Source organism: Neopelma chrysocephalum, unplaced genomic scaffold (assembly GCF_003984885.1).
Source record: "Neopelma chrysocephalum unplaced genomic scaffold, ASM398488v2 Primary Assembly neopelma1_26, whole genome shotgun sequence".
In the NCBI taxonomy this organism is placed as follows: Eukaryota; Metazoa; Chordata; class Aves; order Passeriformes; family Pipridae; genus Neopelma; species Neopelma chrysocephalum.
The window spans coordinates 28,293,771-28,348,650 of NW_020897695.1; the positions used below are offsets into that span (position 1 = coordinate 28,293,771).

General features: G+C 37.5%; 1 protein-coding gene across 1 annotated transcript; it reads left to right on the forward strand.

Moving 5' to 3' along the window:
- The first annotated feature begins 18,835 nt into the window (after nt 1-18,835).
- On the forward strand, nt 18,836-25,370 carry PRL (prolactin). The gene is made up of 5 exons (XM_027676138.1): nt 18,836-19,160; nt 20,630-20,811; nt 21,214-21,321; nt 22,743-22,922; nt 24,875-25,370. The coding sequence occupies exons 1-5, from the start codon at nt 19,133-19,135 to the stop codon at nt 25,064-25,066; spliced, it is 690 nt and encodes a 229-aa protein (XP_027531939.1). The 5' UTR covers nt 18,836-19,132; the 3' UTR covers nt 25,067-25,370.
- Nucleotides 25,371-54,880: the final 29,510 nt, after the last annotated feature.

A 54,880-nucleotide genomic window follows, 5' to 3' on the forward strand; every position in this document is an offset into this window, starting at 1 on the left:
CCTTCCCTTCCCTTCCCTTCCCTTCCCTTCCCTTCCCTTCCCTTTCCTTTCCTTTCCTTTCCTTTCCTTTCCTTTCCTTTCCTTTCCTTTCCTTTCCTTTCCTTTTTTCTTCTTCCCTTCCCTTCCCAAACCTTTCCCTTTTTTTTGTGACATTGTATCCTTTTACAATGGAAATAAATTATTACTCTTGGGCTCTGTTTTACTTACGCTTTGTTAATTAGCCACAGGTGGGACAAGCATAATTTCACATAAGTCTCAAGGACCGCAGGTTGAAAGTCAAGAGAACTTCAGCCTCTTGAGTAATATGTTGATTACTTCATAGCTTCAGCAACTGAGAGATTTGTTTCCACAGTTGGGTCCTGATGGTCTAATACAAGGGAACTGAAACTGAATAAACAGAGGATGATATCTTGGGCCTATAGAACCAAATGAAAAAACTCTCATTGCTCCAAATAGCCAGAAACTTTACTTCAGGCTTCCAGGACAGCACAGAAGATGTGAGCATTTCCTCCGACACCAATCAGTTTTTCCCCTTTCACTTTTCTCGGTTTGCTTCCACTTAAATTGCTTAGAATTGGATGAGGCAGAAGTATTTCCTACTGTGGCACTAAGATTTATATATGAAAATATTATACCAGAAGGATCCACATAATGCTTCCAACATTTCCAAGCACTGGCATGCATAATTTTGTCATAGAAGTGAATATGAAAAGGTATAACCACCTAAGTTTCCTCACAGGAAATATGTTACCATAGGGAATATATACTCTTCTGAGACAGGTAACTTTGCTCTTGAGCGAAGGTGAGCAGAACTGGATCAAGGGATTAGCAGCATAGGTAAAATTAACTTCTGTTTGCCTCATGATAAGAGAGAGGTCCATAGGGCTATCTGCCTGTAATCAGATCTCTAGGATGAATGTCCACTTTTTGCCTGTGCCTAAAGATGGCCTGAGATGCAAGTAAAGCAAAAAAATGGAAGAGAACATACAGAGATCTCTTTCTACCTTCCTACTCCTAATAATCTCTTACCTTTCCTTCCCCTCAACTGGCCCCTCAGAAAAATGGGAATAATTCTGTCCACTTCCTAAGAATATTAAGTGCATGACCCCAAACAAGGTTATAATCTCCATGTGCTAAAACCTACACAGTATACAGTGGGTGTGATCCTCGGGTTAAATATTTTGCAGTTTTAACTAACAATATAAAGGGTGGCAGTGAAGAGCAATAAGCTCAATTTCTCTGCCCATAGAGAACTACTGCAGAAACCTGTTAAGTGACCTGCATAGGAACATAAAGGAATTTATGAAAGAGTCAGAAATTTACCCAGATCTCCAGGAAATCAGTTCAGTTCTTTTACCATGGAGCATATTACTGTGTAGAAATAACTTTTACCTCTATAGCAGACTTTTGGCATAAGCCTGAACAAGCAGCGAAACTCACATTTGTCCTGAAAAAGGACAGAGCACGTAATACTCTCTTTCAAGAGCTGTAAGCTATCAAGTGAATAGCAAAAGTGCAGAATTAGCATGTGAATTAATAATATCACTCTGCTAAAAAAATTAATCTAATCCCATTTAAAACCTTTCTTACCAGGCATATTTTTGTCTGTTACAGATGAATCTTGGCAATTAGGTACTGAGTTAGTAAGCTCCAAATTAGTGAAATTTAAACTGCAGAGCAAAGTATATGAGGTGATGGTAGAAGTTAATAAGCCAGAGGACAAGCTATACTTCCAAGCATAACCTTTGACCAAAGGGTTAGAAGTCAAAGGCAAATCTAGAAACAGACTGGCTCTTTAAAGCTTCTCGCTGGGTTACAAGAATGAACTCTACCTGCTTTGTTTGGTTTTGTCTGGAAACAAAAAATCTTCAGTTTTGCTTAAGCTTCAGTGACTGCTTCAACTCCTGCCATAGACAGATATGAGTCTGTGATAAGAAAGCTCTCATTTATGCTACAAGGTTGCCTATGTCAAAGGAGAATTAACCAAAGAAAGAAGAAACACATGCTATTTTTCACCAGTTATAAAACTGAGGCTTTTATTTATTCATACACATTCTTAAATTAGTCAGCTGTCCTTAAAGGCCAGCATCCTTCACTTTCTATAAACACTTTTGTGAAAGCTTGGCAAAAAAGTAACTTTAATCTCAAATACCTGGTTATATGTAAATACTTCCATAGCATGTTTTCAAGTCTACAGTTAAGTCCTAACAAATTGAAATTAAATTTGTTTAGAGTCAAATACAAAGTACCAGAATAACATTATTACCGGTAAAATACTTGCATAGGCAACAAGGGAACCAAGATACCTCACCTGACTCCTGAAGCTAGCCAAAGCAGTGGAAATTACCAATATTTTTCATGAAAATGACTGCAAATTAACTCAGAACAAGAATACTCACTCATGTAACTGACAGCTAATTTCAAAATAATAAATGTATTTAAAAGTAACACAGTTTTTAATTGCAAACTTAAGAAGGAAAAATAAGCAATGTGCTAAATAAATTGTTCATTTGGATTGATTAATCCAGATCTAATAACTATTTGTCTCTACAAATATTGTAATTAGGCACAATCAGTTGGTATAAAACCTCAGAAAGAAATGAGCCACAAAAAAAAGAAGCACTATTGCTGCTGTTTCAGTACCAAAGGACAGACTTCATAACTCTCTGGCAATCCCTTCTAGCTTCAGATAGTCCTGCAAAAGCAGAGTTTAAACTGCATTTTGCTGCCATGCATCATGGTTGAGACCTACAAGATCAATTATCGAATGACCCTAAAAGCAAAATGAGATGCTTACTCTCCCCTCCTCTAATTTTTCCCCTTCTTCTCTTTGGAAACCCAGAACCAGAAGCGTGGGTGAAAGTTTCTGACTGAAATTGCTGCGTGAGCAAAACCTACAGGCTCCACGATGCTGCTATATATGGGCTGGGGGGAAAGATGATGGGCCTGTCTCAAAAGAGCCGCCAACCATCACGTCTGAGAGCTCCTCTCAGGCGTCCTCAGCCTAAACATTTTATGGAGTGGGGGGTCAGAGGTCACCAACTGTCAAAACACAGCACAAGTCACGCTGTGCACAGGCGAGGAAACTAAGCAGACGGCAAAGCTGGAGTTCAGGGGCCGTACTGCTCAACGCGCACCACAAATGGCAAAGCTGCCCTTAAAAAGTAACAGGCTTTTTCCCCTAAATCTTTCTGATTTTTACAAGTTGAGCTCAAAGTTAAGTGGGCGTGAGTTTTAAAAGATCAATGCACATGTGGAATTAGACTATTCTAAATGTCTTTTTTTTTTTAATGGAGGAAAACAACCACCAAACTTTGAACCGACAGATTTAACCAGCAGCAAACTCCAAAGCACCAGGTGGTTTCATAAACCCAAAGGTTCATAAATCTTTTCTTTAAAGTTTCCAATTTCAAAAAAGAGCTTGTTCTCTTTGTGGTTATTTTGCAATTTTTCTCCCTCCCTCCCCCTTCTTTCCTGCCTTTGGGCGGATGACCTTCCAGCCCCTGACAGCCTTTTAAGCTTGCCGTGCCGGCTCCTGCTGACTCTGCCGGAGACAGGCTGCCCACTCACGGGGCAGTGAGCTGTGGGCATGACTTCATCTGCCGGGAGGAATCACTGGGAAAGAGGCTGCACAGGGGAGCCGTGGTTTCTATTTTTAAACACTGCCTGTCGCATAGTTCAAGAGTGCAAAGAGTTCCAGCATTCAGTGAATCTGCTCTTGCCACTGCCTTTAAAGTAGGAATAGTTAAAGTAATCGAGATAGTATAGCCATCAGTCTCCTCAATCTACAGCCCATGGGCCGCATGCATGGGGGCAATTTATCTGTCCTGTGGGGTAATTTGGGAAACTGTCAGATGCAGGCAGGGGGACCGGGGTTGAATGAATCACCGGTGGCCTGTGTTTAACACGGACCAAGGTGTCTTAATGAAAGATGGCAGCTGGGAATAAACTTCTGCTATAGACAGAGTAAGTCACTTGCTCTGCACATTTGCTTCTGCTGTATGTGAATTTCCACTGAGAAAGGCAACTGTAAGGCATAGTATGAGCTTTCTTGTGGCCAGAACCTGCTGGTGTCTGTTATGTTTGCAGGAGGATATAGGGGTTTACCCATGCATGTATACAGTGGAGTACGTGAGCAGTATACTTCCTGGAAGCACCAAACTTCCTCTAGTTTCTGCGATATGAGAAGAGCAGAGCTACCATAAACAGTCTTTCTCCAATACTAAAAGAAGTCAGAAAAAGGCCGGGTACTACTTATTTAGGTGCTTCTCTGCAATCAAGAGACATGCAGACACATGATCCTCTAAGCTTTTGAAACTGACAGAAAATAAAGCAGCAAGGATGGAAGAAATGGTCAAAGGTTTCCAGCTTCTTTCTTTGTTTCCTAATTACACCTCTAAAAACATCTCACTTTAACACATACATCAAATCACGCAATCACAAAATCATTCAGGTTGGAAGGATCTCAGAGATCTCCTTAGTTAATCCCCTGACAGCAGTCTGCTCCCTCTGCTCCACACGTTCTCCCACAGAAATGCAGCATAGAGAGAGGGCTACAGAAATGGCTGTTGAACCATTAACTCACTTGCTTTACCTAAGTCAGAAAGATGAGAATCTTCAGTCCATTACCACCTTTCTTCACTAGAAACAGCACCCAGCACATGGCTTGGTAGAGACAGATCTCTCACAACTGCTCAACTGCATCACAGGACTGTGTGACGGTAGATTATTAAATCTCCAGCCACTTGATGGCTAAGAGTGTTGTGCTGTCAGGTTCAGTACCCAAATTGCATTACAACTCCTTAAATATGATGTAGTTAATAATAACTTTTCTATGAAGCCTCAGGTAAATATCACCCACTTTTACTGATGAAGCTAACAAGGCAAAAATGTTGTGGAATGTGACCAAAGCCACACAGGAAGACTAGAACAGTATCAGAGATGGGATTACACAGCATAGGCTTGGCCTAAGTGCTCTAGCCCCTTCTGGGGTTCAGAATATTCAAATTCCCACCTCTATGGCCTGAGCCACACTAGGTGATGAGGTATGGCACTGGCCCACATAAATGAAGCTAGGTGAAGCAGTGGTTTAGATACCAGCAAGAGTCACCCAAGCATTTGTTTTAATCCTTTAACTGAGTAATACTCTCTCCTCTGAAATAAGTGTCTCTCATTTTTTGCTGGAGCTTTCTTTTGTCCACTTTCATCCCATGTCTTTATCCTCCTCACATACACAAACATACACATGCTTTGCCAGAAAATCAAAGAAAACAAACACTTTAAAAGGGAAACAAGAAGAGCTTTCATGTTTCTCATGTTTTATGCTGTTGTAACTACATTTGATACAGTCCCATGAGTAGATCCTCCAATAATAATGACTAAATCTACTTTTATTTTGTAGGCTATTTAGGAGTTATTTGGAGTTGTAACCACAGTTATCCAGACAGCTCTCACCACATACATGTGGTATTATTTACTCAGCCTCCTGATTCATTAAATGTATTTCCAGCTCCTAAGAGGTTTATTATTATTCCTCTGTGGCATCTTCATATTGATTATAATTTCAAAAATCTCTGCTGGAGATCAATGACTATCCACTAAATTAAGTGACAGTTGATGGCTATAAAATGGAAACACTTCAACTATTTACTGTCTACAGCCATCAAAGTAATAATGAGATTCCATCTCTCCTTACTCACTGTTTAGAGCTAGCTCTGATTCTGTGTTGAACTGTAGGAAAGGAAACAAGAGAGCAGACAATTGGTAGACAAGCTAAAGAGTTCGCAATGGCAAAGATGGTGTCTAAAGGTCTTCCAGCATAGTGGCCAGCATGACAAAGAAGCTATTCTTTTGTACCATAGTTCCTCCAAAACCTGGATCCAGTCTTCCCTTAACCCAAGAGTGTTACAGTATTGCTCTCTTGATCCTCTACCTCTGAGAATTATACTGAGAATTATAGATCTTGTAGAGAAATAGCTCTCAGGCTAAACAAAAGAGCTGATTTTGGGCTCATATGCAGAAGACAACACTATCATGAATAAGTTGAAATCATAGACTCCTCAGTAATACAATTCATGCTCCAGCTTTCATAGTGGTGCCTGACCATCAGGTTTTTCTGGATTCATTATTATTCATCCATAGTTAAAGGCAATTGACAGACACAGTTTTATCTTCCTCTTTCTTTGACTGGTCAAATTCCAAAGTAACTATTAGACTGGGACTTGGCAGTAGGGGTCCATGGCTGTGCTAGTAACTTAAACACTTCTAGACCAGATTACCCTTAAGACTATTTGAAAAATATTCTTGGGTTCCAACAGCAGCAAGCCAGTTCCCAAGCTCCAGGGTTCCCTGAGCAGAACATCATACCAATACTTTGCATCAACTATTTTTTTCAGTATATGAAAACACCTAGTCCTTATTTTTTCAGCCTTAAATAGACTCTAGTCATACATATATAAGTATATACATATATAAGTATATACATATATAAGGCATCCCTTCTCTTTCCATCATATTATGTGATGAAAGATCTGAGCAGGATCCCAGACCTGACAGAATGCAGGTTGGATCTTGGTGGGACTAGGTTTAGATATGGGACGCATTGTTTCCAGCATTATCCAGCAACCTAGAGAGCTGACACCCTAAGGAAAGGATACATGCCTCTTCTTTATTACAAAGCCTGTTCCAAAAAGTATTAAAGTATCTGGTAGCAAAGAGCTTCAAGGGAATGTGACGCATAATTCTTATCCTGCCAAGAAAATATAAACCTTATTAATAATAAAGATTTTTTTGACTGATAGCATTTTTGAGAGTTATTATCAATGAGATAGATAACTGTTTTCAGTTTTGCTAAATCACTACACGGATGTTGCCAAGCTTAAAATAACATGATGAGGCAACATAATACTTCCAATAGCTAAAAATTCTGAACTAAAATCACAAACTAAAAAGGCTTTGCCAGAAAAAAGAAGTAGGTTTCAGGTTAAGTGACAGTTAAATGATTTCCCTATTACCTGCCATATTCATGCAGACAACATTCATTATCAACAATACTATAAATGTGGTAAAAAATACTTATCTCCTTATAAATTCTGTCATTTCTTTGCCAAATCCTACCAGTGTTGTTCAAAACAGTAGGTTTCACTGCCATTTAAAGTACGGATCTGGAATTTGGTTCTTTTCTAAATCTACAAGAGTACATTTTAGAAGAGGAGCTGTACCAACTTCATCCCACAGATTGCACTAATTCAGCATCATATCAATATTATCCCAGGGAGGACCAGGGCATTTTCTAACACCAGTCATAGCATCTTGCATCCTAAGCATATCCTAACCTACTGAAAAACCTAGTCCAAGTTCACTTGACTATGTGCAAAGATTAGCTAGTCTTTTATTAACACAAAATGCGGTATAAAAGGAGGTTAAGAGCAGCCAGATCACTCATTTGATTGTTTGCACAGAATCTTACTCTGTCAAAAGCATTACAAATCAACATGGATTGGCCTACTAACGCCTGCACCTTTAACTAAGTCTGACAACCATTACATGGAAAAACCCTGTGAACTGGGTTTGTATGCATGCATGCTTGTAATGGAATGTTTCTAGGTGTGCGTATGGCTAGATGTGTTTGTGCAACAAGTTTCTGGACTGATCTAGACCATGTGTCAAGAAGCAAATGAGGTATGTGTGTGAGTTGCATGCAAGTATGTGCATTGTTACATCCAGATACATGAACACAGGTGGCAGACTAATGGATTTTCAGAGGTCAAACAATCTTTTGCTTTTCATGTGGTGTCACAGTAGGAGAGGAACAGAAGACATATAAGAGTTGAGAAAGGAAAACCAAAGCCAGTGCAAGTTAAATGGGGTAATATGATCTGTGGATGATTCCACAGGACTTGAAATAGAGATGTAGAATAGAGCATATGTTTATGTGCAGTTTATGCACATGACCTATGCCTTTCTATATAGGCAAATCACACTCTATTAGGTTTACAGAAATAGTCACAGTTCCAAGGGTATTATAAGATACAATGTTAAAACTCTTCCTGCATAAATAGCTACACGTGCCCTATTGATTTTACCCCAAACCTCTAGAACTAGTTCCACAGTACCTTAGATTTATCACAAAACAGAAATGCTAGGGTCATCTCCCTACAGATACACTAACTATGGAATTTTTTGTTCCACTGTGTGATGCATTCCTGGACAATGCGAGAGCAATTGTGTCTGCTTTTATTCATAGGCTAGCAGCCCCTTCTGAACTGATGTTCTCAGGAAAAAGCCTTCAGACATGTAATCATATGCCTCCACAAAATCTCATTGGAGAGCACTAAACACTGTCATGGGCCTGTCAGATAAGTTCGGTCTGCATCTTGCTGATTGATACTTTTACTCACCTTTTAAAAAAACTTGCAGATTTCATTTCAGAAGGCAAAAAACAAATCTCCGGATGTGAAGGATTTTTTTGTAATTTTTCCTCCTTCCAGATTCATGTTCTGAATAGAAGAAAATAGAGAAAAAAAAGAAGACAGAATTTTTTTAAAGCTGTTAAAAGATATGAGAGATCTAAATTAAAAACCTTTGTGAAGTGAAAGGTGGCTGGAGGGAATGTACAAGAATAGTCAGTTACTGCTGGCATGTTTACAGGCTTTGAAGGTTCTTCACCTCTAGCCCAGTGAGAATGGTTAACAGCAGCTCTACCTCACACTAAGATTTTATGGGATTAATGTAGTCTTTATTAAACCAAATACCCTCAGTTTCTATTATTGCCAGTGTAGCTACAAATCCTTTATGCTTGTTCCTACATGGTAGAGAGTAAAATTGGAGCACAGGAAAAATGACTGGCCACTTTGCCTTTCTATTCTTGTGATCATCACTATTCCTAATGAGGAATTGAGTTTATTTCTACTGACACAGTTTAAAATGAAAGGGGTTATTTCATCAGTATTTTTTGGTTTTGTTTTTTTTTTGTTTTTTTTTAACAGCCACAGATTTCTGACATGCATCGACATATGCAGAAAAGGAGATTTTGTGGAAGAAAAACTGACTACCACAGGAAGAATTTTTGAGTTGCTTTATCTGATTTTTCTCCAGAACAAGTCTGGCATAAACTGAAAAAACTTTATGCTATCTGGTCATCCCCAATCAATTATTTTGAATCCTCATCTCACAGCTACATGCAAATAGTGGATCCAGCTGCAGGATTTGTCTACACATGAACTCAAGAGTCATAATGCCAAAATGTGCTCCAATTTTATACCACACTGTTTTAATTTTGCAAGCCAATATGTAATACCCTGTTGCCCCAATGTCATAAAGACAAGAAATAAATATTAAAAATCTTTGGATCTTCTGTTCTTTGATCATCTTTAATTGTAGACTGGCTGTCTTTCTCCTACACATAATAAGAAATAATTTTTTACTATAAGTTTTAGAGAAAAATTACAGATTAGAAATCTTTAACCTTATGATTACATCCCTCACAACAAACATGAACGTAAAAATACATTACTCTTGATACAGGTGTGTCCTCCACTTTTTAAAGATCGATTTAAAGACTTGTAAGTTTAAGGAACTTGACAGGGCACACACTCAGAAAAGAAGAATTTTTGTACAAAACTCGTGTCAGATGGTTGAGGTTTTTTTTAAAGGAAAGAACATCATAATTTGAATAAAACTTCAGTCCTTTTATAGGAATTACTTTAAGTCTACATATTTTTTAAAAAAATTAACTACCTCTGTTTAGCATATTCATTTTTATGAAGGATACAAATAAGTTAATTTTATTCACTATGAAAATGTTGTCTTTTCTGGTGTCAACAAGGTGGGATGATGTTGATGTTTCACAGGTATAAAGCCAAACACTCTTGAAATATGCTTCACAGGGAATATTAGCCCCAAGCTTTGAAACCAGAGCCAAATCAAAAAATCTATAAGGAGGAAGTGATGCAAAGATTGTGCTGCACTCCACTCTCTCTTATTGGGCTGATGTTGCTGTTGTTGTTATTGTGTTTTTTTGTTGCTGTTTTTTTTTTTTCCCAAGGAAGACTGTAACAATATCAAAGCTTTCATCCCTTGGAAAGAGCTGAGTTTGAAGAGTAGCTCAAACAATGATTTTACAATCACACTTCAAAAAACTAAAGTAAAATACATAGACAAACCAGGCAACTATTCATCTATCTCTTCCTGTTTATGTAAGAAGCCGTGAAATAATGAAACAAGTCTCACAGTCTATTTGACGTAACTGCTCCTGCTCAGCCATTTACAACGACTAGACACTTCTGATAATGGCAATGTCATGACATTTCCATGATGACTTTGGCCTCAGCTTTGTAAATCCCACAAGATCAGGTTACAGACTGAGGATTTAGAAAATGAGTAAGAAAGCTCTAAAGGAGAAAAGCTGTGATTATATGCAAATATATTCATTAGAGAACAGATTGAATAGAAATGCACCTTCAATAATTTTTTAATGAATTTTTAAACATACAAAATGTGCTGCAGGTGTACAATTTAATGTATTTGACCTTCTAAGGACTGGTTAGCAGTATTTGCTACCAAAAAGTTTTCTTGATTATAGTTTTTTTCGTATTTCTGTTTAAAAATGTTTCCTTTAATCTCCTCAGCTTTTTTTTGTGCTTATTAACAAACATTTATTTCTTCTTTACTTATATTGCTTTATGTTCAATATAGCTATCAGTTGTAAGTTTTAAAGTTATAAGCAAATCCTACTGGATACCCTGAGATAGGTGACCTCTACATAGAACGTATCATGGGCTGTGCCTGCTATATATGCATTTCCATACATTTTTCACCTTGCAGCATTCATTTCTTTTAATAGCACAAAATATACAGTCACAGAATAACTACTTCCCCATTTTTCCCCAAAGAAAATATTTTTGTTTTAGGAAGTAACTGAATGCATTTTACTAAAATAATTTCACATCTTCCAAAAAAACTATGTCAATATTAATTTCTAGCCTTGGTTCAATAAATATGACAAGTTTAATTAAAATATTTGAAAAATGTGGTATATTGGAAAAACCATTCTAGTGAGATACTGAACAATATTTGAGGTTCCAAATTTCGTGTGGGACAGGAGATGCCCAATATACACACACCTCATCCCTTCAGAGGTTTTTAGTGGGGTTTGTTTCTTTGTTTGTTTGTTTGGTGGGTAGGGTTTTGTTTGTTTTCTAATGTATTAGGTTTAGAGACAGCAGCAAATAAATGAAGGAAAGAGCATGTAATAGGGTTTGGAATCACTGAGAGAAATGTCTGACATTGAATGCTTCCTTTAAGACAATTAAGTAAAGGTCACATTGTTTCAGTATTACTTCTATCCCATTATGAAACAGAGGATTTTGAGCAGCAATATGCATTCCTCCCTCTTATAAGCACACAACTAAAAGGAAGATCCTTCCAAGAAAGCAAGAATGTCAGGACAGATCTCTGCCTGTTATTTTGCTTTCAGCTAATACCACACCTCCCAAAAAATTTTCCTACTCATCTTTTCCTCTCCGTTCAATCCACACACACACACATATATATATATATATATAAGAAATTATCAGACCAAAAAGCATTTTGTATCAGGAAGAAAAATGCATCTTCATGAAGATGTGCTTCTAAAGCATAGGACAAAATCTCCATTTGCCATTTTGGGTTACTATCCATTACTGAAATCTAACACTGCATGCTAAAACAGAAGGGTCCTTACCACAATCTGCGGAAATACTCTCCTATTGAAATGTGCTTAAAACCTCTGTGCACACTTCAGTGCTCATTTCAACGTATTTGCAATTGAAAAAAAAATCCTCTTACTTTTACAGACTCTAGTTCCAGAAAGCACTTAAGGAAATGTTTTTCCAGTGATGCGTTTATCCATAGAATTAAAAATATGCAAATATTTAAAACAGATTCTATTTCTCCTACTCCCCACATGTTAGCAGGAAAATTTCAGCCTTCTGATGGCAATTTTACTCTTTATTACCTTTTATTAAAAGTGTGTTACGCAAATATAGTATTTAAACAATACCAATAATTACCCAGCCCCCTAGTAAATTCCACTACTTTTACCCTAAGTAAAATCTTGAAACTCCTTTCACTTTATCTGGAATAATGATTAGCTGAAATCAGGATCTTATGGAAAATAACTTGATTGTAGCAGACTGTAGATATGAACGTAGCAGAACATGGTCATGGGGGAAAAAATCAGACTTAAAAGCTAATGTATGGGAAAACAAGCAAAAAAATAGAGAAACTGTTTAAATCACTAGGTCTTCGGTCTTTGGAGTTGTGATGTTCAATGTGCCTCACACAAAAACCACACTTTTGTATGCTAAGACAGAGCTAAAACAATGATGTTTTTATAGCAGTAACTGTATCTTATAAATTAAATTGTGCAAATGCAAGTTACACAGTTTCTCCATTTGCACTGGACTGTATCTTCCAGCTTTATAAATCAGGCCAACTATGTCCCAGTATATGATTCCACCATCCTGAAAGCAGAACAAGACTCAGACTGGGCAGACAGAAGAAACTGTCACAGCTACTCAAAACCTCAACTATACAGCAATGATTCCAGCAATCCACTCTAAAGACTTTTTGGAGGGTGGAGTATCCCCTTTATTTGTCTTTACTTTCAAAATCACTCATTTTCAGCTCTGAAAAAGGAAAACTGGAATCAAGATATTGGATAAATAATATTGCAGCCACATGACATTAAATGCTGAACGAACCAGCACAGGCTCACTCTGCCACTTCACATTTACACAGAAAGTTTTGTAGTGCATCTTTGTCCTAGTAGATGTCAGATGCTTATCATCCAGCCTCCAACAGTCAGATAAATCTGGTATCAAGTATCAAGCCAGGATGGTCTCTCGATAATTCAACTGAAGTGCCATAATGCAGTTATGCATGATCCAGATCAAATTTATACTGCCAAGTTATTTGATAATACACAGATACAGCATTAGTGAACACAGAGCCACAGACTTCAAACAACTTCAAATATCAGGAACAATATATATTAGCCAGTTATTACTCAATTCTTTGCAAAGTCCCTTGGGCTTTTGCTATCATTAGCTGGAATTCTACTTGGGATTCACTCTTAATATTTCATGGTGCACTTGGATGTATGTCATCATAGTGACAATGTTGATAAATTATTTTTGAAACATGTTCTGCAATTTCATTTTTATGTCTACTTCTGAAATTGTATGAAACCACACCAGTACTTGAATTAAAACTAAACTGAAAATCTCCCAGTGATTTTCACCTTTTTTTTCCTCTGCATATGGAATCATTTTCCCTTATGTTCTTATCTATTTTTACCAGCCTTCACACAGACAGCACATTAAGAAAGTACTCAATCCCATTTTGCTGTTTTTGCTGAGGCAAGCATTTGGAAAGAATGCTTTTAAAATTCTCCTGTTCCCTACATGAAGATGGTGGGAGAAGAACATGTTCTTGTTTAACAGAATCCTAGAAAATCACTTGAATTTTGAACAAAAGTTTCATGGAGATTACAGGGAGTAATATTTTGTCAGAAAAGACAAAGTATTTGTCATTTAAAACTATCTAGATTGAAAAAATATTCTGTTTATGTTCCTCCTCCAAATGTATTTTCCACATGTTTGGATCGGGCTCTGAGCAACCTGGTCTAGTGGAAGGTGTCTCTGCCCATGGCAGGGGTCATTGGAAGTGGATAATCCTTAAGGTCCCTTCCAACCTAAAGCATTCTATGGTTTTATGATTCTATGGAAATTTAAAGTGCTCTGAGGATTTGGGTTTGATACAGTTAAAATAGTTTTGCACCTTTCCAAAGCCAACCCCTTAGTTAAGTTGACTAGATAACTTTTTCTACAAAAGAAAGACAAGACTAACTATATTTTCAGTATTATGACTCTAGCTTACAGAACCATAGAATCACAGAATGAGTAAGGTCAGAAGGGACCACAGTGCGTCATCTGGTCCAAGCTCCAAGCTCCAGCTGGGTCATCCTAGAGCACGTTGCACATCAATGCCATTCAAACAGTTCTGGAGTATCTTCAGTGAGGGAGACTCCACAACCTCTCTGGGCAACCTGTTCCAGTGCATGGTCGTTTGAACAGTAAAGAAGTTCTTCCTCGTGTTCAGATGGAACTTCCTGTGCATCAGTTTCTGCCCATTGCTCCTTGTCCTATTGCTTGGCACCATCAAGAAGGGCCTGGGTTCACCTTCTCAACACCCTCCCTTTAGATCCTTATACATATTGATAAGGTCCCCTCTCAGTTAACTCTTCTCAAGGCTGAACAGGCCCAACTCTCTCAGCCTGTCCTTGTGAGAGTTATGCTCCAGTCCATTGATCATCTTTGTTGCCTCTGCTGGACCTGCTCCAGGAGCTCCACGTCTCTCTTGTACTAAGGAGCCCAGAACTGGACACAGCACTCCAGATGTGGCCTCACCAGAGCTGAGTACAGGGACAGGATCAACTCTCTCGACATGCTGGCAATGCTCTTCCTAATGTACACCAGGATAATTGGTCTTCTTGGTCACAAGGGCACACTGCTGGCTCACGGACAGTTTATTGCCCACCAGGATCCCCAGGTTGTTTTGCATGGAGCTGCTTTCCAGCCTGTCCTGGTGCATGGGGTTATTCTTCCCAAGATGCAAGACACTGCATTTGCCTTTGTTGAATTTCAGACAGTTCTCTGCTCATCTCTCCAACCTGTCGAGGTCTTTCTGAAGGGCTGCACAGCCCTCTGGGATATCTGTCACTATCCCAGCCTTGTGTCATCAGTGAACTTGCTGAGGAGGCGCCCTCTCCCATTATCCAAGTAACTGATGGATAAGTTAAACAGTACTAGGTCCAGTATTGAACTTTGGGGAACACCATTAGTGACAAGCCTCCAACTAGACCCTGTGGCACTGATTACAATCCTCTGGGACCTGCCATTCAGCCAGTTCTTAATCCACCTCTCATCCAGTCTGCACTCTTCTTGAGTTTACCCATGAGGATATGGTAAGAGACAGTTTTGAAAGTCTTGCTGAAGTCAAGGTGGACAATATTCACTGCTCTCCTCTCATCTGTTCAGGTAATTGTTTCATCATAGAAGGCAATCAGGTTGCTCAATCATGATTCACCTTTAGTGTATCCACGCTGAATACTCCTGATCACCTTCTTGTCCTCCATGTGGATAGAAATGGTCTGCAAAATGAGGAACTTCCTCACCTTTTCAGGGATTGAGGTAAGGCTGGACGGCCAGCAGTTCTCTGGGTCCTCCTTCTTGCCCTTTTTGGAGACCAGGGGCACACTTGCTTTCTTCCAGTCTTCAGGCACATCTCTTGATTGCCATGAGCTTTTAGAGGTGGTCATGAGCAGCCTCTCTATGGTGTCTGCCACTTCTCTCAGTACTCGCTGATGCATCTCATCAGGGCCCATGGACTTGTGGACACCAAGTTTGCCTAAGTGTTCTCTAATCCAATCCTCCTTGACCAAGGGAAAATTTTCCTTTCAACACTCCTTTACCCTGGTCTCCTGGGTTAGAGATTCCTGAAGGCTGGTCTTGTCAGTGAAGACCAATGCAAAGGCAGCACTCAGTAACTCTGGCTTCTCTGTGTCCTCTGTTACCAGGTTATCCCTTCCATTTAGTAACACGCCCACATTGTTTCTAGTTTTCCTTTTGTTATTGATGTATTTGAAGAAGCCCTTCTTGTTGTCCTTGACATCCTTGGCCAGATTTAATTCCAGATGGGCCTTGGCCTTGCTTGTCTCATTTCTCATTACATATGCAAGAGAGGAACACATAAACCCTCTTTTTTTCATCGTGTATCTGAAGAGTCAAACAATCAGACCACATATAGAAATATTTTTCTTCACATTCAGCTTTGCATGCTCTGCACACATAACTTGTGGATTATCTGTTAAAAACATAACAAAAATTTGGTGTTTCAAACTTCTGCATTAACTAATGTTCAGTTATTAAAGACAAATACATCCAAGCAAGAAAAAGACAAAATTAAGATATATTTCCAATAATTGATTCAACTTGTTAAGTATTCTGCAAAGAACTATTCTATTAGAAAAGATTTTTCATTCCTCTGTGTTAGCTATCAATCAGACACAACACTTTGCATATCTCAAAAGCTTTAAATAAAGTAAAATGGAATAAGAATATTCGATCTTCCAGTCCTGATCAATAGTTCTCAATCAAAATGTCACAGTCTAATTCATGGTTTGCAACTTGATATGAGGTAGAAAGATAAGGTTATTGAGAAATGGGCACTAAACGTTTTTATCTGGAATACTGATACATCATATCAAATGGCTATGAAGCATAAGTAATGAGATAAAAGCTATATAACAGTCTGCATGTAGTAAGTTCTTCTGGCATATATTTACACTGGGTGGCAACATTCTACTAATTTTATTTCCAGGAAAGATCCTGAAGATAAAAGTCAATTAAATCCCTAAGGCAGAAGTAAAAGACAAAGAGGGATGGAAACATGTTGCTAATCACAGCTGTACTTTGTAGTTTCTCTGTTCCAGAGGCTTTTCCCTTAGTACTGATGACTGTCCAGCTATTTACAGTGCTGTCCTAAGCTACTATCAGAATTAGGTGACTACTGGGGGCTAGGATCAGCTTCCTTTACCATGGTTCAAAGAATAATCAGAGCTGATGGGATGCCGAGTTCCATACTACTTCCTTGGAGAACATAAAGTGAGGTCACTTTCATAAGGCAGAGGGGAGCATTTTCAGCAACTTTCAAGTGTTTTTCTCAACTTTTAAATAGAACTGAACTCCTAATTTAGAAAATTAATATATGTGCCTATTTATTTCTGGTTATTGTAACTTTTCCTCTCTTTTGTTTCTCTCACCTTTGTTTTCTTTTTGGCATTAGTAAGAAATTATGTTCCTCACTTCAAGTGCAGGTCTGGGAATCAGGAATTTTGTTTTATTTTTTTTCCCCAAGACTTCCTGTGCAGCCACAAATAAACTTCTTAATCTCTATGTCAGTTCCCACACCTGGTAAAAAAAAACTTCACTTTTATATTTATTTACTTTATAGAGAGTTTCTTCTCTCCTGCCTATGATTCTTGGTTGCTGACAATTTTAGTTCATTCATGTTTGTAGAGTATTTGAGGATGAAAGGTGCAAAAGTATATTATTTTGTGGTGGAATGTTTTAATTAAAACATCATGCAATGGTTTCAAATAACCACTCTTCTAATGTCTGCATTTAAGGTGCTTGTCTACACTTACTTGGCAAGAGAACTGTGTAAGGCTCTTCTCCAAACTAAGTCATATGAGGATACTGACTTTAGCTGATGTTGTCAGGCCTCAGAGAAGCCTCTCTCTCCAAAAAGGGAGAACACAGCCTAGGGAGTTTACCTGCTGCCTTTGTTATCTAGTCCCTAATATCAATTAACTGTGTGCCTTATTTTGACACCACTACCAAACCCTCAAAATGCCAAGAAAAGGAGACTAGCAAATGGAAGTGCAACAAGTGGGTTGAGAACTGGTCATTCATCTAATTCACAGAACTCTTCTAATGTTGTAAGATGTTGTAAGATGCTAGGATTTTTCAACCTCACCTGTAATCTAATTGAAGAAGATTTTCAAATGAAGCTGAATTAAATCAAGATCATAAGATGTGTACCTGCAGTCTAGAAGGCAGCTGTTTTTCTACCATCCATTCTAGAATTTTGGCCGTGGCCCTACTCTAATATTACTGCCTACATCAGATTGCCACTTTTCCCTGCTGCAGGCAACAACTGCTTCACTTACACAGCAGGACCTCAATTTCCAAACAAGGTGAAGTCTCTAAGCAGAACAAATTGTTCTAGCAAACATCCTAGAACTTAGCAGATGTAGACCACCTGATACCAGTTCTGGTTGATTGCTGAAGCATCTTGCTTCACAAGAAAAGCCTTCCACATTTCCCTCCTAAATGCTCTACCTTTCTTCTCCTTTGTCTATCATTGCTTCAACAACCATGTCCATAGTTACGAAATAATGAAAGATTCAGGGTAATATACATACCTGTTCCATAGTTATGGAACAAGGCAAGAAAATTCATTAACACTGTGTACCTTATTCATTATGATCATTTAATTTGGAAAGTCTTTGCGTGGGTAAATGGACCAGAGAAACAGATGAAAGGTTATGTATTTGCTAATATATTCACACAGAGGAGCCTCACACAGCAAGAAAACAGGGCCAACCTGCTAAGGCTAGTTTGTAGATTACCACAGATGCATCACATCTTGAAAACAAATCCCACTGCTGACGACAGCATATGTTTTGCATGTGGTGGAAATGCCCATCTTTTGTGCAGAGGGTTTTCAAGTATAGAAAATAATTTCATGATTTTGTAGAGGTTGGGTTTTTTTCTTTTTAAATAATGCTAATTTATTCATGAAACATTTGAGATTAAACAGTAAACATAAAACTTCTACCTCTTTTATTGTTCCACATTATTACTTTCTTAATATAAGAACTGTCCCTATTTCTCTAATCATCTCTCAGACTCAGGATCATTCATATCATGATTTGTGCTGTGTAATATATTTTTTAACTGACCAGGACTGTCATATCTATAATTTTAGAGACAGTGACCTGTCTTTCCAGGAGCCTCTGTTCCCTTTCTCTGGATAAATTTCAGTACAATATCTGCTATTTTTCTCAATGGGGACATTATAAAACAGTGTTTACCTCCAACAAATAGCCAGAATTTTAACATAAGCAACCTTGGATGGCTGAAGAAACAAGGAAGGACAAGAAGATGGTTGTAGGAATAGGAACAGCAGGTTAGAAACATTGAGAATACCTGTCTCTGAACTGACAACTGGATCAATGGCATTTCACCTCATTGAGGGCAAAATCTTGGCACTCCATTCGATAGGATCCCACAGCTGAACTTATTAATGAAATTCCCTCTCACAGTTAAAATTAAAAAAAAAAATGAATATGAATGTGGAAGAAAGGCTATTTGATGTTTGTAATTATCGAGGTAAACTCCACGACCTGCTGAATGTATGCAAAATGGACCCTGAATGGAGTATATAAAAGTGGTATGTGCAGAGAATAACAGCAAGTATTGAGATTTCTTTCTGGTAAAGCAAGTCATCATACAAGATCTCTACCATGAGTGCCAAGGGGGCTTCACTGAAAGGTAAGACTTTTGACATTCACTTGCTCATAACTTTTATATTTCTTTCAATTTAAATTGAATTAGGAAGCAACTGAAACATAACAGCTCTAGAAACTGAGGTCTTCCAGCCACCTAGTCTTCCAGTAATGTGAAACCTGCCTCCAGAAGGCAGCTTGATCCCTTTTGTCTGCTATGACTGCCTTTGCATTGGGCAGTCACAGAAAATTGACTTGAGGGATGTAACACCTGCTCCTGAAAGTTTGGATCCAGACTGATTTGCTACGCCACTCAGAAGGCAATGACTAAATGTCATTACACACAAAGCTAGAAGTGATGTAGTAATTTTGAGGTGAATGTTTTCATAATAGTCTTCAAATGTTTAAGCCAAGTTTCAGATTTTCTTATTCATAGAGTTATTCCCCAGAGTACATTCCTAACTGCAGTATGCTGCATGTACCTTGCTTACAGGGCAAGGGTAAGGTTTACATCAATAACATGTAAATGCACTTTTTTTGAATGTAGAGCTAGAAAGAAACTTATCACATGATATCATTGGGGGTAGTTCTGCTGATTTATGAAGCACACTTTAATTTAAAATAAGTCTAGTGAATCAGTACATGTAACGGGTCAATTTCCAGAAGTAAAAATCTCAGAGCACAGAACAGTGTTCTTTGAGTGTGTAAATTCAGTTAAAAATATTTGCTTTTATTTTTTCCATTGTTTTTCTGTGTATATTTTATTTCACTGAATAGAAAACTCTGTTAAGTTAATATGAAAAGTTTAAAAAGATGAAGTTTTGTGCTTTAGATAATGAAAAGTCCTCTATATCAGTTTCAGAAGCTCAGGAGAAAAGAAAAAATCTCTCTCTGATTTCTTAGCAGTAGGAAATTTAGGGTTAAACTCTAAATAGTAAAGCAGCACAGCTGCTGGAAATCTTCTGAAGGAACTCCCAGGACAATCAAAACCTTAAGAGAGGGACCTAACCACACTCCCACAAAAATTAATTTAAACTCCAAATGTTTGCAAAGAAGAAAAGGACCTCTGGAAGGAGGAGGGTAAAAAAAAAAAAAAAAAAAAGAAGACCAATCTATTTTCCAAACATATATCTGTGCAAATATAACTATGTATCTATATTTACAGTGTGAAGAAGTTTGATTTTTTTTCTTCCATTTATCACCACATTATAAAGTCAGACACCACAGTAAGAGACTTCAGAACACAGTGTACACTGCAACACAGGATGCCTTGTCTCCTCACACTCTGTAGCAGGCTCTGCTATACTGTCAGGATGACAGAGGGGAAAAAGGATGTAAGAATTACAGAATTACAGTGCTTCCCTCCTCCACTGATTTTCAGCAGCCAGTACAGGGGGGACTGTCAGCTATGTGACAGTACAACCTAAATCACCCATCAGCTGGCTCTGACAGCTACTTCTAAATGCACCTGCAAGTCAATCTGATTCCATTTTTCTTTGTTTTAAACTTGAACAGGTTTGTTGCTGGTGGCCCTTCTGGTGTCCAACATGCTCCTGACAAAGGAAGGAGTGACCTCCTTACCAATCTGCCCCAATGGATCCATCAATTGCCAAGTTTCCCTTGAGGAACTTTTTGACCGAGCAGTTAAACTTTCACACTACATCCACTTCCTCTCTTCAGAAATGTTCAATGAATTTGTAAGTACTCTGTCTTTTCCTGAGAGCAAGAAAATATAAAATTCCAATTTAATTCTTTTTAAGCACAAACATATGTTAACCTGTGAAACCCTTCAACAGATAAACAAATAGGATTGCTGCACAGACAGTGACAGTCCCAATGTTGACAATGTACGGTGCCGACCATTGCTAAGATCCCCAACACTTCTTTTAAAAGTTACCATTTTCCCATCATTCTTTATCTGTGGGACAAGTTTGTGTTTGCTGGGTGTCAGTTCCACTCTAAAGACCCACCAGAAACTTTTAACCTTTACAGCATAAAAGCAGTGATAAAAGCAGTGGAACAACAACTAGTTAATACAGGGTTTGAACTGAAGATCTTACTTATCTGTTTCAATAATGCCTGTCTGTGCTGATCTGCAGGACGAACGCTACGCTCAGGGCCGGGGTTTTATTGCAAAAGCTGTTAATGGCTGCCACACTTCCTCCTTAACCACTCCTGATGACAAGGAGCAAGCTCAGCAGATTCATGTAAGTCCCATTTCTAATGTCATTCAGTGTAAGACAGAGCAGGGTAAGGCACAGAAGAAGGAGGGTTATGGGATAGTGAGGCAGCAGACAGAGAAAAAGACAGGAAAAAAAAAGACAGGAAGAGGAAAACACCAAAAAGCCAAGAAAAGTTGATTTAACATTTGCTGATACTAAGTTACAAACCATACAGCGTATATATGTACCAGTAAATTTCAATGTCCCTTCCTTTTCCTGTATGGTACATTTAGTCACTGCATCTTATTTCCAATTAAAATACAACCCCCTGGAGCAATGCCAGTTACCATGATTGTACAGTATTGAGAACACTACAACCTTTAAACATTACCTTAAAACATATTATAGATAGTTATTGTTTTAACAAACATAAAAATACATTGCTGAATGTAGGCAGAGGTAAATAGTTTTCCAGTGGCTGAAAACAATGACATTACTGAACAAATGTTGAATAGATTTTCTTGCTGTTACCAGTAGGAAAAAATGGTCGTATCATTATGCAAATACAAAAACTCTAGTGTGAAATACTGCAACATACCTGTAAAGAGAAACACACTACATACACACATGAAATGTAAAAATTATTAAGGGAATAAGAAAATAGTCTTTTTCAGCCTATGCTCAGCTCACAGATACAGAATTAAAATTCTCTGGAGAAAAAAATAAGCAGAGGTATATAAATGGGGCTGTTCCAGGGAGAAATCTCTATCAGATTCATGGTGGTGATATCTTTGCAATCCCACAGTATTGCCAGCTTCTCAATATGTCATTTAGAAATTCTAGTGGGAGCAATAGAATTCACAGTCCTGGGTTGTGCATCTAGCAAAGAGAAAAGGTTTAATACTAACCCTACCATAACCATAAGCTTTATAAATTCCTATTGCCCACAAGAAAGGACAATTTTTAAAAACAGAGAGCTATTGCTGGAAGCACCATTGTTCAAAGGGGAGGACAGATGTGTTACGTAGAGGCAATAAAAGCTATATAGTGGTTTACCATAATGTGAACCTTCCAGCCAATACTAAACTTAAAAAAAGAAAATTAAAAAAAATCATTTGATTTAAAAATGTTCATAAAAAATCAGACAAGAGTTCTGGTTTTTCTTCACAGAGATAAAACACAGTTGTGCTTGCTAGTTTTTGACTTCAAGAGGATTTATTTTATTTTCTATTGCAATACTGTAACTGCTTGTGCAAATATTGTAAAATATGATGACACCAATTACAAACTTCAAATATGCAATTACACAGAGATATCTAAGACAAGGCTATAAGGCCCATTCAGTGATAGGTCCTGGAATAAATTCCTAAATCACAATTTCTATGGATACTACTCTAAATGTCTTCTAATGCTGCCAGCATTTAGCCTTCTTATTTTAACTTCCTTTTCTTGATATGGTTGAACAGCATGAAGACCTACTGAATTTAGTACTGGGAGTACTGCGCTCCTGGAATGATCCCCTGATTCACTTGGCCTCTGAAGTACAAAGAATCAAAGAAGCTCCAGAAACCATTCTCTGGAAGGCTGTAGAAATTGAAGAACAAAACAAGCGACTTCTAGAAGGAATGGAGAAAATAGTTGGACGGGTAAGTATTAGGTCCTTAACATGCTTCCAGCTTCTTGCTGTAAGAAAGACACATGCAAAGGTAGACTCTCCCTACCTGAAATATTAAAGAAGATGTGAAGATAAAAATGAGATATAAAGTAGATCTGAAGATAAAAATGGGAGCCAAAATAGTTGTCAGAGAACTTTTCAGCTTTCTTTTCTTCTGTTATCTTGCAATTTCTAAAGAGGCAATGTGATGTGACTGGCATAGCATAATCCACCATACTCCCAGTTCTGCTTCAGGAGAAGGTGTAATCGTCAGGACTGCCGATCATCATTCTATCTTTGAGTATTCTCAATTTGGAATCCTGATTGTTTAAGGATGCATGGACATTTTTTTCACATGCACGTATTTTTATATATATATATTATATATATATATATATGTATGTTTTAACATGTCTATACACATCTGTTACATCTAGGTATTGTGTATAGGTTTTGGAAACAGATGCTCCGCATAAAACTGTTCTAGAAGTCTGGGCTGTTGCAAAGATGTGGCATGCAGTAAAGTAATGCTAGTATCTTCCATTTCTCTTTTCACACCATACTGGTTCCTCTGAACTCTGGCTCTGACTTGGTTCCCCCTACACTTGTAAGTTTAGACAACAAGGCTGTTGTCTGACAAAACCCATACTTGAATAGCCCTTGTTATCAGTAACTGATTGAAAGCTTTCCTGAATAAAATCAGCTCTATCTTGTTTATTTTTAAAGGGGCCTCTGTTAGTCCCTGAATATATCATTCTGTCAGCGAGTTAGATGTTGACAAGAGGTTCTGACTTTATTGGCTCTGAACAGATGAACAGCAGTAAGAGTGCCACCATCACTGTGTCCACCACTTCCCACTAGATCACTCATGGTCTCTCTCTCTCTTTCAGTTAGGTGTGTATTTACTCAGAAACCTTATATCATACAGGCTACAAATACATTTATCAGTGTAATCAAATACATCTCTATCACATATCTATGTGTAAAAAGGGTGCAGGTGAGGATCCAAGATAACAGTAAGAAGTCGGTTTCCCTGTCACCACCTTCTCATTCTCATTATTTACAGAAGGAGGTTGAAGATAAGACTGGCACGTTCATTAGTGTCAAACCACATTTTTGAGTCATAGTAAGTCTATTTTTTTGCCTGTTGCTTTTAAGGAATGATAGAGGCTCCACAGATACTTTCTGATGTGCCTTTACAAAATACAGCTGATGGGAAGTAAGGATGATACATAAGGACCAATAGGCACAGAGTTCCCTCCTGCTGTGAAAGATAGCTTTCTGTGATACGAAAAAATTGTTTCTTTCAAACAAGGAATTCTAAACCAATATTCACCTCAGATACTAACTCACTGCATGAGTTCCTGTACTTAGCTTTCTAACATTAGAGGTCCCTGTATCACTCAGCATTTATTTTTTTTTTAATGAAATCTGAGGTCCGGTACATCTGAACATGTGCTGTTGAGAGATTTGTCTGGTAATGTGTACTTGAAGCTGCATGTATCAGAGAGATTGCCTAAGAAATGGGCCAAGACAAATCTGGAAATGCACACAAACAACTTCTAGGAACAAATGTTAAACAAAGTTTTCAAGGTGGAGGCAACCAAAAAGAGATATCCCTAATGAGTCCATGCATGAAGGAAAGTTTGATTCCTCTGCAAAATCAGGTTCCCCTGGACATAGGTTAACACACTAGTTCTCTTAAAACACTACTGAAACAGTTAAGCTTTATACATGTTTTAGAGAAACAGCCTGAAAAATCTGACAAATTCATTCAAAACCTGAATGAAGCTGTAGAACATTATACAGAATAGTGAGAACCATACCATTTTACAAGCCATACACTAACAACTAGTATTTTCCAAAGTCAGTATTTTAAATGCTGTCTTCTACATCCAGTCAGGATCACTATCTTTTATTACTAGTATCACTTTGTGTCTTTAGGTTCATTCTGGTGAGATTGGAAATGAAATTTACTCTCCGTGGGAAGGACTTCCATCTCTTCAACTTGCTGATGAGGACTCCAGACTCTTTGCCTTTTACAACCTGCTACATTGCCTCCGCAGAGATTCCCACAAAATTGACAACTATCTCAAGCTTCTGAAGTGCCGCCTAATCCACGATAACAATTGTTAAGTACACATGGGCCTGATCACTTACTGAAATCATTCATCACGATGTTCTTGATGCTTCGCCGCTTATCATCGCAAACTTTATGAAAAGTCACACTGTGCAGTATTTGTAGGATCAGTAATTTTCAGGCATGTTTGTATGAATTCTGGCTGCAACTATTAGCACCATATATCTTGGTGTTTTAAAATATTATCAACTTCTTGTATGACAAGAATACACTCTTCTGTCTAATCTCCTCACCTCATTACTTAGTAGTATTTCAGTCATAAACAGGTATGCAGATACAAATAAAAATGTTCTTAAATCCCAAAACATATGACATTGAGTAGTATCAGTGAATGAAAAATAGCTTGTATGGTTTATACCTTTAACAGTAGCTTCTCTTTTAGGATCTCCATCTCCACTTACTGATGACAGGCTATCTTACTTGTATTGCTCTTTTCCCCTCCTTCAAAAAGAAGGGGAATAAAAAGGAGGGAGATCAAAAGCAGATTAATCATCTATTACACTAAACTACCCTAAACTTAAAGTATGGTCTGAAATCCAAACTCCTTGGATCAATTCTTTTACTCTGTACAAAAACTGTCAGAGTAGGGGAGGGAAAGATTAAGAAATCCATCCTGGCTAACATAGCCATTGATTCCCAAATGCAATCCATGGGCAGAGAAGACAAATACAGAATTTTAAGGACAGAGATACAGGCATATCTACATCTTCTACTGACTATTTGTAGAAGAAGCATTTCCAAATAAAAGCTCATTATATTCTTGGTGACTGTCTAAGAGCAAAAGAACCAACAGGTTTCCATCGGTCTCAAAAGGAAATGCTAGGCAGCCATATCATATTCATCTAGCCTTCACATTCCTCACAAGCAATGTGGTCGTTGCAGTTGCTCAGAAAACTTTCAAGTTATAAAAAGGCACTAGCTAAGCGAAGATGTCTGCTGTCCTAAACCCAAAGTGTCTCCATTCACCTTGGGTTGAATCAGAAAGTTTTTAGGGCACTCATTTCAAAACACTATAGTTAAACATCGGAAATTTGGAAAGACCAAAACAACCGACTACTTTTGTAAAAATCTGGCTTATAGTCACACAGCAAGTAAGAAGTCAAATTGGCTGGAGCCATTGACCATATCTACATACTGTCTTTGTAAGCCATAAAGAAACTCAGCCTTGGCTTCATCACACAGCTTTAGCAAACAGGAGCTTAAATTCTAATCAACTACTCATGGGTTTGGATTCCTATTAGACAAGCATGCTGCATTGCTCTACATTTGAGCCAGATCAGAGGAGGAGTGAAACACCAGAGAAGATGGGTTTGAGGCCTTAAGGCTTTCACTACCATAACAAAATAAGCGCAGCCATAGTAAGTATTTACGTAAGGGATTAGAAAATACCAACTGCTAGAAAGGCCCCATCTCAGCCCCCCCTATAAGAACGCAGTGATACTTGCATTTCTGATTATGTATATCTATAATGGCCTTTTAATGTCTTCATGTTTTCAATTATTGATTGCCTCAGGTTTTATTTAGGTAAATATACACTGAGCCCAATTGTAATATATATAAAATCACCTTTACAGCAAGTAAATTCCTTGTAAGACAGTCACAACCGACATTTTTCATGAGCTCTGAAATGCACAAAACTTGGGGCATATGCAACAGTAGTTTAACAATACACAGCTGTACACCACAGTAAAGGAAGAAAATGGGTAAAATTTGCCAGGCAAAATGCAAGTGCCCAGACTAGAATTTAAAATTATCATAATATTCTAGTTTTTTTATAATGCCAATGAAGGGGGAAAAAGCATTTTAAAGGAAAAAAAAAAGAAAAAATGCTTTTTTTAAATATCATAAGTGCTTAGAATTACAGTGTGAGCTCTTATTGAAAAGAAAACATGAATAATGGGACTAGTCTGTATTGAGCTGGAAAAACGATTATGTCTTGCTGAGTAAACTCCTACCTCAGAATTGCTTTAGAATTCAAAAGCAACTTGATTAATAGGGCAGACATTCATAATTTTACACTTACATGACTAGATCTAAAACAATGACTCTCATTAACTGCTTAAAAATTACAGTGCCAAAAGAATTGTTTAAAACTTGCATGCACTGGCTTTCTTATAGCCTGTTTTAGTACAGTTATGAGGGTTTTAATTTCATAAAGAAAGATAGAATGACAAAAAATATACTAAACAACTGAAAAACTGTCTGTTTCGCAGCTGTTAAGCTAAAGGAGTATTAAAAATTGATCTGGTTAATATTCTGAGTCAGCACAGCTGTCACAGAGACAGAGAGATGTAGAAGCCCATGGACGGATTCAAAGATACACTTTCATTGTGAAAGGCCCTGGCATGGACAGTCCCTTCAGAATCTGAATGTCCAAACCACAATGTAGACCAATTGGAAATTCTATTTATTTTTGGGTTCCTAATAGGAACAATACAGTCTTACATCATTAATAGACAGATATGAGGAAGAAATTCTTTACTGTGAGGATGGTGAGGCACTGAAACAGCTTGCCCAGAGAAGCTGTGGATGCCACATCCATGGAAATGTTCAAGGCCAGGCTGGATGGGGTTCTGAGTAGCCTGGTCTAGTGGAAGGTGTTGCTGCCCACAGCAAGGGAGCTGGGATTAGATGATCTACAAGGCCCCTTCTAACCCAGGCTAATCTGTTACTCTATGATTCTAATATTTTGTTAATTAGTGCATGTTTGTAAGACCTGAGCAACTGTTGTCTCTTGTCCGACAAGATATTACATAGCCTATCTCTTATTTTATTAAAAAAAAAAAACCAACTTATAACAAGCATGTTCTTTCTAAGTGAAAGAAACAGTTATCCATAAGAGTTTTTTCCCAAGTGTATTAACATTTGGCTACTTCAGGTTTCCAGCATTTGAAATAGATAGTTTTCTAATTGGCCTTGTTTAAATCTCTGTTCATACTGTTAGTTCTGTTCATTTAAAATTGCTTAGTGACAATAATGGAAAGGTCCACATAGCTGAAATATAGGCTGCCTGCTGTTCCCTTTGAAAAAGGTATTCAAGCTTCCATAGATGGCACTAAACTTAAGATAACACTTTGTGACACCAAATCTAAATGGTATGAAGTTTAAATGAATTCATCAGTGAGAGCATTTATAACTGAACGCAACAAAGCAACAGAGATACACAAAATAGAAATCTGACTTGCTATTCATGACTTGTTTCTAGACTCTGGAGCAAATAGAAATAATTTTGAGGATGATTTTAAAGCCCACGTGGGGGAGATTTTACTGACAGTATATGCCATTTGGATCCAGCTGCTTAACTAGTAATGTGATAATCTCTCTACTATCCTTTATTTTTCTCTTTTACTTTTGAGTTCCCACAAAAAACCTCCAGTGGTTTAACTGTAACTTGGCAACTCATCTGTAAAATAGAGTTGACCTTTACAATATTATTTCAAAGACAATCCACAGTTTTAATAACAAGTAATATACAGAGTAGAAACCATACATATCTTCTAAGTTTAACTTCTGAACAACAGAAATTCTCTGAAGAATTTAAAATTACATTTTAAACTGAGTCTGCTTATTATAAATGAAATGTATACAAACAATAAATTATGTCAGAGACGTAAACTCAGTAATACTACTTATGTATATATCCATACACTAAAGAAATCTAGTACTACAGGCATATGCATTCCCACTGAAATTACTGGGTTTACTGATCTGTAAAGCTATTTACATTATGACTATTTCTATCTCAAACTCTTAATTACTTTTGCCTGCAAATTATTTTGCTAAATCTTGAAGAGCGATGTCGAGCCTCAATGTTCAATTCAATTGAAATTTAAGATTGACTACACATAGGTTTATACTAAGTGTTAAAAAAGGTTTAAAAATAGTTTTAAAACATAATGATATCTTTTTGAACTTCCTTATACTCATATCCATCTTTAAGAATGAAGCTAAATTCAACACCAGTCTTGGAAAACAGTAGGAATGTCAACAGTGGTTTTCCAACATTTTTCCCCAAACAACTCAATGACTACCAGATAACATTTCAAAAATATCTACTTTCATTGGGATTTTAAGGCTGTATTTAGATACGTAAAGCATACAAATGAACTGTATTTACTGACAATATTTAATAATAGTAGTGCCTCAAAAATGCAATTTTCCTATCAAACGTCACCATACTAATTATGGGAACATTTTTCCTTCTTAATAAATGATAGGGTTCATTACACTGAAGAGTTCAGATCACTTATTACTTCACGAGTGACAGTGTGAGTCATCAAAAATGCTAAGAGCACTCACTTTAGCATATCAAAGAAGCTATATAACTCATACTATATACCACATGCTGCAAAGGAGTTTGCAAATACAAAATAGATAACAGGCATGTGGACTCCATGAATAGAAATTAGTTCATGCACTAAATGACTAGCTCTAAAAATATTCTCATTTACTAACAGAGATTTTTTTCACTATCAAGCTGACTACCTCCCTCCAGCTTTCAGTGTCAAATAATACTGTATTTTTAAGAGTATTATCCGAATTACTAGACCCACACTCAACCAAGTTACTGTTACTGTACACTAACAGGGAAGAAAAAAAGGGTCCCTTCCCAACAAGGGCCTGCTCTGTTTTCTTATGATTCAACAAGTAGTAATCAGAAGTTTTCAAAGGGTGGTACATAACTTCAGCTTGTCTTTCTGCTGTTCTTTTCACTTGATTGCTAAGGTAGAAATAATTTCTGAAATATATATAGTTATTATTATGCTTACCTTTACTGACTTCATGTCTGAAAGCATTGTGTATGGTTTGCAGAATTAGGCCAATAATGATACATGACAATAGGCTCTTTCTTTACCCAGATGATTGAAATAACAATAATCTTCCCCAGGACCCATTCTTGGTAGATTTTCAGCCTGATTTCACGGACAAAAATAGTTCATATAGCACAAAGAAGTTTCCAAGCTTTTGATGATTATTCAAGCCTAACTAAAGCCTCAGAATCTTTTGGATGTTCCAACATCCTGGACCTACAGCATATGTACTACAACTTGATATGACAAAAGGTACTTGAATTGATTCGATTATCATGGTATCTTCATGCAATAGAGACTGTGGGCTCTCATGTCAAAACTAATGCAATAAGTAGCTGAGCATTTCTATAAAGTGGCTTTTATGTTATTTGCAAGGAATTTGTTCTTCTGTGTCCCTGTTGCATCAAAATCAGAAAAGGAAAAAGATTCTGTTCTTTATCATTTGTACTCGAAAATACTTCATGGTGTTAGAAAATTCTCTCATGCTCTCTCAAGTGCCACGTGATGGAAGAGAGTGCAGTGCACAGGCTGAGTTTACTGAGAGATTAACTTTTGATGGATGGGACCACAAAAAATGTAAAGCGAAAGCATCAGAAATGGTTTTCAAGAAGGTAAGGATACCCATTTATTCTTATTTTCACTTGAGATTCCCCCTAAGTGAAAGTAAGGTTTAGGTAAATATAAGACGGAGACTCATACAAAAACAAACCTTGAAGTTTTAATACAGTGTTAGATAGCAGCACTGTTTTGCAAGATGTTTTTGGTCCCCTAGACCAACCCTCCTTGTGCATGTCATAACTCAGAAAGAATTAAAAAAGCTACGCTACTGCTCTGTGGGAGAAAAGGTAGCTGTGTAATTACTTATACTGTGTACATCTCCTTAGTATCAAAGCATGCCACAACTGCTATAGCCTTTTTATCAAAGGGATTATGAATCCAGTCATGGCCTAAATTAAAGATAATACTATATTCTATTCTATTGTCCTGACATAAATGTGACTGGGGACAAAATAGCAGAACAAAGCTGTAGCATGATAGAGCTACACTCTTGAAAGCACACAACACATTTCAGGGAGACAATCAAGAAACACCTCCCGAGGTTTGCATAGGCCCACTCCTCAAGCCTGTCAAGGTCCCTCTGAATGGCATCCCTTCCCTGTAGCATATCAAAAGATGAAAAATGGTTTTTCATGTCTCAGAGATAAAAGATAGTTTTGATTGAGTTCTAATCTTAAAATCCATCTGCAACACTTCTTTTATACATATTTAATTGTAGCTGGGGCAAACTGCATTGAAATTTAGTCTCCAACGTAATAGATTTATGTAGTGGAAAGAGGTGGCACTCATGAAGTTATTTTGAAAACAGAAAGGTATTTTATATTAATCCATACACATAATCCATAAACTGATACTTTTCTTTGTTGTTGCTGGGTTTTTTTGTGAAATGCAAAGTATATCACATTTCAATTGTTCATACTGAAGGCATAAGGAAAATATAATACATATGTCCATCTTTCCTAGAGCTAGTTACAGGCATGTAGACATTCCCAGAAAGATCACAAGGTTAAGAACGTCTTAAAAAATATGGGAGTTTTATAATTCCCATGTCCTTTCAGTTTAAAAAACGCTTGTGCAATTTTTTACATGCAATGAAAATGTACTAGGAAAGTTGACATTTAGTGAAGAAAAGTCTCTTTTATTTCGTTTTGACTTTTACTTATTCATAGAGACATTCTAAATCAAATAACCAAATGATGTTGATGTTTCACAATTTCTCTCCATGTAGAGATTAAAACTAATTATGGATTCCCATTTTTCAGCAAGAAAATGAAAATTTTCAGTGAAATTACAATTTTAGTAGATAAGAAGTGTGTCATTACATTCTCTCATGAGAAAATTTCCATCAAACCACCATTTTAAAAACAGTCCAAGAAATATTTCTCAGTGGGAAAAGGGACTGAAAAAATATTAAATATGATGTGCTAGGCAAAAGCTTTTGAGAAATGCAAAGTTGTTTGAAGTATATCAATACACAGTTCAAGATGAAAATACAAATAGCAACTTAACAAGTAACTTGAGGAACATAAGAAGGTTCACTGTCACAATTTTTGCAAAACAAACCTTTCTCTGGATTCCAAAAATTGACAAAATCCAGTTAAGTAACACAGACTTTCAAGTAACACCAAACAAAGACAGCTGTAACACTGTGGGTAAAAAGGAGAGACTGTCCCAAACCTTATCCCCATAAGGGATTTCTGCACCTATGAAGCAGAAATACAAAATGATTATATCAAAGTGTATTTTTTTCTCTCTAGATAAGCTCTTTCTCTTCAGAAATTAGCAGATACCTTCCTATTCACATTTAGTTATATGGAGTTGCAAGTCATCAAGATTTCTCCAGTGAGTCCCCTCAGATGGGCTATGTCTTTCAAGGCAAACCCAATTACAATCACATACTAAACACACCATTTCCACACCACTGGATATTTTTAAAGAGCTTCCCTTGTTATCATCATCAAACCTATGGACTTTGAAATCCTGACAGAATTAAACTCAAACTGAAATACTGCTTTAAGCAGCCATTACAAGGTGCTGAAAAACAGAAACAGTGAAGGATTAAGCCCATTTTACTACATCTCCATGGCCAGAAGTAAAAGCAGCTTTGAAGATCTGTGCCAGCACTGGCACAACGAAGAGCACAACACTCAGCACCATCCATCAGGGCATGTGGTGCCCACTTTGTTCAGTGCTCATCGTTCCTCCAACACACCACAGCCACCCTTGGCACCCCGACCTTAGAGACCACGGCTGTGTGGGCCTAGCAAGCTAACAATAGGGAGAAGGACCAAGGCAGAATGCCTGGTCTGAAGGGGGGTCAGCGATTAACCCTGGCAGCCATAGGGACAGGGATGCTGGCGGCCAAGGCATCCCGCTGCTTGCTGGGGGTTGCTAGGCAACTCGGGCCTCCCGCTGCCGCCGGGGCATGCGGCACAGCCTGAGAGTTGTCGGCTGCTGGAGCAGGGGGGAAGGATTTTCCATCAGGCTACAGGGATCCATGCATACATATACATTATTGTAAATAAGGGGGGCGGGGAGCAACCGCAGTACCACTTCACTGTGTAATTCAGAATGTTCGGCAGGTTTTTTGTGGGGTTTGGTGTGGGGCTTTTTTTTTAAATAACTGACAAAATCTGGCAACAACGTGCCATGAAAAAAAGTGACATTTTGACTCTAAGGAAGGAATTATTTGCAATTTGTTTTGAGCAGATTCTTAGTTTGTGTCAGATGTGAATCTCCAGACAATCATTAGTTTAAACTGCCTGCTATGTGTTTAAAAATTTCAGTCAATTTAGAGCTGATCTGAATTGCAAATGAATGGTAATAAGCCATTAGGGAATAACATATCTCTCTCACACTTGCAACCCTCTGCTTTAAGGGGCTTCAACTGCACTGAAGTATGAAAATGTCATTTTAGCCATGCGCATTGACAACAAACATGGAAGTGTAGTGTCCAGCCTCGTAAAGTGGCACTTGGGAGGAAAAGCCCAGGAGTGGCCACAAGAGCAAAGAAACAGGTGCAGCCCCTGCAATGAACAGAATAGACAGCGTGACTTGCTGATGGCACAATAAAATATGGGTCTGCCATCTGAGGATCTGAAGTGTTTCTCATCCTCTATGAAACCATTTTTGTGAACGACTGTAAGCTTTGCATCACCTAAGGTTTTCTGCACAGTTACCTGTATTTCCTAAAAATTAGCTGTCTAACAACCATCTGTGTTCAAATAAGTGAAATAATTTTTTTTTTAATTCTTGAGCTTCCTACTCAAAATAGGGTGCTGCAATAGACAAATCCATTGAATAAGAAATATGGGCAACCAAAACAGAGTAAATATCTTATACATGACAGTATTTAATAAATAATACTTAAGTAATTAAATAAATTGAATAAAAAGAATTCCAATACTATCTAAATTATCTTTTCCCACTGAAGAATATTTTAAATCACCCAATGATGTTTTATAGGTGTTTTATTATAGGTGTTTCATAGGTGGAAAGACTTTCTTCTACAGCCTTATAGTCACCCTTGGGTATCTGTCACTTTATTTTTTTACAGTGCCTCAAAAAATTGTACACCTTATAAAACATCTATTTCGTGGTTTCTTGAGTCTGCAGCTAAGGATGACTCTGTGTCTCACCATATCAGCTGATAAGCAATCTACTTCCTACATTCAAGCAGATTCTCATGCAGTGATAATGAAGAAATAAGAAAACCAGACTTCTGATCTGCATCTGTAAAAGCTTAATGCTGGTACCTTAGTACTAACCAGTGTAGTAAATGCTCCCACACCATTGGATACTCTCGCAACCCTAGAGATGAACAGTTTCCTAAAGGAATTCTGGGACTCCATCTGCCCCCTGAAATCACACATCTAAATACAGGTCTTAGAAATTTTGTTTCTAGAGAACTTGAGAGGGGACTAACCAGAAACATGGACAACATACCACAGACACTATGCAGAGTCTCACCTCACAGGAGGTCCAGCTGACACAAACCCTGACTGTGTTAACATATATGCTCGAATGGATTTCTGCACACCATGCCTTTGTTCTTAGGAGAGCATTAAAACGGATATTTCATTAATTCTTTCACAGCATATCCACTCAATCCCCTCTGCTTTTCAGAGATAACACCTTAAATTGCTGATCATAGGTGAATGTGGATACCACATCATATCTCAGCTTTCCTAGAAGGTTCATGTCAGCTTCTCTCCATTGGGCAATATGCTAGAAGGGGGATTGCTTGCACAATACCTTTATTGAACTGCCATGCAGTAGAAAGGAAATGGCCATGGTCAAATAGGTCGATGTTAGACTGTTGAGCCAGAGGCTTTGCATAAGAAGGGGGAAGCTTAGCAAGGCAAATGCAACTCAGGTAAAACTGTGAGTACAGATGAATATTACAGGAGCTTGATTAACCATCTTCCCACTCAGGACTGAAAAAAGCCTCTCTGAGTCTGAGCCTCTCTCTGACTCAAACTGTACCTGCTAGAACACATCTAAACCAACTTTAACATGGCCTAATTCTATTGACACAGTCTTCCAAATCTTGATGTGTATCTATATTTATACATGTATAATACACACATGTATAACTTAGTGAAAGGAATTTTACTGCATGAGTATTAAAAACAAAGGGACAAAATATTTTTAATATTCAAAACTTCACGTTAAGAGGTCGGAGCAATATGAATAAGCTTTGGACAAAGAAAATCTGAGGTTTTGGGTTGAATCACTCCTTCAAGGACAGGTGCAACTAAAAGTACTTGAGAATGCAAACTTTGCAGATGATTCTGAACCAGCAAAAGGAAAGAATTCCAAACTCTCCATTTCCTGGGAACACAGTAGACTCTTCATCTCCCTCAAAGCCACATGAAGTAAATTAATCCTTTCCAATTATCTTTGCAAGCTATATTTGGGGTAACAATTCCCTACTTTCATATGTAAACATGTGGAGCTTCCAGTCATTTTAGTGAGATAAGCGACGTTTCCAATTTGAATCTTTCAAAAGGTCTGACATTCAGTATTTATTATTACAGCAAAGATTAAGAACAGTTCTACTGAACTCTAATATTTAAAGACTTAATCCTTTCAGAAGTGATATTATGGCACAGGACAATTAATATATTCCCAGAAGTATATCTTTCAAGCAAAAAATTTCCTGTGATAAATACAGAATTAAAGATGGTATTATATGTTAATTCAGATGGAAATGGAGTAGTTAAATGCTTCCAAATCTAAACTCTACTTCATTACAATTTTCGCAGCATTTGCAATGTAATAAAAAAAGAGAATATTCTAGTTTTTCTATTCTATTGGTTTTAAGCAGGACAGCACATAGAATAAAATACTCAGAATCTAGCAAAATACTGTCAGTTGAAAAATATAGAAATCTTTTGCTTTTTGCTCCTTTTTAGTGACTTTAAGCAGTTCTGTATTTTAGTGTCCTTAGAAGAGGTACACAATATTCATTCCATCAATTACTCTAGCAAACTGTGTACATACCAAAGTGTATGCTCTAAAATTATTTTAGTTTCCACATATAAATTGCTGAATTGTCATAAGTGGGTTCTTGTATGTACAAGTTACTCCTTGAACATATACCTGCATAGTCTGGCAGTTCAAAGATACATATTTTATAAGGAAACCGTTGAGATTTAGGTATCTGCCTCATTTACATTTGAAAAATGACTTCCAACATAGAGGGTTCTTATCCTTATTTGACATGTGACACAGGCCAAAGATCTGCAGTTGTATTTACTGAAAGAAAACCAACACAAACAGGGAAGGGAAAGATATGAGCAACTTGGGAGATGTGATTTCTTGGACTTTCAAATATGTGTGTGTGTTTGTGATAGTCTTATGCTTTTTCTGTCAGATATTTGGCTATCTAAATTTTACTTTTCACATGACGTAGTCCTGAGAGCATGTAGTATAAATTAACGTATATCAGTTATGAAAAGATAGTAATGTTAATGGAATCTAAAAGACAAACAATCATCTCTCAGCTGCAACTGAATATAATCCAAACACAGAGTAATATTTTGGTTTGGTTAAAGAAGAATGCTACAGGAATCAAAGGCTCAGACCTAGAGCCTTAGAGGACACAAGGCTCTTTCCTTGTGTGAATACTCCTGTTGACTTCAGTGGGATGGGTAATGTAATATGGTATAAACAATCAATATTATATTTTAATCCCCAAAGAATACCAACATCGGTACATGATATATGTATAAAAAATACAGAAGAGAACATTGTTGGCAGTGACAGTGACCTGATTACCTGAAAATAAAAAGGAGGAGAATTTTTGTCTTTGCATCCCAACTTACCTTGTACCATCTAACTGGGTTACAGGTTTCAGCAATAGAGATCAGGCCACAATCTGCTAAGTAAAACTTGGTATACAACAAAGTAGATGACTCATGGGAGAAAAGCACTCTGTCAGTGCAGAACACAGTAAAGTGGGGAGCAGAATTCTTCCCTCAGAATAGTCAATATTCTGCCTCTCAATGCTCTCTGTGTGGCTCCCCTGAAGATTCACAGCAAAGTTACAAAGAAATCTAATGTATATGATTCCTAGAACTGGATGCATTACCTACATGAGGTTCTTCACTGACACTTTCCTCCATCTTGATACTCAGACTAGATGCTAACGCAGGATTCAACATGTGCAACGGCTTTGGGCTAGTGGCAATTATATTAACTTTGTCATTGAAGAGCAGTCTATAAAGGAAGTACAGAACTATAGTGGAAAGGTAACCATTCTCTCACATAAAAACAAGGTTTAGGTGATATGCAAATCAAGCATGGAAAAACACAGTCATTTAGGTCAGTCACTGCAGAGATCTTTTATATTGAACTAAATTTTAATCAACATACTCAAGGTGCAAATTGTGAAAATTTAGTTCTTGACTCTAAATCTCTCTGTACCACTGCTAATAGATATTGAAGAGGTTTCCTAACTAGTAGTTCAAATGGCAAACACACCTCTTGTGGAAATTTCTTTGTGTGAAAATATTGATAAGCATTCATTTCACTAGAAGGGCTTAACGACCTTTTCCAAACAGAGGACATGTAAAGAAAAGCACCATGCATTGAGGTTAATTCAAATTCTTCCAGACAGCAGCACTTCTCACCATAATAGCCCCAGAGGGAAAACAGAGACATTTTGGAGACAAAGTTCCATCTTTTACAGTGTTATTGATTTTGGAGTACCCGGCTGAAGTTCATCCAAGCTGTTTTGTGGTGTCCTGTTGCTGTATCCATGCAGCAACACCTGCTGCAGTAGATAGTAGATAGAACCTGATCCCATAAGATGTATTATTTATTATAAAATTATTTAAGTTAATAGTAATAAGTATTTAAATAAAATATTTATTATATATTATTCATTTAAGACGATATATATATATATCTTCTTATATATATATATATATATATATATATATATATATATATTGAAGCCATGAGACCTGGTGTTACCCAAATAAACTCTTTATTTGTGTGTCCAATCCCATCTTCCTTAAATCATGTCATAGCGTTGAGGGGGAAACCAGGTACATATAACTGAGTATTTGGAGGTTTGGACAAGTTAGCAGGAGTAAAGCAGTTTAATGTTGTACATTAATGAAATAGAATGAAAATAAATGTCAGCTGAAAAATAAAAAATAAATAAAAATAAAAAATAAACATCCTCAAGTCCCACCAACGCACCAGTGTAGTAAAGTGAATGAAGCAGAGAGGACAGCAGTGCCCACAAAGACATCCAGCAAGTCACTTCACATTACATTCTGTCTCTGAGAAGTCATTTGGTAACACTGTGATCCAGGAACATAGTCATTCCTTTCTGTACATTACTGTAGCATGACCTGCTAAGCTTTAAAGGTCATTCTTTTGTGTTTATTTTGTCCACTTCTTACTTTATGTTCTATTTTGTGTCAATGAGGATAGAACATTTTATACAGATTCCTCGGGGAAAAGACTGTAGTTTTTGTTTAAGGGGGTCAGGGTGTTCAGAATTTTTTATGCTCACAGTAACAGGACTTCTAGGCTTCTGTCTGCATGAGAGGAACGGCATTTTGCATCATTGTCTTCACCTTCACATTTGGGGTTTTTACCTTCACCTCCCCCTATTACGAGCCCCAAGGCACATGTTGTCTCATATCCACATGCATTCTGTCATGCTTCATTCTTTGAATAAAATCCATGTTTGGAAGATGGGAAATGAAGAGTTGGACTGAATTCTGTAGATATGCATGGAGGAGGTACTCTTCATGCAGATTTCTCCCTTCCTGCATTCAAATGGTGGTTGTAGGAAGCAGCTGCCTTGATTTCTTCCATCTTTGTTTTGTGGAAACCATATCAGGATTTGTTCAAGTCTGTGTTTATAAATCACCTCTTGTAGGCACATATTATACTAGGAGCAATTGTTCTTGCATTTTTGGGTTTTTACACTCCCCCAAGCAACAGATAGATCAATTCTAACAGTATTTACAGTAAAATTTTTTTTTCATACTTCTATCATGCTGTTGTTCATAAAATTTTAATCAAAATGAAACAAATAAAACCACTATTAATATTTTTCTTTGCAGTTGTTCTTTCTGCTTTGTAGTGATTTGGTAAAATTTATCTGTTTCTGTCTTAAAGAAATTTTACAGAGGAGAGAGGACTTGTTATTCAGAGACTGACACCTCTCTACCATTCCTTTCCCTCCCCCTCTAAACATGCAACCTGCAAGAAAGAAATGTAAAATCTCACATGGCTTAATAGAAGAATTTTGCTTTGTTTCTAATACTGAAAGGTGGTGAGAGCTGAGAGTGCTAGGGTTTGGGTTCTTTTGTTTGTGGGTTGGTTTTGGGATTTTTAAAAATATTTTAGCAAAATACAAGCTTTTGCAAATGGTGAAAATCCATTTCCCTAAGTATTGAGGGTCCTACAGCATAGCTGAGTGCTTAGAAACTGGCCATTCTGAAGCTGGGTTGTGTCTGACAAATAGAATAGGAAATGGGGAAATATTGCTTGGGATATCAAGGACTATTTCCAAGACAATAGCTCGGAGGACAAGACATCCACGGGAGAGGCAATCCATTTGACCACGTATCTATGTGCCTTATATGACTCTAGAAAATACTATTCCCATATACTAAGGCTCATCTTATCTTTAATAGCCTCATTAGAAAAGGATGAAAATACATCCACAGAGCAGTAGTACCAAAGATGACACATCTTCACAATTCAAGGAGGTAGATGGTGCAATTACAAAGCAGTCAGTTATCTCAATGCCTGGAGCAGCTGGAGAGGACTGGTTCGAAGTTCTGAAAAGGATGGACTTCAGGAAGGCAATGAGAAAGCAGAAAGCCAACAGTAGACTGGATACTTCCTGTTGAAAAAAATTGAGAAAGATGACTAGTTCAGTGGTGGTTATAGAACATGTACTACTAGACGAAAAAAAGATTGTGGGAACAGGTATGTCTTCTATGATTTAACTTTAAGCATAGATGTGCACTTCGCTGGCATATAAGCCTAACGTATTCAGTCAGGCAATTTATGCAATGTAGGATAGAGAAGCATAAATGTCTCTCTTCTGGTACTAAGTCCATCAACATTAGAATTAGATATGCCATCTATATCCAGTACACATTATTTTACTCATCATTACAAATTTATTCCTTTATCTGATTTTTGTTAAAATGAGCTTTACTGAAGACAAAAGACCTGAATAATTTGATATGCAATAAATGTGTCCTTGTAGACTTATTTCCTTAAACAGAGAAAAAAATATGGTTAGATTAGCTCAAATGACAATTCACAGTCTTATATTAGGTTCACCAGGTTACAGACGGAAACAGTCATGCACCCTAAAATGAAAGGGTTCAACAAATTCAACAAATGACAGAAGGTATATTTAATTAGTTGACTGGATTGTTCAGTCTTTGTATAGAGGCGTGAGATCAGCTTTAGTGAAGAGTCAAGCACTGACAGAAGTTAATGCCTCAGAGATTCTTCTTTAAAGGTTTTAGACTCTTGTCAAAATTTTAATTGCATTTGTATGAGATTTCCTGTATTTGGTTTTAGAGGGGATTGATCATATTTCACCTGGTAGGAGTTTTTTAGCTAGAAAAGGGAACCAAATAAATAGAACAAAACACAAGTGGATGACACACATCAGGAGCAATTGTGTAGGTGTTGTACAAAACACCTTGCAAAAATGTTGCTTTTCTGAAAGGCACTTATAGTCCCTAGAGTGGGACAAAAAATGACAAACAGAAAAAGACAGACAGATGGAAGAACAAAGAAGCAGTGACACAGTTGGTCAGTGTGATAGGCAGCATTCTCAGCACATCCCTAGTCTGACAGCTGTCAAAATTTTATTAAACTTCACAGCAAAAGAGAGTTTTAGAGAGGCATCTCTTACAAAAAAAATGAGGTGAGACAAGTTAAAAATCTCAAATCTGTGAAGCATTTAGCTTTATTTCTCTGAAAACCTTTACTTCTAAGAGAATAAAAATAAAGAAAATTATTTTGATTTTTAATATCTGGATTCCTGGATCCATACCCCAGCATGACACACTTTCCTCTTATTTATTGATAGTCTGTATTGTCTTAATGCAATTCAAGAAACCCTTATTTTCACTTTAAATTCCCTCACCTCTCAGAAAATTGACGTGCCATCCCTATAACAAGAAAGCTCCTTTTGCTCTGAACATGTTTACCATTGTCAGGCATGCCAGACATTTGCAGGGTGTCAGTTGTGAAGGGAACATGAATATGTTCACATGATCAACAGCTGCACTGTGAAAATGCCTATGGGGATGGAGAAATATTCTAGACCCCTACCCATCAGCTCTACGTGCTGTGAAGTGATTAAAAGAATAAGCCTAAGAGTTACCAGGAAACCAGGAGTTATTGAGAAAAAAGATAGAAACTGCTTTTCTATGACATTCAGAAGGGATGACATTCATCCTTCTTCAGGACTCTTGCACAACAAGTTTTCCTAACACTATCCATATTTCAAATTAATTCTAAGCAGCAATTACCAAACTTGGACTTTCCAAGATTGGTATTACGAACCATAACATTTTCTGAAAACCTATCAGTAATCCCTCTAGTCCTATGCAAAACTGTATAAAGTTTTTCTAAAGCTTGTGAATACTTTGAGAGCTACTCCTTAATTCACTTGTCCTGTTACTACATCCACTTGTAAAAAGTCCCTCTCCAGTTTTCTTATAGGCCTGCTTTAGGTACTGGGAGGCTGTCATGAGGCTGGAACCTTCTCTTCTCCAGGCTTAAGAAAATTTTCTCAGCCTGTCTTCATAGGAGAGGTGCTCCAGCCCTTCAATTATCTTCCTCTGGACTTGCTCCAACAGGTCTGTGTAGTTCTTATTTTGTGGGTCAAAGACATGAACTCAGTACCCCAGGTGGGATTCACAAGAGTAGAGTATTCTGGGAGAATCACCTCTCTTGATCTGCTGGCCACACTTCTTTTGATGCAGCCCAGGACAGGGTTGGTTTTCTGACCTGGAAGCTCAAATTGCCAGGTCATGTTGAGCTTCTTATCACCCAATGTCACGAAGACTTTCTCCTCAGGGTACCCTCAATCTGTTCTCCACCCAGCCTGCATTTGTGCTTGGGATTGCCCTGACCCAAGTGCAGTACCTTGCACTTGGCCTTGTTGAACTTCATGGAGTTTGCAAAGGCCTACCTCTTAATAGTCTACAAAGGTCCCTCTGAATGGCATCACTTCCCCACAGCATGTCAACAGCTTGGTGTCATCAGCAAACTTGCAGAAGTTGCACTTTATCCCATCATCCATGTCACTAACAAAGATGTTACACAGGAGCACAAATATCTTGTGAAGTCTTCCATTGGTCAAAATCAGTAATGGAATTCCCTATAAAACAACAGAGAAACTGGGGGAAGGAGATAGGAAACAAATTAAGAGAAGCAGAATTATTCATATTGGAAGCTGCTCTTGTCTCCCTAGGATTCAGCATCTTAGATTTATGTTTGCTTCCCTTCACTGCTCTGCCTCAGTTCTTTGTTCTGTTTCTGCTATTACCCAGCAGGCTCTTACAAAAGGGTGTAATTTGCCCTTGCTTTTAAAAATATCGCATTAGTGACAGCTTTATTTTTTCAAGTAATACAGGTTGAAGTTCTGCAAATTACTTCTAAGTCAAAAGAACAAACCTTTATACAGCCTTTGGTAAGCATAGACACAATTTGTATTAAAGTGTCATTCCCCTTTGCACACCCAGGCTGCACAAGAACAGGATTTGTATCTTGTACTCTAAGAATCTATAGGAAGAAAAATGGCTCACCACATTTAATGATACTTCTCACTTACAAAAGAGTGGCAGTTTGGCATGTTACAAGTCCCTGTGCTACAAACACATGGGTTTCTGAGACATTTTCCACATGTCTCACAGGTATGATACTCTAAACATAAGCTGGCGATAGTTGAGTATGCTATACGAGTAACACCCATGTCCAAAACTTCCCCTGATATTTAAGGTTCCCTATCTGAAGGCTAATTTCAGCAGTTTTTCTGCATGGTTGCCCTCCTCTGTATGTAAAATACCAGTTGTCTAACGAGCAGTTTACCAAGTTGTCATTCTCCTCTACCTGGACTCAAAGTCAATCCTGTACACCAAGCTTCAACAAGTACAGTGAAGACATTCTCAGTTCACTCACTCAGCAATATTTACCCACCAACCCTTCAGATAATGTCCATGAGTGGTGATGCTGAAATGTATACATACTCTAAGATCTGTGCTAACATATAAAAATTAATGTTTAGATAAATTAGTGCAAGATTATGTCTTTTTTATTTAAAAGTATTCCAGTAAAACAGGATTTATCATTCTGCTTTTGCTCTCTACTGGTAACACATTCGGTTATCAAAGGAACGCTTTATGCAGGAACTGAAGCATTGGTCCGCTCTAAACAACTGTCTGGTCCATCGTGATGTTTCTAAAAACGGCAAGTGGTAGATGATCAGGAAAAGACTATTAGAGACAAGCAGCTCTCTTATTCTCAGGTCCTCTGTAGGTAAGAGGTTATGGACATTCTGAAGTGGATAGTGAATGCAACCATCACATTGAATATTACTGTGGGCCTGTTCTGCATAAACATGGATATTCTTGCTTTAAAATGCTTAAACTTTTGGTTTGCAAAACTGCAAGCTGCAGTGAGTTCCACAACTTGTTGTGTGACAGCGATTTCTTTTTGTTTGCTTTAGATCCTTCCTTGGCTGGAAGAATGGAAAAAAAGTCTGCAAAAAAGGGCTTTAATTTGTGTTTATAACAGCTAAAGAGAATGAAGAAAACAAGGAGGAACTGTCTACCTGATAGCAATCAGGAATGGAGAATGAGATGCAAAACCAGTAAAAATTATTCAAGAGGACAGTCAGAAAGGAATTTCGCTCAATGTTACAAACAGCATAAATTCTCCTAGAGGTTTCTACTAATATGCGTAAAATCTTCGCTAAAAACAGCAACTTAGCTTCACTGAGATATGTGTAAAGGCATATTTTATTTATTTGACTGAAAATAAACAAAATCACCTCATTTCTCTTAAATCTAGTAATATTGGAGAACTTTGGTTTTATCTACAGAAATTAAGGTGACTGTAGACTTTTGAAAGAATTGCTTAGGTCCGTTTCTGCCAACAAACACTTTTTCTGTGACATCAGTAGTTTCATCATGAAATCAGTCTGCCTCACAAACTTCAATGAGAGGAATGTTCACTTTTTCTCCCAAAGAAAAAGAATTTTGACTGAAGATCATCCTTTAATTTCAAGTAAAAATATTGAAGTAAAAGGCTACTCCAAAGTGTTCACAGAACTTACCTGCTTTCAGAAAAGGATATTACCTGTACAAGAGGGAACATAATACAAAGTAGAGGTATAGAACATAATGGTTTCAGACTTTTCAAAGGAAGGGGTTGGGGTCAATGGATGTTGTTGCTGAGCAAACAGTGATGTCAGTCTAGTCATTGTTAATTGCTCTATGTAGTGATATGGGTAAAGGGAAATTAAATTACCTGGGTCTAGAGAGAATACTGAATATAAAATTTTATACTGGAAGTATAGGGATAAGTTCAGAAAATAAAATTTAATACCCTTTATAAATCAAGGCAGATTAATTTCAAGTACAAGTACAAAAGTCTAACCTCAATCTTTGAGAAAAAAAAATGCACAATTTTATGGGATCTGCTGGAAACACCAATTTTCCCCTTCATATTTCTTTCCCTCCTTGCTTTTTTTTTAACCAAACTCTCCATAAAAGGGGAAGATAAATGATAGAGTACACTTGGAATTTGACCTTAAAATCAAATCATTAACCCTGACATCTTTAGCACTTTAAAACTATTAATAACATTTTTTAACTGATGTTTTAGTTATTTTTATTGTTACAGTGATTTACATAATTAAAGGCTCTCTTTCTGACACAAGCTGCGTATCTATCACAGCTTCATTTAAGCCACATAACATGAGTTATATCAAGGTAATCAGGTACACAGTTTCCACATACCTAAGACCCAGTTTTCAAAATTCCCTCTGCTGTTTATATTGGGTAAGTAGAAAAATTTGTAACTCTGAACATTCATTTAGCCTCTTTTTCAGGGCTATAAGCATTTAACATAGTTCTCTCCTTCATATTTCCTTCTGGATCCCTCACTTGTCCTTGAGAACATTACATCAGCAAGTGGGGTTTTGCTCCTTCTCCCTTGTGGTGCATTATGCTCTGGAGTTTATAGCCTCACTGACACCGAAATGGATGCAGTTCTTCTACCTCCACATCAAAACTGAATTCTTTTATTATCAGTGAAGTGTTGATTACCTGTGTTGATTACCATTTGTGGCTATGCAATGCCTCACTAAAAGCAGAGAAGCTCTCTCTAATAGCCAGATTTGTTCCACTCAAAGCTACTAAACCAACTTCTAGGAAATGCAGAGACAGATAAAAACGCATACACACGCATGTACATCCACAGATATAAAAGTGTTTTCAGTTAAATAAGTAATTGCAGGAATTCATGTTACTTCTAAGTGCAATGTTTCAGTTCTGGATCTCAGGAAATCTAATATCCCTTTGTACTTTAAACCCTCTCCTTTACTGAGCATAAATGATTGAGAACATTCTTTTCAACCTATAAACCTTTGTTATGTAATATCTGATGACTAATGGGCCCTGGTTGTTTAGGAAAAAAATGCTTACAAAATTCTGCCCAATTTACGTGTATCTCCTGACATTCATCATTTGGACTGCATGGGGAAAGGGTAGTGGTCCATTCAAATATAGGATTGAAGAATCCTTAACAGCTATTCATGAAGTACTGGAAAGAGTAATCAAAGAGGTTGTGAATTATTATATGTATTGTTTCGGGGTGCAGAAGAAAGAGAGACCTCCCATAAACTCACTCTAGAAGGATAAAAACACCCCCCCCCCCCCGCTTTGTTTAGCCCTATATCTGAGCTGAAAACAAGTAGACTTACTGGAATTACAACCCCTCTACACACATGCAAGAAACATTAGAGAACCTCAGGAAGAAGCAGATGAAGTTTTTTATGCCTTTTTGTTTTTTTCAACAATTCTGGGTTTACTTTTCTGATACTCTTACTTAAACCTTCCCTATGATAGAAGGGAGGGCTGTTGAAGCAGGACATATGCTTTTGGGATGTTGGGAGATGATATCTGTTTCTCCATTTGTAGTCATTGCTCTCACTGTACCAGTTTTTATTGACCCACTTACAGGGTGTGCTGACCGGGGAAGGGGAGGATAGAGGTAGGTGCTTCAGTAAGTACAACAAAAGGTGGCCTTTATAAAGCAGCACGTATGCTAAGATCCTCTGAGGAGAATTAGGCATTAAAACCAGGAAAAGAAAATACCCTCCAGCCCTTCAAACACAGTAATGAAAACAAACCACTTTTCCTTCACTCAAATATTTAAAATATTAAAAGTTTGAAAGTTCTCCAAATGCAATCCAATTATTCTCACAACCAGAGGCTAATTTCCCCAACTCTCTGAGCCACTGATGCTCAGCAATTGTCTGAGTGGTTTTGCACTCTAAAATCTAGGGCAGCTGACAGTCAACAGATCTACTTTGCTGAGAGGATTTGCTGTTAATTTTTTCCAGCTTCTGTTTTCCAGTGCCAGTCAATGTTTTCCAAGTAAACTCATCCATGAATTCATGTAAAGACTCAACTTAAAGCCCTTAGGCGGTGATGGATCTATTTTTAGTTTTTTAGATGCAGTCTTAACTCAGTCAAAAGGCAGGTATTTTTGATGCAATATCATAATTATTTATAAACTCTTAAATTCATGCAACTATTCGAGCACCTTAAAATTTTGAGATGTTACCTCTGAAAGTTTATAGCTTAAATGTTCAAAACCTGGCAGCAACAGTGTTGTTTGCTAGAAAAAGGATATAAAAATCTGACCGATGCAAAACAATGCCTCAGTAAAACTCTCAGTTTAGCATTGTCCCAGTGATAATTCATGGCAAAAAGTCTATATATATACATTCCTTGAAAAGCCAGACAAAGTGTGGGGAGGGAAAGGGAAGAAGGAAAGGATGAAAAAAAGGAAAGGAAAGGGATTTAATCTCTGATTCAACAAGGCTTTTCTCGTGTGTGTGTAACTTTAGGAACCTGAATAGCTCACTGAGGTACTACATGCCAGTCAGCGTCTACCGTCTAAATGTGGAGTCACCAGGCAATTTTCACACTCATACTATTAATGTCTTGACCACAAATACCTTGTTCAAGTGTGCTTTTGTCACAACAGACACATTTTTTTGTCAAAATAAGCTTGAGATCAAATTAGTACCATGAGCAGCAATCAGCAGGTAGGTAAAAGTGTATGATGCCAGTCAACTAGAAATGGTTCAAAATGTCTTTCTGTCAAAAGACAGACCAGGCAGTGTCTCTGTAATGTTCTAGCTTTATTTTGTCTTATTATAAATATATGTAAATTGTTGCTGGAAACAGTCTCATTTAAGCTAAGCCATTGCAGGATCCATAACTTCATTATCTCATCTCTGCCACTTATGATATGCCTTATTTACTCAAAATGTGAAAAACCACTGATGATATTTGAACTATCTCTTTCAAACCACATGTCAATACAGCACAGCAGTTCTGACTGCTAGGGATCTGCTTGCTAATGTATAATCCCTCTGTATTCAGTTTCACTCACGAAAAGAATAAGCATTTAAATGACTCCACTATGACTACTGAGATAATGCCCATTATGGCAAAGATCTAGGTCACTGTTGTTAAAGCTGAGTCACGTCGCCAGTCATAAAAACAGTGATACTCTTTGGAAAAAAGCAGCTGTGATTTCTCCTATAAATAAGTTCTAAAGACTGTACACAGAAAAGGATGATATAAATATGTTGCACTCTTCCAAGAAGCATCTATTGGGCAATGCATAGAGTTTGTTGTGAAAGTCATTTAGTCCTTTGTCTGGAGGAAACTAATACATTGACAGAAGCAATACAATAATTTCAGAATAGATTCTCAGAGTAAATAATAAGGCATGTCAATTAAACTCTTAAATATTTGTTAGACTTTAAATAAAAATGTCTTAGATTCATTGGTTTGGAAGTTTTCTTCCTTCTTTTAAAGATAGGCACACATTCATTTATAGTAAATGATTTTACTACTATAACTTTTTTTCTCTCTTTTTAAAAATTTGCTCAGATAGCCTCAGCTTGACACCACACTGAAAAAGATTTCGGCTATGGTTTAGAAAGTGAACACTCAGCCAGTCAACAATTCAAAGTGGTGACCAGGATACAGTTCTACACAGAACACAAAATTTTCAGTCTCCTAGGCATCAAGTCGTCACAGCCCAGATTTCGAGAATGAGATATAATATTCCGTATTTTCTAAAGCAAAATAAATGCCTTTTTTTATCTCTCATTAAGAGATCATGCATAACATTATCCCCAGTTCTAAGGGGACCCATGTCACACTGGGGTTATTTTTCTTGGGTTTTCTTATTTATACTAAGAGAAAAGCATATCTTCTTTCTATGATAAAAACATGCTGCTAAGATTATAAACACAGACAAGGGAAACAGCATGCTTGTCATGGATTATACAACCAAATATCTTCCTTAAATAGTACAATTATCCCATGGTGCATACATAAAAATAAATCAAAATTCCAATATCTTCTGTGTCCAGAAAGTTTATTTAAAATAGCTTGTGATTACAACTTTGGATGGAAGAGAAGTTTGACCTGTCTTTTCAAGAAAAAGCTTAGAGAATGACACCACTCTGAACTACAGTGTGGCTTAATGTTATGTTAGATATTTTCTTATATTTTCAGGTGCAAGATTTCAAAGCAATCTTTTAAGAATACCAAAGAAAGCTGTACCTACTTTTAAGAGAACCAAGTATAAGTAGCTTCACCGTTACCACCAAACTGATAACTTGGATCCAGAACCTAACTTGACACTTAAACTTCTAAATTACCTGATTATTTAACAGATGTATTAAACACACCAAAAACAAGTAGGAAACTGAAATCCAAGCTTTTGTCTTCTTACAAGCCCTGTCACTGTGTAGTGCCACACACACTGCATGACAGATTGCAGTAATGGTGGAAAGGCAATCCAGGGTCACAGAGATAGGATTATTTTTGTGAAGAGAAGTTGAAGAAACTATCTGATCATCAGCAAAACTACTCAGTAATTTATGAAGATTTTTCCTTGTATCTCCCTACATATGGTTAATGCATTACTGAATATCTGCACAAGCTTCTTCATTAAGTGTAAAATGTTAGGAGAATTTCTTCAATAACATCTTCATCTACAATAAACCTCACTCTTAAAAAATTAAAAAACCAACCAACCAAGTAACCAATCAAAAAAACCAAAAACCCCCCAAAATCTAAAATGTTTCCATGAAATGTTTAAAAAATCCAAAACTCATTCAACACTGACCGCCAGTCACACATACTCCTGCAACAGGATATTGACCAAAGTGAGAAACTGACCATTTGTTCATATGTCACAAGTTCCATTCTTCATCTAGTATCAAAAAAATGCAGAGATTTATTTTTATCTTCATTTCCACATATATTTTATCTTTGCCGAAGCCAGTTGGAGTATGCATTCTGAGTAGTCCTAAATTTGTCCTCAAGGGAAAACAAAATTGAGCAGGCCAGGCATTGCAAAGCAGTCAACATCGTGAGTCAAATGAAGTTCTGGCATAACCCATCTGGCTGGCGTTCAGCAGGGAAGTGTTTGCACAGTGAGAGCAGGAATGGAGGTAGTATGTATAACAGAGAACATACAGAAAACTGCTAGAGAGCGTTGGTCAGGGAGCCCTGCAGCAGCAGCTCCAAGAACTGACAAATAACAGTGTCAAATGTAAACTTGCAAGTGTTTGTCTTGAGCTGGAGAACTCAACCTGAACAATTAATGTGCTGTATGTGTACATACATTTACCTGAAAAAACCTTTTACACCCTCTTAATCCCTTTTTAATCTTCAACGTGACAGAAGTTTTCAGCATAGCATTCTACAAAGTGATGGGTAACGAGGAGGAATGCTTCAGTTAGACAGGGAAAAACCCTTGGAACTCAAAAAACTTGTTCTGCTAGACAAGTCACGCTTACTACCGCAAAAAGTTGCAGCGGATACAAGCAACAGAGAAATTTGCTGGAATCACTTTTATTTCCCCTAACCCGTACACTTCAAGTCCCTCTTACATATTCAGTGACCTGACACAGAGAAGAGCTGGATCCCCAGTCAGTGTTAGTCAGCAGAATTTCAGGGAAGGTCATGGCTGTGTGTCACCCTGTGCTATCTGATGACCCGACACAGTACAGTCACAGAAACTCAGGCAAATGACTGCTTTCTAGGCAATTTTATCTGAATCATCCTTCTGAACTCTGGCTGCAGGATTTTTCTTTAACTTAAACCTAAGTCCTGAAATAGTAAAGAACAGAATGCATCAACATAATTGGAAACAGTTTTGCCTCAACACATCCTGTGTCTGTTCAAGGACTTAGAGAGAGGAAAAGCCCATGCTTTGAAGCACTGTGACAACTTAAGATAAATTTCAGCACTACTTTCTTAACAGAATATAATTGAAAACATACTTCAATACAGACTCTAATCTAACTCTGGTTAGAGATGTGCTTAACCCACAAGTCTGGATCTCAACATTCCCAAGTCTTGAAGAAATCCCGATTCTGACCCAAATTGTCTCTTCTTTCTACAACAAGCAAAGTCAGTCTTTAATACTACTGAGTTGAGTTGATCACTTATTCAAAATCATTGCTTTTACCATCATTTGTGTGCTCCTTTTCATCACACTACTGTCAAAAGTTTCCATATCTCCAAATCCCTCTCAAAGATTTGGGTCAAATACCTGTACATTGTAGAAGGCAATCCCTATCCCCAACGTCTCAGTATCTAAACAGACAAAACTTGCAGACAGCAAGATAAAGGAAGCATTGTTATCCCCATTTTCAGCTGGGAAACCATGCCTTAAGATGACTAAGAATCAGAATCCCAAGGGAGGTCAAGGATCATATTCTCAAATGCTCAATAACCAGCATCAGAGCCAGACTTTCATAGGAAAAAGAAGAAAAAAAAAGAAAAGAGGCGGGGGGGCAGGGAGAAAACAGAAAATGGAAAAGAAACATGAAGGAAAAAATGTCCAAACCCTTTAGTTCCTACTTCTGTTGGAGATTTTCACAATATATTTTTGCAACATCTTGAAGATCTGGCCACTTAGGCACCCATTTGACTGGCCAAATGGGAAAGTATCTCTTTAGGAAATCTCTCTCCCAGTCTGGGTGCTACTGCCACGATGAAGCGTGGCAGTACGCAAGTTGCCCAAGGTCACGAAGGAAGTCTCTTGCAGAGCCAGAAATTTGAATCAGCAACTCCTGTGCCCTAACCACAAGTCTATCCTTCCTCTCATTAACAACACAGTGTATTTCTTTGTTAAGTTTCTTTCTAGTTAGATATAATATAATGGGCCTTTTTCTTTATTCATCCACAATGGTAACATTACATTATGAGATTGGCACTTGTCATTCACAGGGAATGCTCTTTTTCCACTTGCGCCCCAAAAACAAACACACTTAGCAGATTGTCATCTGCAGATGACGCTAGAATCTCTGTACTTTAAAAGCTTTTTACAGCAGCACTCACAAGAGTAAGTTGCACTTTTTTAATATTTTTCAGACTAGGAGATGCTGACAACTTGCAGATCCCAGCTACAAAGAGTTATTACCCTTTCCCATGTAACCTTCAGAGGGGAGAAAGTCCTTTTTGGTCTAGAAGATCAAGATAGCAGCAACTTATTAATATAGTATCCTTAGCAGCTGCTGCTACCTTGTGAAGTCCTAAATACTACAGTAATAGGTCCGTAGCCACTGGAATCCATTTTGTGTGTGAGCAGCTTTAAGTATCCATGCAAGACATGTAGAGTAGAAAAGTATCAAGCGGAAAACTGAAGTGCAGCACAATGTTTTCTTACGCTACCTCTTCCACTTTCTTTAGAGGGATACATGTAATTAGTCACCAATTCAAGCGCTGGAGACTGCAGGGGGATGTCACCGTACAAATTAAGAAAATGATAGATATTCGCCGTTATCTTTGCAGACAAATGAATGCATGTGAGAAATGCCTGATGTACAGAACTCCATTCATCTCTGAGTTACTATTTTTGCATTTGTCTCATTTGGGCTTTTTCTTTTTTTTTTTTAATTCAGTTTCTTCAAACCCTGCCCTCTTCTACATGACCTTTTTGATCAATAGTCCTTTGTTGTGCTGTGAGGCCTCGGCAGCAAAGGACAGAATTAATACAGTTAATTCTTATCTAATGTTTACCTTTAAACTCTTTGGGTCTTGGCTCAGGTTTGAGACATTTGTTTTACTTAGGTTTTATAACTCTAAATGATGAGTACTGCTTGAGAATGTGGTCTCCTCCAGAGAACCCGGGATTCTCTGCTGACCTTGCCGTTTGCTCTTGCAGTCACTCCCATCTCTAGCCCACTTGCACCTTCCTGTTTTGCCACCTCAGAAATTACCTCAGCTCCTCTGATACATCTTTTGGCAAGTCAGTGAAAGTCAGATTACCAACTATTTTCATGTGGAAAACAGGCCTCTCCCTGTCTTTTTAAGGGTAGACATTTTTTGTGTGGAGAGGAATCAAAAAGACTCTTTGTCAGCTTCTACAGTTTCCTGCCACTTTAAAAAACAACTCCAACTGTTTTAAATCACTATACTGTCTTCTCACAGGAGTTTCACTGACAAAAATTTGTGGCTGATTTTCAAATGGCAAATCAGTGTGAAACTTTCTATTCTTGTTACCCTTAAGAAAGCCTGTTAACCCATACATGAAGAACTGTTATAGTTTCAGACATTGTAGTGTAAGAGTACATCCCTGGCAGCTCCTTGAACAAAATCATTAGACATAGGGCTCCCCCCACCTCTTTCCCAGCAACTTTATCTCAACAAGTACTCCATTTAAGCAAACAGCCTAAAGCACAACTCATACCCCACTCAGAGACAACTATTTGAAAACTTTAGGGCTGCTCTAACAGACCACAGAAAGGGCAAAGGAATCAAAAATAAGCCTAATACTACAATTGCAACTGCAAAACAAATTAATACTCCCATAGAGGGAAAGCCAGAGCTACCAGACTGCCCAAACCTCTGCAGGAGGTTTGGCTGCTGCAGGACAACAGTCTGGGACCAAGCATGAATAGTCTAGTCCTTGGAGCTAAATATACGTGCACTTTAGAAGGTTGTTGCAGGTTTCCTTGAGCTGAGCATTTCTGTTACAAACCAAGTCTGTCCCTTCACAAAAAGTAATTTACGGTTTTCTCTGAAATAAGTTTTCACCAAATTTGAAGGTTTTCTTGGTATATTTCAGAGCTGTACACTTAAGATGAAAAAAAGCATTTTGTGTTACTTTGGTTTTGTTAAACTTCTGTTTGGGTTGGGTTGGGTTTTGACTAGCATGCATACATACTCATGCAAATTTAGAGCTAGTCTTTAAGATTACCTCTAAATTTGCAGTGAAATTGATTGGGATCTCAAAAAAAAATTTAAAAAAATACTCAGTTTTGCCTTTTTCCCCCTCTCAAAAAGCAACTGCTGAAAAGGTGTAAGTTACCAACTATTGAAATGCTACATAAATGCTCTAAAATAAATCAATAAATTATATCCAAGTAGATATAACCAAGTGAAACTCACTTTCAAATTCGCAATGTGCAGTAACACATTAGTGAGTGACTGATCTATTGGTTATGAAAAGAAAAAAAAAATACAAGAAAAAGTCTTTTCACAGTTCAATAGAAAGTTACAATATTTGAGAAATGAATGAGAAGTCATGTAATGGCTTTGCAGCTTTTGAACTTTCACATGTTTCAGATTTTTCTAATGCTTGTGCGGATTAAAGAGATTCACATCTCAATGGCTGGGGCACCTCACATTTTTTCTGGATCAGGTTTAATGATTTCCACACTGCAAAAACTTCACTTTGTACGAACACACCCTGAATTTAAGGCATTTTTCATACTTAGGTGCATGTTTTCTAGTATATTTCTTTTAATGTTAACCCTGTCAAAGGGCACAGTGGCTGGATCATAAGAATGAGTAACTCCTTCAATTTCACACATCAATACACTGGGGCTTTTCAGCATGCTTTTCTTTCCAGACCCCAAAAATAAATTAAGGGAGGAGAAAGGGGGAGGGAAACGTCAGGAAACAATAAAATAGAAGACATCCATATTTTTTTTTGCTTCTGTGTATTATCTCAACCTGATCCTCAGAATAAAAGGGAGAACCATTTATTTCAGTACGTGCAAAGTTCATGGTTTTAAAGCTACAACTACACCCTTTTCATCTCTTTAAAAGACATTTCAAAGCAGGGTTGTGAGACCCAAAGAGAGAGAAAAGTCTCTGATGTCCATCCAGCTCACAGAGAAAAAAACCTCGCATTTTCTACCCTTGGATGTGGAATTAAGGGGTGACAAAAAGCCATTTCATCCTTTAGAAGAAAATGCGTATGTGTGGACTTAAATTATATTCTAGTGGCTACCAGGAAGGCTTGGGTATCATCTACCTCATAAAAGCCAACACATATGTTAAGTCCTTATGGCTCAAAGGACAAGGGGAACCAAATGTTTAAAAATATTTGCACAGAATAGGTGGGACAAGCTAAGATGTAAACTACTTGGAGCCTGTGCAGAACTGATGGTGGCCTGTGATGAACAGAGGGGTGATTTTTTCTGGTTGTAGACCCAAGGACCCAAGAGTTTATTGCTCTCCATCATTATGCAGCACAGGAGTACAGCCAAGACTCCACTGCCTTGCATTTCTTCTAACTTTCTCTGCAACAGAAAATGTTCATCCCATTCTATAAATCTTCAACTACACAACACCGCTGTTCCAAAATCCTGGC

Coding starts and splice junctions, on each gene's coding strand:
- PRL (XM_027676138.1), top strand. CDS start 19,133: ATGAGTGCCAAGGGGGCTTCACTGAAAG. Junction 19,161..20,629: donor CAAGGGGGCTTCACTGAAAG/GTAAGACTTTTG, acceptor AAACTTGAACAG/GTTTGTTGCTGGTGGCCCTT. Junction 22,923..24,874: donor TGGAGAAAATAGTTGGACGG/GTAAGTATTAGG, acceptor TTGTGTCTTTAG/GTTCATTCTGGTGAGATTGG.